Raw genomic sequence first — 72,089 nt, forward strand, 5'->3', positions numbered from 1 at the left:
CAGAGGAACTCTCAATGAAAGCACCAATGTCGGTGTCAAAACCGGTGGATCTCGGGTAGGGGGTCCCGAACTGTGCGTCTAGGCGGATGGTAACAGGAGACAAGGGACACGATGTTTTTACCCAGGTTCGGGCCCTCTCGATGGAGGTAAAACCCTACTCCTGCTTGATTAATATTGATGATATGGGTAGTACAAGAGTAGATCTACCACGAGAGCAGAGAGGCTAAACCCTAGAAGCTAGCCTATGGTATGATTGTTGTTCGTCCTATGGACTAAAACTCTCTGGTTTATATAGACACCGGAGAGGGCTAGGGTTACATAGAGTCGGTTACAATGGGAGGAGATCTTCATATCATATCGCCAAGCTTGCCTTCCACGCCAAGGAAAGTCCTATCCGGACATGGGACGAAGTCTTCAATCTTGTATCTTCATAGTCCGGGAGTCCGGCCAAAGGTCATAGTCCGGCCATCCGAACACCCCCTAATCTAGGACTCCCTCAGCAGTCACATCCAACTGTGACATTTATCCATTCGTGTCTTATCAGGAAGAGCGTTCACCGGACTATGTCCGGGAGTCCTTCCAGTCACACTCCCAACAGCCAGGTTTTGGACCCTGTCACAACGACGAGGGCTGATACGAGAGTGCCACCGGATTGTCCTTTGGCAGAGGATTCAGATGATGTGTCCGTCACAAACTCGAAAGTGGAGAGCGCCATGAACCATCAACGCCGGAGGGCCGCTCTTCACGACCTTGGTTTTACAACAGAGGCATTCAATGCCTTCAACTTGGGTGACGCGTACATCCGAGCTGCTCGAGATCGGCTTGCCAGAGCCACAGACCAATATTTGAAAGATATGCGGGTGAGCGCACATTATATACCAGTAGCCCCCAAGACTTGAAGTAGTTGATTCAGCTGATTTAAGGATCATTGTGAAACTAGGTGCTTATGGAGAAGAACAACCTCTTGTCTCAAGAGCTGGAAAAGTGTCGGACTCAGCTGGCTTCTGCGACAGCCAAACTAGAGAAATCCAAGAAGGCATCGCCTGGTAATGTGTCCCTCCATCGAGAAAAACAAAATTATGTACCGGCAATTCCAACACAGTTGCATATCTTATGGCAGGATCGTCAGATCATCCGGGGGAGGCACCGGAAGTCGCACAAGCGGGTGAACAAGGAGCCAAAAGGCAACTGGCCGCGGGCGAACGTATACTAACATGGGTCAGGGAGGAGAAAACAAACTCCAGGATTCCAACACCCAGCTGGGCGAAGAACTGAAAGATGTGCGGGCCCAGCTGGCTGACTCCGTGAAGGAAAATAAGAGGCTGCGAGGCGGCATATTTAGTATGTGTTCAAACTTACCTCCACGTAATTCGGCGAGGAAAGGAACTGACAATGTTATGTCTGTAGGTATACTGACTGGCCGTCCTGAAGAGGAGATGTCCGGATCTTGGGGCGATCTGCTACAAGTGCTGTCGCAAATGCACGAGCGAGCTCGGCAGGTGATGCAAAGCGTCGCCAAGGCCTTATGGCCATCCGCCTCCCCTCCAACAAGTATGGAGGAGCTTGTACAGCTATTCAAGGGAGCATGGCGGTGCTTCCGATTATGGAAGATATCGGTCTTCCGGGAAGGTACGCGAGAGGCCTGGACCATGGTGAAAACACAGTATACCAAGCTCGATCCGAATCATATGGCCCGGGTCGGACCTTTAGGGTCAGATGGAAAATAAATTCCGATTAGTTTGGTATATGACCAGGTAAAAGTAGCCGCAAAATATTCTCAACAGGATTGTAAGCTAGACAACCTGTTGGACGACATAGAAGAGGAAATTTTTGAGTCCAAGTGACTATGTACTTTCCTTGACATATTCATCCCTAGCCGGATTGTAAAATAATTATCATGGCAGACCTTTTCGCTATGACCTCTGGACCCGAGAGTGCGGAGTGTTTCCGAATACCTGAGCGGCAAAATAAACCTGGGTATGCGTGGAAACCAGGCGTAGGGGTCATCGTTGCTTGAACAGACAAGTATCCAACTAGTTATGTTATATTACATTGTGATTGTAAGAAACATCTTCCAGAGAGAATAGTTCCGTTAAGGGTTCCTTTCCCTGGGTGAGCATGCGTTAACGTGCATGTCCGAACTGTGATTGAAAAATCGCAGCATACGTAACATCTAGGGGCTCATAGTTTACCGAGTAAAAAACATCTTTACTCCGCCGACCGAATATTCCCTTAAGAAAGCTAGCTTTCGGCTTCAACCAGTCTGAGGTACACATCCGGATGACCCGGCAGTAACAATCACAGAGGTGCTCCCTTTATGCCCTAGCCGAACTAGCGTGAACGTATGGCATCAGCACAGGAGCCAGGTAATCCAGCTTGGCCAAAACATAAGTCATATCGATACATACAATGGCGAAGAAAAGGTACATACGAGGAAAAGACACATATGTGGTGAGCTTAATGCTTGAATAATAATAATAATAATAATAATAATAAGCTTCTGTACAAGAAGCCCCCATGTATAATGGATGTACATATTCGAGGATGTGTACGCCGTAGTTGCACGGTTTGGCCGCACGAAAGCTTTAAGGCTAAGAAAAAAGAAAAGGCGAAAAGAGAGGGAAAAACAATGGAAACAAAACAGAGAAGGAGACAAACAAAGAGTTTGGCGCTAGGCATAGAATCTTCGGAGTCTGGCCGCGTTCCATGGGTTCGACTCTAGGCGATTGTCTGATGCATCACACTGGCGGTACACTCCTACAGTGAGAACTTCGTCGATGATGAAGGGACCCCCCCACTTGGGCTTGAGTTTGTCCTTTTTCTTCTACGGCAAGCGTAGAACGAGTTCACCAACATTATAATTCTTAGCCCGTACCTCTCTGCTTTGATATCTGCGGGCCTGTTGTTGATAAAATACAAAACAGGCTTTTGCTACATCGTGCTCCTTCTCCAGGGCATCTAAGCTGTCCTGCCGATCAAGCTCAGCCTCTCTCTCTTCATACATGCGCACTCGAGGTGAGTCATGAATAATGTCGCAGGGTAACACAACCTCTACGCCGTACACCATGAAGAAAGGTGTATATCCGATAGTGCGATCGGGCGTGGTCCGCAGACCCCAGAGTACGGAGTCGAGCTCCTCGACCCAGTGCTTGTCTGATTCTTTCAAAGAGGGCACTAGTGTGGGCTTAATGCCACTCATAATAAGACCATTGGCTCGTTCGACTTGACCGTTTGTTTGCAGGTCATAGACGGAGGCGTAATCGAGCTTAATGCCCAGACTAACACACCAGGTTTTCACCTCATCGGCTGTGAAATTCGAGCCGTTATCGGTGATGATGTTGTGTGGGACACCATAACGGTGCACAACACTGGATATAAAGTCTATCACTAGTCCGGCTTCAGCCGTTTTAACTGGTTTGGCCTCTATCCACTTAGTGAATTTATCCACCATGACCAACATATATTTTTTTCTTATGGCTTCCTCCGTTAAGGGGTCCGGCCATATCAAGCCCCCAGACCGCAAAAGGCCAAGTGATGGGGATTGTTTGTAGAGCGGTGGGTGGCATATGGCTTTGGTTGGCGAAAAGCTGGCATCCGATGCAACGTTGGACAAGGTCCTGTGCATCTGCTCGGGCCGTCGGCCAATAGAAACATGTACGGAAGGACTTGCTTACAAGGGCCCAAGTCGCAACGTGGTGACCACCGAGACCGGCATGAATTTGAGCCAAGAGCTGCCGCCCCTCTTCCTCGGAGATACATCTTTGAAGTACTCCGGTAGCACTTCTATTGTAGAGTTCTCTATCGTGAACCTTGTAGGCTTTCGAGCACCGGACAATGCGGCACGCCTCATTCTGATCCTCAGGGAGTTCTCACCAATTAAGGTAGGCCAAGAAGGGTTCGGTCCATGGGGCAATGACTGCCATGATAAGATGGGCCGACAGTGTTATTTCGGTGGCTGCGCCCCCGATGATGTCGGTGTGTTCGGAATATGGGGTTATAGTCGGGTCCAGACTGGTATTGCTGCTCTCCCCTTACCACACCACGGATAGCTTGAAGAGCCTTTCCAGAAAGATGTTAGGTGGGACGGGGTCGCGCTTGGCGCCGATGCAAGCAAGGACATTCGCTGCTTGATTACTTTCTCGAGCCACATGATGAAACTCAAGCCCCTTGAACCGAGCCGGCATTTTGAGAACGGCGTTACGGTAAGCCGCCGTCTATGGATCTTTGGCATCGAAATCTCCATTTATTTGAAATATTGCGAGGTTTGAATCTCCGCGCACTTCCAGGTGTTGTATGCCCATGGAGACAGCCATCCTAAGACCATGTAATAAGGCCTATTCGGCTGCATATATAATATTCGGAGTACATACTGAACTGTATCTCCAGTGGGGGATGTTAGGACAATACCCGCTCCAAAGCCCGCCGGCTTTTTGGAGCCGTCGAAGTGCATGACCCAGTTGGAATATGTGTCGTACTCTTTAGGGAGTTCGGCCTCTGTCCATTCGGTGACGAAGTCGGCCAGTACTTGGGATTTAATGGCCCGGCGCAGTCTATATGTTATGTCGAATGGGAGGAGCTCAATGGCCCATTTAGCAATCCGGCCCATGGCATCGTGGTTGTTTATTATATCATTGAGTGGTACTTCAGAGGCCACCATGATTGAGCACTCTTGAAAGTAGTGTCGTAGCTTCCGGGATGCCATGAAGATCGCATATGCTATTTTTTGGCAATGCGGGTACCGGGATTTGCATGGTGTGAGGATAGTGGATACGTAGTATACCGGCTTCTGAAGCGGGAATTTGTGTCCGTCCTCGTCTCGTTCCACGATGAGCACCGCACTCATGACTTGGTGTGTTGCCGATATGTATAATAACATGGGTTCACCGACATTCGGTGCGGCCAGGATTGGGTTGCTCACTAAAAGAGCCTTTATTTCTTCCAGTCTGGCCGTTGCCGCATCCGTCCACTCAAAGTGATCGGTGCGTTGGAGAAGGCGATAAAGTGGCAATGCTTTTTCTCCTAGTTTGGAGATAAAGCGGCTTAAAGATGCCACACATCCGGCTAGTTTTTGGACTTGTTTAAGGTCTGTTGGCGTAGCCAACTGCAATAAAGCTCGGATTTTGGCTGGGTTCGCCTCAATTCCTCAATTGGAAATGACGAATCCCATCAATTTTCGAGCGGGAACGCCGAAAACACACTTTTTCGGATTGAGCTTGATGTCATATGTACGGAGGTTATCAAATGTGAGATGCAGATCGTCTATTAATGTCTCGACGTGCCTAGTTTTGATGACTACATCATCCACATATTCTTCAACTATGTTGCCAATTTGTTTCTCCAGGCATGTTTGAATCATCCGTTGGTAGGTGGCGCCAGTGTTTTTGAGCCCAAAGGGAATAGTGTTGAAGCAGAAAGGCCCGTAAGGGGTAATAAATGTTGTTGCGGCTTGATCGGACTCCTTCATCTTGATTTGATGGTATCCGGAGTATGCGTTGAGGAAACACAGTGAGTCGTGTCATGCAGTAGCATCGATAATCTGATCGATGTGGGGGAGTGGAAATGGATCCTTAGGGCAGGCCTTATTGAGGTCTTTAAAATCGACGCATAGGCGCCAGGATTTATCCTTCTTTGGCACCATCACCAGGTTTGCCAGCCAGTCCGGGTGTTTTATTTCTCTGATGAATCCAATCTCGATTAACTTGGCTAGCTCCTCCCCCATAGCTTGTCGTTTGGGTTTGGAAAAGCGCCGCAGTGTTTGCTTGGCCGGTTTATATCCCTTCAGTACGTTTAGGCTGTGTTCGGCCAGCCTGCGTGGGATCCCTGGCATATCAGAAGGGTGCTAGGCGAATATGTCCTAGTTTTCGCGTAGGAACGCTCACAGTGCAGCGTCGACCGTTGGGTCCAGTTGTGCCCCGATGGATGTTGTCTTCTTGGGGTCCGTCGGGTGGACTTGAAATTTGACTATTTCATCTGCTGGTTTAAAGGAGGTGGATTTGGGTAGCTTGTCTAGGATCACGTCGTCCCTATCCACCATGAAGCGTAGTGCAGTTAACTCTTTGGCCGCGAGGGCTTCAGACAATGCCTCGAGGGCTAGGTCTGCGGTTTTCTTATCGGCGCAGAGTGTAACGTCCGGATCACTAGCGAGAGTGATAATACCATTGGGCCCGGGCATCTTGAGCTTCATGTACCCGTAATGGTGTATAGCTTGGAAGCGTGCAAATGCATCTCGCCCTAATAGGGCTTCATATCCACTGTTGAAAGGGGCCACTTGGAAAGTTATCTCTTCGGACTGACAATTCTCCGGCGTGACAAATACCACATCGAGTGTGGTTTTTCCCGCGCATCGTGCTCCCGACTGGGAATGATTCCTCGGAAGGTCGTGCTACTTTGCTCAATGCGGCTCCTATCTATTTCCATTTTGTTGAGAGTTTCCTCGTAAATGAGGTTTAGTCCGATGCCGCTGTCCATGAGCACTTTGGTAAGCCGAAAGCCGTCCACGATTGGACTAAGGACCAAGGGGGCTGGTGCTCAGACTGTCCTGAATTTTGGTTTGTCACTGGCATTGAAGGTTATGGTCGTGTTTTCCCAGGGGTTTACTGTTGCGACTTGGCAGATTTCAGCAAGGTTGCGGAGTGCCCTTTTGCGCCTATTGTTTGAGGCAAAAGTCTCAAATACCGTCAATACTCTTAGGTCATCATCTTCCGTGGGGTGTTGCTCTGCGGTATTTTTGGTGAGGAGATCCTCGCCAATCTTGGCCACTTGCCGGAGTAGCCAACATGCTCTAAGGCTGTGGGTTGGTATGCTATCCGGTGTTGTGTGTATTTTGCATGGCCTATCGACCCATTCCTCCAGAACGGTTCCGCGCCCCGTAATGGGCTTCCTTTTTACCCGGATGAGGGGTTGAGTGGAAACTGGTGGCTCCTAGGGAGCCACCTGAGTTTTCCAGGTGCTTTACATTGTGAAGTACTTCTGTAATATGGTTGCCAAGTCAGCGAAGTGTAATACGCGACGGCGGTTAATGGCATTGAGAATTCCCTCGTCCTTGCAATTATTGCAGAATACCGAGATAGCGTCTTTGTCGTGGCAATCTTTAAGGAGGAATTTGGCCCAAAAGTGATGGACTATTTCCTCAGACTGCTGTCGTATGTGCCTGAGATCGCGTATATCTGGGTGGGTGGCTAGATTTGAATCTGAACCCTGACACAATTCGGGACCCGGAGTTTGAGAAACTTCCGAGCTTAACAGTTTGGGCTCTGGGATATCAACCGATTTTTCAAGTCCACCGTCTGATTCTAGGTTCGGAGGATGGGGAACGTCTTTCCGCGGACGAGTGTCCAGCTCTTTGAGCTCGGAAATCCGAACACAGTTCGTCCTCAATATAGAGGAAGAGTTGTTGTATTGCTCCTCTACTACCGCTATCTGATGGGTGATTGGCGGAGATTTGATTTCTCTCTGATCTGGTTTAAACCCAATCCGATCATAGTCTGGCGACCCCCAAGGCAGCGATGCAACCTGGGAGTTTGTTTAAAGACGACAACTCCATCGGATCCATCTGTTTGGAGTATTCAGAGTCGACACGGAGGCGATTTTGGATGACCCGAGAAGTCATCGTCGGCTTAACGGCCGTACGGGCAGTCATGCTGAAGCTGCCCAGCCAGAGGGTTTGGCATGAGGCCAGGGCTCCTTCGGAGGTGATATTGTCCTTGATAACAAGGCGGGCCATCAATCCTATCTTCGACATCACAGCGGAACTCTCAATGAAAGCACCAATGTCGGTGTCAAAACCGGCAGATCTCGGGTAGGGGGTCCCGAACTGTGCATCTAAGGTCGATGGTAACAAGAGGCGGGGGACACGATGTTTACCGAGGTTCGGGCCCTCTCTATGGAGGTAATACCCTACTTCCTGCTTGATTGATCTTGATGAATATGAGTATTACAAGAGTTGATCTACCACGAGATCGTAATGGTAAAACCCTAGAAGTCCAGCCTATATGATTATGATTGGCTCTACGGACTAAGCCCTGCGGTTTATATAGACACCCGAGGGGACTAGGGTTATACAAAGTCGGTTACAGAGAAAGGAATCTTCATATCCGGGCGCCAAACTTTCCTTCCATACTAAGAAGAGTCCTATTCGGACACGGGTGAGAGTCTTCGGTCTTGTATCTTCATAGCACATCAGTCCGGCCCATGCCAACAGGCCGGACGCCCAAGGACCCCTTAATCCCGGACTCCCTCAGCAAGCACCTATGATGCTAGTGTAGGGGAAGTGCGGTAATCAACTATAGAGCTACGTCCACTATCTTCATCTAGCCATGCTCTTGAGAATCATGTGGGGAGGCTGATGTTGCATTCTTTAAATGAGGATATTTTCTCGCAGTAGTCCACTGGCTTGACTGCCTCATCATAAGTGATTGAAGAGGGATACACAAGAACATTAGTTTGATGTAAGAACATGGTTAATAGAGAAATGTACTAGTATGTACCAAAAACAGGAAGGCATGTCATATTGAAAGGTATAATGTGTAAGCTAAGCATATGCAATTTAACCAAATTGGAAGCAATACAAGCTAGACACAATATGCAACATGCAACCACACATGACACAGCGAAGTTAAAGCAAGCACCTGGGATGGTGGTTCATGGTGAGCGAGATCATCAACTCCAAAGCTACGTTTACCGTCTCCATCTGTTGAACATCTAACCTTTAAAGTGTTGACACGTGTCTTGACTGCACGTGAAGAAAGCAGGAGAGACTTCTCTCTTTTATTTCGTGCTTTTGTCTAGGCAGAGTATGAAATACCCATGCATAAAAACACAATAGTGAGAGTATAGGTGAATTGTGTGCAGAACTAGTGCACTGTAAAAGTAGCAGATAGAAGGTGGCTAAAAAATAAATGATAGGAGACATATGATAGCTCTACAACATTGCATGGCATACAAAATTAGATTCTACTCCGTATGATTTTGTAATATATGAGCACAGGGATGGCTGGGAAATGCAGGTACTCCTCCACAACACCACCACATGTGGTCCTATCAAAATAACAGTCGACTGAAAATAAATGGGTCAGTCGACTTTTTATGAACCGTTCGATATATAAGGAACGGGCAGATGGCCTTCGTCTACTAATGTCTACTACACAACCTTCTTCTTGTAGACGTTGTTGGGCCTCCAAGTCCAGAGGTTTGTAGGACAGTAGCAAATTTCCCTCAAGTGGATGACCTAAGGTTTATCAATCCGTGGGAGGCGTAGGATAAAGATGGGCTCTCTCAAACAACCCTGCAACCAAATAACAAAGAGTCTCTTGTGTCCCCAACACACCTAATACAATGGCAAATTGTATAGGTGCACTAGTTCAGCGAAGAGACGGTGATATAAGTGAAACATGGATAGTAGATATAGGTTTTTGTAATATGAAAATATAAAAACAGCAAGGTAACTAATGATAAAAGTGAGCACAAACTATATTGCAATGCGTTGAAACAAGGCCTAGGGTTCATACTTTCGCTAGTGCAAGTTCTCTCAACATTAATAACATAATTGCATCATATAACTATGCCTCAACATGCAACAAAGAGTCACTCCAAAGTCACTAATAGCAAGAAGAAATAAAGAGATTACGGTAGGGTATGAAACCACCTCAAAGTTATCCTTTCCGATCAATCTATTCAAGAGTCCGTAGTAAAATAAAACGAAGCTATTCTTTCCATTCGATATATCATATCGTTCGTACTAGAATAACACCTTAAGACACAAATCAACCAAAACCCTAATGTCACCTAGATACTCCAATGTCACCTCAAGTATCCGTGGGCATTATTATATGATATGCATCACACAATCTCAGATTCGTCTATTCAACCAACACAAAGTACTTCAAAGAGTGCCCCAAAGTTTCTACGGAGAGTCAAGACGAAAATGTGTGCCAACCCCTATGCATAAGTTCATTGAACTCACAAGTTGATCACCAAAACATACATCAAGTAGATCACGCGAATATCCCATTGTCACCATAGATAAGCACGGAAAGACATACATCAAGTGTTCTCAAATCCTTAAAGACTCAATCCGACAAGACAACTTCAAGGGGAAAACTCAATTCATCACAAGAGAGTAGAGGGGGAGAAACATCATAAGATCCAACTATAATAGCAAAGCTCGCGATACATCAAGTCCATATCACCTCAAGAACACGAGAGAGAGAGAGACCAAACACATCGCTACTGGTACATACCCTCAGCCTCGAGGGTGAACTACTCCCTCCTCGTCATGGAGAGCATCGGGATGATGAAGATGGCCACCGATGAGGGATCCCCCCTCCGGCAGGGTGCCAGAACGGGCTCCCGGGAGGTTTTTGGTGGCTACAGAGGCTTGCGGCAGCGGAACTCCCTGTCTATTGTGCTCCCCGATGTTTTTAGGGTATATGGATATATATAGGCGAAAGAAGTCAGTCAGGGGGGCCACGAGGGTACCACGAGGGTGGGGGCGCTCCCAGGGGGTAGGGCGCGCCTCCCTGCCTCGTGGCCACCTCGAAGCTTCCCTGACGTCTACTCCAAGTCTCTTGGATTGCTTCTGTTCCAAAATTAACTCTCCCGAAGGTTTCATTCCGTTTGGACTCCGTTTGATATTCCTTTTCTTCGAAACTCTGAAATAGGCAAAAAAACAGCAATTTGGGTTGGGCCTCCGGTTAATAGGTTGGTCCCAAAAATAATATAAAAGTGTATAATAAAGCCCATAAACATCCAAAACAGATAATATAATAGCATGAAGACTTCATAAATTATAGATACGTTGGAGACGTATTAGCATCCCCAAGCTTAATTCCTGCTCGTCCTCGAGTAGGTAAATGATAAAAGAAATAATTTATGAAGTGTGAATGCTAGCAGGTGCACAAGTTTGATCAATGATAATTTCAATCACCTTTTGTAGCATCATTATATGTCATAACAGTAGCTCATCTCATAAAACTTCTCATGATCAAGTAACAAGCTATTCAAATGTTAAAGCATAGACCATAAACTATCTTGAAAACTAGCAAACTATGTTCTCAGTCATCAAACAATTGCAATTCATCTTATTTTCAGGAAGGGTCTATGTAAGAGCTTTGATTTAGCAAATCCCACATACTCAACTATCATATAGTCTTCCATGATTGCTACCACTCAAAGCATATTTTTAAAACAAATAGCATCCATCGAACACAGAGAAAGATAGGGGCTTAATGTTTCGCCTCCCAACTTACTTATCATATAGATAATTGTCAACAATAATAATTCATGATCAAATATATTTGAATGGCCATATATGCTTAGATATTTCCCCATCACATGATGCTTGCCAACTAAAGAGTAGGTTGGAATGAGAAGGAATACTGCTACCTCTTTCATAAAAGTAAAAGATAAGCCCTTCGCAGAGGGAAGCAGGGATTTGCAGAGGTGCCAGAGCTCAAAGCTTTTAAAACAGAGATGAAAATAATTTTGAGAGGTATGCTTTCATTGTCAACATAACAACCAAGAGTTCCCAATATCTTCCATACTAGATACATTATAGGCGGTTCCCAAACAGAAAGGTAAAGATTTTACTCCCCCTCCACCAACAATCATCAATCCATGGCTTGCCCGAAACAACAGGTGCCTCCAACTAACAACAATCCTGGGGGAGTTTTGTTTGCAATTATTTGCGATTTGTTTTTGATCTTTTGATCATAGGACTGGGCATCCCAGTTACCAGCCATTTTCTCGTGAATGATGAGTGGAGTCCACTCATCGTGAGAATAACCCAGCTAGCATGGAAGATACTGACAGCCCCAAGTCACTACATGAGCGACTCAGGCATACAAAGCAGATTATTATTTGAAGGTTTAGAGTTTGGCACATGCAAATTTACTTGGAACAGCAGGTAGATACTGCATATAGGTAGATATGGTGGACACTCATGGAAGAAACTTGGTTCAAGGAATTTGGATGCACAAGCAGTATTCCCGCTTAGTACAGATATTTTTGCTAGCAAAGGATTCTAAATAGCAAGCACCACATGTTGGAGGATCTATAACAATATAACTTCTATACAAATATACCCAAGCATAACTCATTATGTTGTCTTCCTTGTCCAACTTCAACTAATTTGCTCAGGTTTTAAAAAAATTAATGGGGCTCACAATCATAGAAGATGTCCAAGATAGTATATTTATATGTGAAATCTCTCTTCCTTTAATATTCTTTCATCAATTGTTCAAGTGACCAATACAATGTTTGCTAACTTTCAATAAATTTACCACCTCTAATTATTATATGTGAAGTCATTACTCCCCATGGGGTAAGCATATGAAACATATATAATTTCAGATTTATGATATTCAAATCATTCAACCATTTACTCATAGGATATAAGTGAAGCACACGAGTAAATGACAAAATACTCCAAAAAGATATAAGTGAAGATCAATGAGTAGTTAAATAATTGTGAAACTATGTGAAGACTCTCTAACATTTAATAATTTCAGATCTTGGTATTTTATTAAAACAGAAAGCAAAACAAAATAAAACAAAATGACGCTCGAAGCAAAACACATATCATGTGGTGAATAAAAATATAGCTCCAAGTAAAGTTACCGATGAATGATGACGAAAGAGGGGATGCCATCTGGGGCATCCCCAAGCTTAGGCTCTTGGTTGTCCTTGAATACTACCTTGGGGTTCCTTGGGCATCCCCAAGCTTAGGCTCTTGCCACTCCTTATTCCATAGTCCATTGAATCTTTACCCAAAACTTGAAAACATCACAACACAAAACTCAACAGAAAACTCGTAAGCTCCGTTAGTATAAGAAAATAAATCACCACTTAGGTATTGTTCTGTACTCATTATAAATTCATATTGGTGTAATATCTACTGTATTCCAACTTCTGTATGGTTCATACCCTCCGATACTACACATAGATTTATCAAAATAAGCAAACAACACATAGAAAACAGAATCTGTCAAAAACAGAACAGTCTGTAGTAATCTGTATCATTCGAATACTTCTGTAACTCCAAAAATTCTACCAAATTAGGAAAACTTGAGAAATTTGTGTACCAATCCATAGAAAAAAATAATCAGATCAAAATCACGTTTATGTGAATTATCAAAACTAATTTACTGGGTGCAAAAGTTTCTGATTTTCAGCAGGATCAACACAACTATCACCGTAAGCTATCCTAAAGGTCTTACTTGGAAATTTATTGAAACAAAAGCTATAAAACATGATTACTACAGTAGCATAATCATGTGGACACAAAAAAACAGTAAGGGTAAATATTGGGTTGTCTCCCAACAAGCTATTTTCTTTAATGCCTTTCTAGCTAGGCATGATGATTTCAATGATGCTCACATAAAAGATAAGAATTGAGACATAAAGAGAGCATCATGAAGAATATGACTAGCACATATAAGTATAACCCACTTTCTATGCATAGGGGTTTTGTGAGCAAACAACTTATGGGAACAATAATCAATTAGCATAGGAAGGCTAAACAAGCATAACTTCAAGATTTTAAGCACATAGACAGGAAACTTGATATTATTGCAATTCCTACAAGCATATATTCCTCCCTCATAATAATTTTCAGTAGAATCATGAATGAATTCAACAATATAACCATCACAAAAAACATTCTTTTCATGATCTACAAGCATAGAAATTTTATTACTCTCCACATAAGCAAAATTCTTCTCATGAATAGTAGTGGGAGCAAACTCAACAAAATAACTATCATGTGAGGCATAATCCAATTTTAGATTAAAATCAAGATGACAAGTTTCATGGTTATCATTGTTGTTTATAGCATACATGTCATCACAATAATCATCATAGATAGGAACTTTATTCTCATAATCAATTGGAACCTCTTCCGAAATAGTGGATTCATCATTAAATAAAGTCATGACCTCTCCAAATCCACTTTCATCAATATAATCATCATAAATAGGAGGCATGCTTTCATCATAATAAATATTCTCATCAACACTTGGGGGACTAAAAATATCATCTCATGAAACATAGCATCCCCAAGCTTGTGGCTTTGCATATCATTAGCATCATGGATATTCAAGGAATTCATACTAACAACATTGCAATCATGCTCATCATTCAAAGATTTAGTGCAAAACATTCTAATGCATTCTTCCTCTAGCAATTGAGCACAATTATCGGAATCCTTATTTTCACGAAAGATATTAAAAAGATGAAGCATATGAGGCACCCTCAATTCCATTTTCTTTTGTAGTTTTCTTTTATAGACTAAACTAGTGATAAAACAAGAAACTAAAAGATTCGATTGCAAGATCTAAAGATATACCTTCAAGCACTCACCTCCCCTGCAACGGCGCCAGAAAAGAGCTTGATGTCTACTACACAACCTTCTTCTTGTAGACGTTGTTGGGCCTCCAAGTGCAGAGGTTTGTAGGACAGTAGCAAATTTCCCTCAAGTGGTTGACCTAAGGTTTATCAATCCGTGGGAGGCATAGGATGAAGATGGTCTCTCTCAAACAACCCTGCAACCAAATAACAAAGAGTCTCTTGTGTACCCAACACACACCCAATACAATGACAAATTGTATAGGTGCACTAGTTCGGCGAAAAGATGGTGATAAAAGTGCAATATGGATGGTAGATATAGGTTTTTGTAATATGAACATATAAAAACAGCAAGGTAACTAATGATAAAAGTGAGCACAAACGATATTGCGATGGGTTGAAACAAGGCCTAGGGTTCATACTTTCGCTAGTGCAAGTTCTCTCAACAATAATAACATAATTGGATCATATTACTAGCCCTCAACATGCAACAAAGAGTCACTCCAAAGTCACTAATAGCGGAGAACAAACGAAGAGATTATGGTAGGGTACGAAACCACCTCAAAGTTATCCTTTCCGATCGATCTATTCAAGAGTCCGTAGTAAAATAACACGAAGCTATTCTTTCCGTTCGATCTATCACAAAGTTCGTACAAGAATAACACCTTAAGGCACAAATCAACCAAAACCCTAATGTCACCTAGATACTCCAATGTCACCACAAGTATCCGTGGGCATGATTATACGATATGCATCACACAATCTCAGATTCATCTATTCAACCAACACAAAGTACTTCAAAGAGTGCCCCAAGGTTTCTACCGGAGAGTCAAGACGAAAATGTCTGCCAACCCCTATGCATAAGTTCATTGAACCCGCAAGTTGATCACAAAAATATACATCAAGTAGATCACGTGAATATCCCATTGTCACCACAGATAAGCACGGCAAGACATACATCAAGTGTTCTCAAATCCTTAAAGACTCAATCCGACAAGACAACTTCAAGGGGAAAACTCAATTCATCACAAGAGAGTAGAGGGGGAGAAACATCATAAGATCCAACTATAATAGCAAAGCTTGCGATACATCAAGATCGTATTACCTCAAGAACACGACAGAGAGATCAAACACATAGCTACTGGTACATATCCTCAGCCCCGAGGATGAACTACTCCCTTCTCGTCATGGAGAGTGTCGGGGTGATGAAGATGGCCATTGGTGAGGGATCCCCCCTCCGGCAGGGTGCCAGAATGGGCTCCCGAGAGGTTTTTGGTGGCTACAGAGGCTTGCGGCGATGGAACTCCCATTCTATTGTGCTCCCCGATGTTTTTACGGTATATGGATATATATGGGCGAAAGAAGTCAGTCAGGGGGCCCATGAGGGTGGGGGCGCGCCCAGGGGGTAGGGCGCGCCTCCCTGCCTCGTGGCCACCTTGAAGCTTCCCTAACGTCTACTCCAAGTCTCCTGGATTGCTTCCGTTCCAAAAATAACTCTCCCGAAGGTTACATTCCGTTTGGACTCTGTTTGATATTCCTTTTCTTCGAAACTCTGAAATAGGCAAAAAACAGCAATTTGGGTTGGGCCTCCGGTTAATAGGTTAGTCCAAAAAATAATATAAAAGTGTATAATAAGTCCCATAAACATCCAAAACAGATAATATAATAGCATGAAGACTTCATAAATTATAGATATGTTGGAGACGTATCATCTACCTTCTGCCAATCACTATTGACGATCTTTCTGGAACTGCCAGCGACCACCGGCCCAAACCCCTGCCTCCGCCGCCCTGCCCTCCCCTCGACCTCACACCACCGCTGTGCTTGGCAGCGCCCCCCGGCCATCCCTTTAATCCCGGCCGACCTCCAGATCGGGCACCAGCAGCTCCTAGGCCCCACACACCCCTAAGATAAACACTGAGGCACTGCTTCCCCGGCGTAATAGGCGGACTAGCGCCTGTTACGCTGGGGAATGTTTCCTTTAATTGGGAATCAACTGACCAGGAATTGAAATCCAGGGGGCGACGAACCTCTCGCTAAGGTGAAATAGTATATAAGGAGAAACCTTGTGCATCACGAGTTACTAGGAACGTATAGTATCAGGAAGAAGCGGTCAACTAGTGTCTTCTGTGGGATGAATACCATGCAAGCAGACACGTAAGATTTACATGAATAAGGGAAGAGGAGTACCATTTCCGGTTGCCAGTGATGTGTCCTCTAGATGTTGCGGCAATTTTCTTGTTTTTACCGGGGGAACCGATGTTTTTGAGGAGGGTGGAGCCTTGGACGAACCCATGGAGAACTTGTTGATTGTGTTGCGGTGGCCGTCTGTCGGTGGAGGGGAAGCAGATCCGAGGCGACGAAGGATGGCGCAGCGGGAACAACTTCGGTGCGGTGGAAGGTGGCAAAGTTGGAGCGATAGCGGTGAGGCGCAGGACAGTGTGGTTGAACTGGCTCAGGTACAGCGAATGTCGGCGTCTTGGAGGTAGCTCGGCCTCGGCTTCAACTACTAGCCATGGAGGGCGTTGCGGTTGTGGTTGTGGTGGACGACGACATTGGGGTATCGGCTCCAGTGTGATGTAGGAGGGCGGCGGTTGATGGGTGGGATGGGATGCTGGATGAAGGACGCCGGGGTTTCGCAGCTGGTGGAGAGGTAGTTTTGGCGGCCACAGAGTATGAATGGGGAATCGAACGAGGGGGGAGAACCATGTTTCGGTCTGGGACGCGCTTGTTTTTGGTTTTTTTTGAACAAATGGGACGCGCTTGTTTGAAATTTGTGGAAAGTACAAACTTTTCCCTCCTCTTAATTTTTGGACCTACTGCGGGTTGGAGGTAGGATGGTAATACCAGGTGTCCCAAATAGTGGGCGGGAGCGATTTCGGCCGCACGCATGTGTGCTTAGGCTGCCATTGTGTATGAATATTTTTCGGAGGCGGTTGCGTGGCGTATAGCTGAAGCTACAAACCTACCCCGGTTAGACCTTTGGACGTCGGGTCGGTAGGTTTCACGGGTCGGAGTTAGAAAAGTTATTTCCTTCTACCAAACATTGGTCTCACGCGGTTTCGGGTGAGTAGAGGCTCTTTTGGCGCTTCGTTTGAAATTTTGAAATAGAAGCATTCACGTCTAGAGTACTCCCTCATTTTTTATTTACTCTGCATATTAGAGTTGACTGAAGTCAAATTTCATAAAGTTTGACCAAGTTTATATAAAATAGTATAAACATTTATCATAACAAATCTATATGATGTGAAAGTACATTAAGTAATAAATCTAATTTTTTGATTTATTATTGCTTATGTTAATATATTTTTTTATACACTTGGTCAAAATTTATAAAGCTTGACATTTACAAAAGCTAATACGTGGACTAAATAAAAACGGAGGGAGTACTCCTAAACTTTGAGGATTCACCTAAATACACAACGTTAAATTTGACCTTGTATGTTTGAAAATCTCATTAAATTATGCGCTTCTTTTTGAATTTTGCACTTGAAAATCCTATAACTACGATTTATTTTGGAATGGAGGAGGTAAATTTTAATCTATTTTGTACACGACTATATATGCTATTATGTACAAAAGCAGAGCAAAGATTGGTGCCCCCATAATTTAGGTATGATTTACAAATGCCATGATATCAATTCAAATAATTGAATGGACTTCGTGTTGAATTCAAAAAAGTTAAACTACCTTAAGTTGAATTCAAATGTATGCTAGTTCATAGCTAGCTATTTATAATGTTCATTGTGTAACTTTTGTATGTATAATGTGCTTTACACACACAACATGAACTATACTCACGTTTATATTCGATTGCTAAAGCTATGCATTGTCTGGAGTTCAAAATATTAACTCTACGGATCAATTATTTCGAATAATAACATAGACATGCTCAAATTTGATAGAATATAGATGTCTGATGGATCAATGACCGTTCCGTACGCGAATTGCAAATATCATGATCCCATCCTAATATTTGGATACAATTTATATTTTTAATGAATGTGTACACCAGTCTTTTACATGTAGTTTCACTCTCCATAGGCCCCTCCTCACACACACGCTAACTTTATCTCTCACACATACGCGCACATGGTGTATATCCATCGGTGGTCTCTCACACACACTCTCCCGAGGTGTCTTTCTCGCAGACATGCTCTCGATATAACCCCCCCTCACTCTCGTAACAATTTATGACTGTTTTTACTATCCTTTATCACAAGCACTCTTCCTCTCACAAGTATACACATGCACAATCCTGATCGACCCTTTCTATATACAGATACCTGCCTACGTGTCTCCTGCACACATATTATCTTTAGGCTTGTCTCTCACGCATTGTCTCCACCTCTCTTCCTAATTGACGAGTATGATTTTAGCAGAGCATTCTTTAGGATACCCCTTCAAGTTAGGTTGGATGAATAGTATTATCAGAGATAAGGGGTTACCTTAGTCCGAGGACCTAGGGTTACAAATCCTAGCCGGCTTTGTCAGTGGACACAGAGTCCTTCACGACTCTGTTATCTTTGTCTTGTATGACTAGTCCTCCATGGGTCTCCCTAAATGCGTCACCAGCCGACCAATGTGGCCCAGGACGGAACCGAGCCAAGGGCCTCACCTCGGCCCATCAGACCCCACACAGTGACACACCCTAAGCTCCCAGGTCTTGTTATCTTCTCACACCCACACATACCAACACACACACCACACAAACAAATTTCTCCCCATGCCTCTATCCCCTCCCCCCTTGCATATACATACTCGAGGGCATCTTTCGCCGTGACATCCTATTCATCTCTCTCCCTATCTAGAACACTAATTTCTCATGCTATCTCTCCCACGCCCCCCCCCACACCGTCGGCCCCTCTATCCATTCCTCTCTCGAATATGTAATACATACACATACCTCTCTAGGCCCTGCCAAATACATAAACTACAAATTCACACATGTTACATCATGTACCCCATTGATCTAAAAGGCCCTCTCTTCACGTTTATTTCGCATACAACATTCCTTTTGAATAAATCCACACAAAGTGTGGTCAAAGAATTATTTTAGAATTTCTACATATATACAACATTCAAAGTTATATGGAGTGTGAACATTAATTTGCATTGCATGGTGCCCCCAATGATAATTATTCCGCACTGTGAATTTTTATATTTTTATACTATCTATAAAGTTTTTCATAATAAAGAGAAACAAAGAGCATCTCTCTCTCCATCGCATACACCCCCTCTACGCCCCTTTCACGTACTGATGTCTACTATGCAACCTTCTTCTTAGACGTTGTTCGGCCTCCAAGTGTAGAGGTTTGTAGGACAACAGCAAATTTTCCTCAAGTGGATGACCTAAGGTTTATCAATCTGTGGGAGACGTAGGATGAAGATGGTCTCTCTCAAAGAACCCTGCAACCAAATAACAAAGAGTCTCTTGTGTCCCCAACACACCCAATACAATAGTAAATTGTATAGGTGCACTAGTTCAGTGAATAGATGGTGATACAAGTGCAATACGGATGGTAGATATAGGTTTCTATATTCTGAAAATATAAAAACAGCAAGGTAACTAATGATAAAAGTGAGCACAAACGGTGTTGCAATGCTTCGAAACAAGGCCTAGTGCTAATACTTTCACTAGTGCAAGTTCTATCAACAATAATAACATAATTGGATCATATAACTGTCCCTCAATATGCAACAGAGAGTCACTCCAAAGTCACTAATAGCAGAGAATAAATGAAGAGATTATTGTAGGGTACAAAACCACCTCAAAGTTATTCTTTCCGATCAATCCATTGGGCTATTCTTGTAAGTGTCACAAACAGCCCTAGAGTTCGCAGTAAAATAACACCTTAAGACACAAATCAACCAAAAACCTAATGTCACCTAGATACTCCAATGTCACCACAAGTTTCCGCGGGTTTGCTTATACGATATGCATCACACAATCTCAGACTCATCTATTCAAACCAACACAAAGAACTTCAAAGAGTGCCCCAAAGTTTCTACCGGAGAATCATGAAAACATGCGCCAACCCCTATGCATAGATTCCCAAGGTCACGGAACCCACAAGTTGATCACCAAAACATACATCAAGTGAATCAATATAATACCCCATTGTCACCACGGGTATCCCACGCAAGACATACATCAAGTGTTCTCAAATCCTTAAAGACTCAATCCGATAAGATAACTTGATAGGGAAAACTCAATCCATTACAAGAAGGTAGAGGGGGAGAAACATCATATGATCCAAATATAGTAGCAAAGGTCTCGGTACATCAAGATCGTGCCATATCAAGAACACGAGAGAGAGAGAGAGAGAGAGATCAAACACATAGCTACTGGTACATACACTACTAGGGAAAACCTTATACACAGAATCTTAGCAGCAGCGCGGTTTAAAAACAAACGCTACTACAAATTAGTAGCAGCGAGCTTGAGGAAACCGTGCTACTAATAACCCAATAGTAGTAGCACAGGTTTTTACCCCTCGCTACTACTAAGTGATTTCCACCGTGCCTCCCGGGACCAGCCGTAGTAGTAGCGTGGGTTATAAACCCACGCTACTACTAAGTCGATAGTTGAAGCGTGGGTTATAAACCACACGTTACCACCTGCATCTGCTCCCACCCCACCAACCATCCCACGCCATGTCTCAAAAAAAACACTCAACGCCAAATCCAGATCCCCAATCCCGTCTCCGCTCCCAACTCCTCTCCTCCTCTCCCAAGCCCCAACCCGCCATGGAGGGGGAGCCGCCCGTGCAGGGCCCGCCCCCAGTGTCGCTGCCGCCTACGGCTCCGGCGGCGGCGGGGAGAAGGGTGCCCCGTGCCAGGAGTGCGGGAAGCAGCCACGGAAGTACCGGTGCCCGGGCTGCTCCCGCCTCACCTGCAGCCTCCCCTGCATGCAGGCCCACAAGCGCCGCACCGCCTCCCCCTCCACAACTCGCCCAAGCCAAACCCGTCTCCGCCACCAGCCACCAGAGAGTGAGCGATTCGCCGCCGCCGTAGCTGCCGCCGGTGTCAGGCCCCAAGGGACCGACCTCCCCAGACCCCACCGGCCTCCGTCCCGCTGCCCCCTCACGGGCGCAGCGCCTGCCTCGGGACGAATTGCGCCCGCCCGCCTAGGGTTTCCGCTACCACCGGGGAGGGGGAGGAACAGAACCGAGGCGAGATGGTACGTGCGCCGGCCTCTCGACCTCTCTCTCTCTCTCTTTCTTTCTTTCTTTCTCTCTCTCTCCCTCGATTTGATCCCTCCTCGAGCTTTGGATTGATTTGATTGGGTGATTCGGCAGGCCGGACGGCTCCTCGGGAAGCTCCTCGTCATGGGTGGCGCCGTCGTCGGCAGGGCCGTCGTGCAGGCCTACCGCCAGGCCATGGTCAGTGAGTGCCCCCCTCTCCCTCTTCCCCTCTGCAAAAAATATTGGTTCCCTGCTTCCCTTCCATTGCCTGCCCCTGACAATGTGAATGGATCCACGGTAGTACTGCATTTATTTGCCGTGAAGGATAGCTGTAGCGGCAGAAATTTTGCAGCTCTTCCTAGATGGCTGCATATCTGGCTCACAGTGTCCATGGCAAAAGATGCATCTTTTACACCTTTTATAAACATGTTGTGGTGTTCCTTGCTGTTCGAAACCGATTGGTGGTGAAATGGTGGTGATATGATAGGATTCGTTTTAGACTTGATGGGCATAATCTGCAATCTGGAATGCTGCACTACCAAAAATGTTTGCTATTTTGTAATCATGTGTTACCTTCCACTTTACTTGTGTTCGTTCTTGTCATGTATACTTACCATTTACTCCCTCCTCAGCCGCCCTCTAGGAATTGATGGGCATAATCTTCCCACCCTCTCCCCACCGGGAATTTAATCTTGCTATACTGAAGTCCAGCTATTTGATTATGCCTTTTCAGTGTAGATTCTTTCATGTTAACTAATTAGAACAAGTTCTAATTAGGTCACAGATTTTGTACTGAATAAAAAGTGTTGTTTAGAGACAGTAATGGTTAAGGGCAAAACCATTGATTTTACAATTTGTACCACAAGTGTCAAGTGTGCATTTTCTACTTTGAGGTTATTTAGGAAAGCTATAGTCATATGGTGGAAGGTGTTTTTCTATCCAACAGGTTGTAGCTAGTAAGCATAGAGTAAAATAATAGATGAAGATTTCCTTATGCAATTTAGGAGCGGAAAGAAACATATAGCTGATTACTCTGTTTCAGCCAAACATTTTTTTTGTTTGTTCATGTTTGAGGAAGAAAACCAAACATATAGCGATTTAAGGTAGTTCCATTTTTTGTCTTGTGATAGGCGCATGACGACTATGGCAATTGGCGCCAAATCCCGGCTTTCACTGGAACATGTCTGAAGAAATGCCTGTCACCCAGTACTTCAAGCCGGTGGCCACCTTCTTCTTCACCCAGATGAAGGTGAGAGTTATACCGTGGGTGCTGTCCTTATTGATTCTTTACCCAATCCATAGTGAAGTAATCCTGTGAAATGTTCCACACAACAAAGAAGTGGCTACTTTCTGTTATGTCCAGTGTTTTCTAGCCATATCTTATAGAACTGTTGATTTCCTTGGATTCACAACGGGATATAATGGTGATCAAAATGTTGATACGTTAGGATTAGTTTCCTAGTGAAAATGCACTAAGGAAAATCTATATTCAGTTGGTAGGGGCTAGTACTTAAACTGCATTTAAAATTTAAGCTTAGTGTTATCTATCTAGTCTGATTTATACACTGCATTCCTAAGCTGAAATATTTTTTGTAACTGAAATATATAGTTTGAGTTTCATTCAGTTATTTGTCACTTATAGTGCATATTCGCATTGTATTAGAATCTTAGTCCATATGTCTCCTGTATCATATGAGATTATGCTTCCTCTCCATTTATTGATAAAATCTATATGCCTTGCTGATGCTCATTTCCATCGATGCAGGATAATGAGATGTTGAAGCGGCATAGTGAATCCATGAGACTGCAGTGCAATTGCACCATTCCATTGAATATTACTCAGGAATAAGGACATTCCAATGGCAGATTAGCTCTTTTTTTCCTTTTCATTTTTCTTACTATTGGAGTGAGGACATGTAGAATGAGGAACTGTGTGGTAGTAGATATGGCAACTGTGTGATAGTAGAATCAGGAATAAGGAATATGGCAACTGTGTGATAGTGACATTTTTCCATCACTATTGTTTCTTGGAACTGTATGCATAAAATGGAATTGGTTGATTTTATTTTTTTTAATCCTAAATAGTTAGTAGTAGCGTGGGAACAAACTGAGCGCTACTAGTATTTAGGATACTAGTAGCGCTGGTATTATAAGCACGCTGCTACTAGTACGCTAGTAGTAGCGCGGTTCTGTAATAGCAATAGTGCGGGTGTAACACACGCTACTACTAACAAAGTTAGTAGTAGCACGGGTCTACCCGCGCTACTACTAACTATTAGCTGTAGCGCGATACTAGTAGTGCGGGTACCCGCGCTGCTAGTAGCCATTTTACCCGCGCTGCTAGTAGGCTTTTTCCTAGTAGTGATACCCTCAGCCCCGAGGGTGAACTACCCCCTCCTCGTCATGGAGAACGCCGGGATGATGAAGATGGCCACCGGTGATGGACCCCCCTCAGGCAGGGTGCCGGAATAGGGTCCCGATTGGCTTTTGGTGGCTATAGAGGCTTGCGGCGGCGGAACTTGCGATCTAGGTTTCTTTTCGGGGATTTCTTTATTTATAGGAGAGGTTGGCGTCGACAACAAGTCAGGGGGCCCCATAGGGAGTCCACGAGACAGGGGGCACGCCTTCCACCCTTGTGGGGCCCACGGGACTCCCCTCTGGTAACTCTCTGTTCCAGTATTTTTTATATTTTCCAGAAAAAATCTCCGTTGATTTTCAGCGCATTCCGAGAACTTCTATTTCTGCACAAAAACAACACCACGGTAGTTCTGCTGAAAACAGCGTCAGTCCGTGTTAGTTGTAACCAAATCATACCAAAATCATGTAACAATATTATAAAGATGACATGAATACATCAAAAATTATAGATACGTTGGAGACCAATCAAGCATCCCCAAGCTTAATTCTTGCTCGTCCTCGAGTAGGTAAATGATAAAAACAGAATTTTTGATGTGGAATGCTACCTAACATATTTATCAATGTAATCTTCTCTATTGTGGCAAGAATATTCAGATCAATAAGATTCAAAACAAAAGTTTAATATTGACATAAAAACAATAATACTTCAAGCATACTAACAAAGCAATTATGTCTTCTCGAAATAACATGGCCAAAGAAAGCTTATCCCTACAAAATCATATAGTTTGGCTATGCTCCATCTTCGTCACACAAAATATTCAAATCATGCACAACCCCAGTTTCAGCAAAGCAATTGTTTCATACTATAGTATTCTCAAACTTTTTTAACTTTCATACAATACATGAGCGTGAGCCATGGACATAGCACTATAGGTGGAATAGAATGGTGGTTGTGGAGAAGACAAAAAGAGGGAGATATTCTCACATCAACTAGACGTATCAACGAGCTATGGAGGTGCCCATCAATAGATATCAATGTGAGTGAGTAGGGATTGCCATTCAACGGATGCACTAGAGCTATAAGTGTATGAAAGCTCAAAAAGAAACTAAGTGGGTGTGCATCCAACTTGCTTGCTCATGAAAACCTAGGGAATTTGAGGAAGCTCATCATTGGAATATACAAGCCAAGTTCTATAATGCAAAATTCCGACTAGTATATGAAAGTGACAAAACAAGAGACTCTCTATCATGAAGATCATGGTGCTACATTGAAGAACAAGTGTGGTAAAAGGATAGTAGCATTGTCCCTTCTCTCTTTTTATCTCTCTTTTTTGATTGGCCTCTTTTTTTATTGGCTTATTTGGCCTCTCTTTTTTATTTCCTCACACCGGACAATGCTCTAATAATGATGATCATCACACTTATATTTATTTACAACTCAAGAATTACAACTCGATACTTAGAACAAAATATGACTCTATATGAATGCCTTCGGCAGTGTACTGGGATGTGCAATGAATCAAGAGTGACACATATGAAAGCATTATGAACGGTGGCTTTTGCCACAAATACAATGTTAACTACATGATCATGCAAAGCAATATGACAATAATGAAGCATGTCATAATAAATGGAACAGTGGAAAGTTGCATGGCAAATATCTCAGAATGGCTATGGAAATGCCATAATAGTTAGGTATGGTGGCTATTTTGAGGAAGGTAAATGGTGGGTGTATGGTACGGGCGGAAGTTGCATGGTACAAGAGAGGCTGGCAATGGTGGAAGGGTGAGAGTGCGTATAATCCATGGACTCAACATTAGTCATAACGAACTCACATACTTATTGCAAAAATCTACAAGTCATCAAAACCAAGCACTACGCGCATGCTCCTAGGGAGGGTTGGTAGGAGTTAACCATCGCGCGATCCCGACCTCCACACATAAGGAGGACAATCAAAGAGATACCTCATGCTTCAAATTTGTTACACAACGGTTACCATACGTGCATGCTACGGGACTAACTAACCTCAACACAAGTATTTCTCAAATTCACAATTACACCACTATCATGACTCTAATATCACCATCTTCATATATCAAAACAATCATAAGGAATCAAACTTATCATAGTATTCAATGCACTTGATATGAAAGTTTTTATTATATCCCTCTTGGATTCCCATCATATTAGGACTAAATTTATAACCCAAGCAAATTACCATGCTGTTATAAAAGAATCTACAAATAATATAAGTGAAGCATGAGAGTTCATCCATTTCTTCAAAATAAAACCACCGTCGTGCTCTAAAAAGATATGAGTGAAGCACTAGAGCTAATGACAAACTACTCCAAAAGATATAAGTGAAGATCAATGAGTAGTCGAATAATTATGTAACTATGTGAAGACTCTCTAACATTTAAGAATTTCAGATCTTGGTATTTTATTCAAACAACAAGCAAAACCTAATAAAACAAAATGACGCTCCAAGCAAAACAAATATCATGTGGTGAATAAAAATAGAGCTCCAAGTAAAGTTACCGATGAACGAAGACGAAAGAGGGGATGCCATCCGGGGCATCCCTAAGCTTAGGCTCTTGGTTGTCCTTGAATATTACCATGTGGTGCCTTGGGCATCCCCATGCTTAGGCTCTTGCCACTCCTTATTCCATAGTCCATCGAATCTTTACCCAAAACTTGAAAACTTCACAACAAGAAACTCGTAAGCTCCGTTAGTATAAGAAAATAAATCACCACTTAGATATTGTTGTGAACTCAATATAAATTCATATTGATGTAATATCTACTGTATTCCAACTTCTATATGGTTCATACCCTCCGATACTACTCATAGATTCATCAAAATAAGCAAGCAACACATAGAAAACAGAATCTGTCAAAAACAGAACAGCCTGTAGTAATTTGTAACTCTCGAATACTTCTGTAACTCTACAAATCCAGCCAAATTTAGGATATCTTAAGAAATTTGTGTACCAATCCAGTGCAAAAATAATCAGATCAAAACACGTTTCTATGAATTATCACAACTAATTTACTAGGCGCAAAAGTTTCTGATTTTCACCAGGATCAACACAACTATCACCGTAAGCTATCCTAAAGGTCTTACTTGGCACTTTATTGAAACAAAAGCTATAAAACATGATTAATACAGTAGCTTAATCATGTGAACACACAAAAACAGTAGGGTTAAATATTGGGTTGTCTCCCAACAAGTGCTTTTATTTAATGCCTTTTTAGCTAGGCATGATGATTTCAATATGCTCACATAAAAGATAAGGATTGAGACATAATGGGAGCATCATGAAGAATATGAATAGCACATTTAAGTCTAACCCACTTCCTATGCATAGGGATTTTGTGACCAAACAACTTATGGGAACAAGAATCAACTAGCATAGGAAAGCAAAACAAGCATAGCTTCAAGATTTTAAGCACATTGAGAGGAAACTTGATATTACTGCAATTCCTACAAGCATATATTCCTCCCTCATAATAATTTTTAGTAGAATCATGAATGAATTCAACAATATAACCATCACATAGAGCATTATTTTCATGATCCCCAAGAATATAAATTTTATTACTCTCCACAGAAGCAAAATTCTTCTCATTCGGAATAGTGGGAGTATCATAAGAAACTCGAATATTATAAATTGTTTCCACATTAAAAGTGTTATGTTCAGAAAAAGGGTAATCATAATCATGACAAGTTTTATAAATATAATCATCACTACTTTTTATAACATAAGTGTCATCACAATAATCATCATAAGTAGCAACTTTGTTCTCATCATAATCTATTGGAACCTCTTTCGAAATAGTGAAATCATTACTAAATAAAGTCATGACCTCTCCAAATCCACTTTCATAATTATCACAATAAGATTCAACACCCTCCAAAATAGTGCGATCATCACTTCCTAAAGTTGACAGTCTTCCAAACCAACTTTCATCAATGTAGTCATCATAAATAGGAGGCATGCTATCATCATAATAAATTTGCATATCAAAACTTGGAAGGCTAAAAATATCATCTTCATTAAACATAGCATCCCCAAGCTTGGGACAAACATTAACTGGAGCAAATAAATTCTCAAACATGTCATTCTCATCAAACATAGCATCCCCAAGCTTGGGCCTTTGCATATCATAAGCATAATCACTCTCATCATTAATAGTATGGATAGCACAAATAGTATAGCAATTATCATCATCACAATGAGAAATTGGAGCAAAATCATTTTGGAGGGATACATTTTTACCTTTGCTTCTCTGTCTTTTCTTTTTCTTGTTCTCATTATGTGTGGGTTTAATCCTCTTTTTGGAGCTCCTTATTAATGAGATTGGTTGAATAGAAAGCTCCTCCTCGTTACCTGATTCATCATAAGAAAGAATAGGAGGATATTGGGAAACCTCTTCCATTTCATTAGTATTCTCTTGATCTTCTATTTGTTTTCTTATCTTTATGTAATTGGCAATATAAGGATTTTCAATGCAATTCACCGCACAATACATAGGAATTTCCTCTAGATCAAAATCAAGAACTTTATCAAGGACAAATTATGGAATATCCATAGTTATACGTTTCATTTCTTCATAACCCAGAAGCAAACTAAGTTCATTGTGACGCGCAAGGGAAATCAAGTCATCACAATTTTTGGACACGATTCGATCATGAAACAATTTGGATTGGAGATTTAAATGACCATGTTCATTGCAAAGTTCACAAGTACGGCTAAGAAAATTTAAATTATTAGAACAAATATCTAGCCTCTCTTGCAACTATTTAGTTTCTAAATACTTATGCCTCTTGCAAATCTATCTTCCCTATTTGGTATGTACTTGCAAACTCTATCCACTCCACAAAAATTGACATGCTTATAAGAAACATTTTCATCATGACTAGTGCAATCATCATTAGTACTATGGATATTCAAAGATTTCATACTGATAACATTGCAATCATGCTCATCATTCAAAGATCTAGTGCCAAACATTTTAATGCATTCTTCTTCTAGCACATGGGCACAATTTTCCTTTCCATCATTTTCATGGAAGACATTAAAAAGATGAAGCATATGTGGCAACCTCAATTCCATTTTTTGTAGTTTTATTTTATAGACTAAAATACTGATAAAATAAGAAACTAAAAGATTCGATTGCAAGATGTAAAGATATACCCTCAAGCACTAACCTCTCCGGCAACGGCACCAGAAAAGAGCTTGATGTCTACTACGCAACCTTCTTCTTGTAGACGTTGTTGAGCCTCCAAGTGCAGAGGCTTGTAGGACAGTAGCAAATTTCCCTCAAGTGGATGACCTAAGGTTTATCAATCCGTGGGAGACGTAGGATGAAGATGGTCTCTCTTAAACAACCCTGCAACCAAATAACAAAGAGTCTCTTGTGTCCCCAACACACCCAATACAATGCTAAATTGTATAGGTGCACTAGTTCAGTGAAGAGATGGTGATACAAGTGCAATATGGATGGTAGATATAGATTTTTATAATCTAAAAATATAAAAACAGCAAGGTAACTAATGATAAAAGTGAGCAAAAATGGTATTGCAATGCTTCGAAACAAGGCCTAGGGTTCATACTTTCACTAGTGCAAGTTCTCTCAACAACAATAATATAATTGGATCATATGACTATCCCTCAACATGCAACAAAGAGTCACTCCAAAGACACTAATAGCAGAGAACAAACAAAGAGATTATTGTAGGGTACGAAACCGCCTCAAAGTTATTCTTTCCGATCAATCCATTGGGCTATTCCTATAAGTGTCACAAATAGCCCTAGAGTTCGAAGTAAAATAACAACTTAAGACACAAATCAACCAAAACCCTAATGTCACCTAGATACTCCTATGTCACCACAAGTATCCGCGGGTTCTGTTATACGATATGCATCACCTCAGATTCATCTATTCAAACCAACACAAAGAACTTCAAAGAGTGCCCCAAAGTTTCTACCGGAGAATCAAGACGAAAACGTGTGCCAACCCCTATGCATAGATTCCCAAGGTCACGGAACCCGCAAGTTGATCACCAAAACATACATCAAGTGAATCAATAGAATACCCCATTGTCACCACGGGTATCGCACGCAAGACATACATCAAGTGTTCTCAAATCCTTAAAGACTCGATCTGATAAGATAACTTCAAAGGAAAATATCAATCCATTATAAGAAGGTAGAGGGGGAGAAACATAATAAGATCCAATTATAGTAGCAAAGCTCGCGGTACATCAAGATCATGCCATATCAAGAACACGAGATAGATAGAGAGAGAGAGAGAGATCAAACACATAGCTACTGGTACATACCCTCAGCCTCGAGGGTGAACTACTCCCTCCTCGTCATGGAGAGCGTCGACATGATGCAGATGGCCATCGGTGATGGGTCCCCCCTCCGGCAGGGTGCCGGAACAGGGTCCCGATTGTTTTTTGTGGCTATAGAGGCTTGCGGCCGTGGAACTCCCGATCTAGGTTTCTTTTCGGGGTTTTTTCTATTTATAGGAGAGGTTGGCGACTAGAACAAGTCAGGGGGCTCCACAGGGGTCCACAGGCAGGGGCGTGCCCTAGGGTGGCGCCCTCCACCCTCATGGGGCCCACGGGACTCCCCTCCGGTAACTCTTCATTCCAGTATTTTTTATATTTTCCAAAAAAAATCTCCGTTGATTTTCAGCACATTCCGAGAACTTTTATTTCTGCACAAAAACAACACCATGGTAGTTCTGCTGAAAACAATGTCAATCCGGGTTAGTTCTAACCAAATAAAAATATTATAAACATGGCATGAATACATCAAAAATTATAGATACATTGGAGACGTATCACGTACGCACATAAACTATTTCCAGGTCCTCTAAAAGTACGCCCCGAGCACATTCACACATGTTTCATCTTTCTCTCGCGATATATACAATGAAGATCATTTTATTTGAAGCGAAAGCATGATACGTACATTGGACTTCAGAATCCACTCATTACGGTCACCATTTACGTTTTCTGGTAATTATACAGTCAAGGGCTCACCGTATAGCTCTGTATTTGCTGAAGACACGACTAGTTGACCATTTAAACGCTCGACGTGGCACCTCTAGTGTTGCATCACATTAGCTCACTACCATTGGGCCCACCTTTCGGCGTGTATAAGAATGAAAACAAACGACAAAAAAATATTGGAGGTCGTTCGAAGTCATGACCGCGGGCAAAGTGGACAAGGTGGCCTTGTATTGGTATGCTGAGCCGTCTGTTTAACACACAGGAGATGGTGTGGTTATTAGACACACATGCACACATGCACACGAACAGCATGCACGCAACACTCACACGAATACACGCAGCCACACACAGATGCAACACTCACATAAATACGCGCAACCACACACGCACGCAACACTCACATGCACACACACGCATGCATGCACACACCACACGACCAACACACACTCTCATGCTCAAGTGCTCAACCTACACGTGCATGCGCACACATCAAGCCCTAACAGACACATACACAACCAGGTGGTTCCCGCGCACGGTTTGGAGTCTTGTCGCGCCTACGTAAATTTATGTTTATTTGACCTTTTTCCTATGCGAACTGACGGGTGGGACTCACAAAGAACATGGTCAATGTAACTAGTCAACATAGTGCCACGTAGACTATTTGGCCGGTCAACGGAGTGCAATCCGATGTTGAACGGTGAGCAAGTGACCGTATAATCACCGCAAAACGTATATAGTGACCGTAATGAGCGTATTCTGAAGTCCAGTGACCGTATTATGCTTTTCGTTTGAAATACACTGACCGCATGTGTATTTATCTCTTCTCTCGCTCTCTCTGTGGAGCGGATTAGGCCAACGTGCCAGTGGCTAAATTGATGCATGCCACCCCATTATTGTTGTACTGGTTTCGTAAGAGCAAACAAGCATTCACGTCTACTGTACAAACTGTAGATATGAGTTACAAATGCTATGAAGACGAATACAAATATTTGAATCCACTTTATGCCCAATTTCTCTTTGTAGGCCCTCCAAAAGTACATCTCTACACGTTCTCGCATGTTACATCTAACAACCATGCAATACAGCACTACTACCACACCCTAACACAATAAATCATATGTGTTTTTAGTTTTACTAGATCTCATATTGTTACTTAATTATTCAGTTTGCATACATTAAAGTTGCCTTTGAAATGTATGCCTAGTATCATCTACCGCGCGGGAAAAATCCTACCCTTGCCTGTTTAATCGGGTTTCATCGATGGATCACGCGAAACGGCAAAACTATAGTAGTACTACATTACAAGTAATAGTTCACTAGGCCGCCGTGTCATGTACTCCTCTGTTGTAAGAGTGGAGTGCTCACTTTCATAAATGTTCTAGTCCCTTTCGCTGACATGTGGGACATCAAGCAACCGGGTCCACATGCCATACCGATATAACAGTGCAGAGCAGCAGGGGTGAAGCACCCCAATCATGGCGCCGACGTAGTAATGAGCAATGATGCGTCAGATCACAAAGTCGCACCTTTCCGAGAGTAAAGTTGGCGGGACGAAGTAATCTCTACTCCTATAAAAGAATCAATTGGTGATGACGGTGTGTTTGCCATCCGCCATTTTGGACCATTAGATCTGCATCTAACGGTTGTGATGTAAGTTGTGGCCTTTTTGCAACAATTCCCACTTCTCTACTCCAGTTTACACAAAATCCCTTAGTATCTTGAAACCAATCACATTCCTCCCTTACCTCATCAAAACAACCCAAAGAATATATTTGGAGTGAAACATAAGATATTTTTAGTGATATGTATATCAAAACTAAACTGTTTTCTTTAAAATTTGTGAATATGTATTATTCTACTTTGGATCCATTGCAATGAACAGGCTCATTGCTATAGTGATATTTCTCTTGCATCGTCACAACAAACATCTATTGTACTTGTCCGGGCCGGATGGTGGCAACGCGATGACCTGAGTTCGAATTCTGTCCTAAAGTTTAGTTTTTTATATTTTTTAATACATGCTTCTTTCGCTACTGTACTGACAGTGGAACCCACAGAGTACTTAGAATACAAGATTAAGGATGGATTTGTTTCTTTTTAATTTTTTGTATGAATATGTAGCCAGCCTTCAAGTCATGTACACACTGTATTGAAAGTGGAACCCACAGAGTAGTTAAACTACAAGATTTCTCGGTTTGCATGCGGGTTTAACAGGGGCGTTTGATGGAGGCGAGGACGCGTTCAGCCGAGCATGCAGCAGGCAATGCAGTACTATTTGATTTGACAGCGGGTGGCGCAGTTCCCGATATGGCTTTAATGCAGACGAGGGAGAGGGTAGCGGTTCCCGAAATATGGAATGGTCAATGGTGCATCCTCCTTCAATTAGCATCATGAATGCATGAGGGAAGTAATGGGAGGAGCACCGGGAAAAGAGGCAGCACGATGTGAATGCAACGCAATTTGCACTCATATAAAGGCGCCCCTCTGTTCCAAGGCATCTACCAAATCGTATGCACCTAAGCACCTACACTAAGCACAAAAGTGCTCACTCCAGACCCATGGCGTTGATACGTGCGAGCGGCCAGCAGCTGTGGCAGATGGTCCACGACGCCAGCCTGCGCCATGGAGCCGAGGATCATCTCCTGACAGTGTTGGCGACCGGCTGGTGGATGGCAAGCATTGATGCCAGCTATGACACTAAGTTGGACCAGATGATCATTGCCACCATCAACAAGTTCACCATCGTCAAGAAGCTCGCGGACAACATCGTCGTACTCCTCTAGCCCATGCTCTCGGGCTCCTCATTGCCTGCCACCCTAATTGGCCTCCATGGCCGGAACCTCTTTCAAGCACTGATGGCCCTGCAACTGCATGCCGACGCAACAAAGAATGTCCACCTGGAGGCCGCGCTCACTGTGAGGGGCCTTGCCCTGCAGGAATTCGTCGACCTACATATCCACATGTACGAGTTAGTTGTGTACATAGGTATCTACAAGGCCGGTGAGAATGCTACGACGTTGGACTTCCTCAACCGGCTGGAAGCATTGGACGCCTTTGCTGAGAAGCACCTTGACCTCGCCACAAAAGCCGCGGCTGCTAAGCCGCCGGTCGGTGCCCCGGCGCATTGAGTCGAGGAGGAGGAGGTCGTACGTTGATGGATGCATCTTCTTCTTGCCTCCTGTAACCACCACTGTGATTGCATCATCAGGGCCTTAATTCATATTGTGCTATTGCATTCTCATTCCAGTCAATACAGACATGTGTGATCCATTTGCTCACATCTGGAGGCAATTATATGCATCACCGTAACTAGTACTCCATCTGTCAATTTATAAGTTTTAGTTACCTTTTCCATCAACTTCGTTGAATGCACGGGCATCTTGCTAGTAATAATGCTAAAAAAATAAGTTGGAGGGACGAAGCAACCATCATTTCACTCGTTGCTGAATCCACTTCTCCCTCATCTTCTTCAAGTTAACCATGTGTTGCTTCTATCGTTGTTCTACCTCATGTGGGACGCGGATCGGCTTGGTAAAGCACTGACATGTGGGACAACATGTTAGCAAACTGCCAGGCCAACATCCTCTAAAAATAAGAAACCTCCCCCGCCATCCGCGTGGTAAAATCACCTCCTTTTTACTAATCTTGATACAATAATTTTTTAGATCAATATAGTCGAGATTTGTATAGATAGCAAACAGAAGAAAAACCAAGTAGTACGGTTAAGGGCATCCACAATGTGTAGCCAAAGGTGAAAATAGCTTTTGGCATCGATGGGAACCATTGTGGATGGTACTGCCAAAGCCAAAAAGATGGAACCGAAGCTCCCTAATTGATTGATTGAAGGAATAGAAAAAATGCAACCGCTCTCCTCTTTCTCTCGTGCTTGGACGCATGTACAGTATAGAGCACAGATTCTACTTCCCTGTCCCTTGTATCACATATCACAAAGAAGTGAGGCGTCAAATCAGAAACCATGGATGAAGCAACCATCATTTCGCTCTTCGATGACTCTGCTTCTTGATAACCCACAAGTATAGGGGATCACAACAGTTTTCGAGGCTAGAGTATTCAACCCAAATTTATTGATTAGACACAAGGGGAGCCAAAGAATATTCTCAAGTATTAGCAGTTGAGTTGTCAATTCAACCACACCTGGATAACTTAGTATCTGCAGCAAAGTATTTAGTAGCAAAGTAGTATGGAAGTAACAGTAACAGTAGCAAAAGTAACAATAGCAGTTTTGTAGTGATTGTAATAGTAGCAACGGTAAAGTAGATAAGCAAAGCACAATCTGTGAAAAGCTCGTAGGCATTGGATCAGTGATGGATAATTATGTAGGATGCGATTTATCATGTAATAGTTATAACATAGGGTGACACATCACTAGCTCCAGTTCATCAATGTAATGTAGGCACGTATTCTGAATATAGTCATATGTGCTTATGGAAAAGAACTTTCATGACATCTTTTGTCCTACCCTCCCGTGGCAGCGGGGTCCTAATGGAAACTAAGGGATATTAAGGCCTCCTTTTAATAGAGTACCGGACCAAAGCATTAGCACTTAGTGAATACATGAACATCTCAAACTACGGTCATCACCGAGAAGTATCCCGATTATTGTCACTTCGGGGTTGTCGAATCATAACACATAATAGGTGACTATCGACTTGCAAGATAGGATCAAGAACTCACATATATTCATGAAAACATAATAGGTTCAGATCTGAAATCATGGCACTCGGAACCTAGTGACAAGCATCAAGCATAGCAAAGTCATAGCAACATCAATCTCAGAACATAGTGGATACTAGGGATCAAACCCTAACAAAACTAACTCAATTACATGGTAAATCTCATCCAACCCATCACCGTCCAGCAAGCCTACGATGGAATTACTCACGCGGGGCAGTGAGCATCATGAAATTGGTGATGGAGGATGGTTGATGATGACGACAGCGTCGAATCCCCCTCTCCGGAGCCCCGAACAGACTCCAGATCAGCCCTCCCGAGAGAGATTAGGGCTTGGCGGCGGCTCCGAATTGTAAAACGGGATGAAACTTTTTCTCTAATTTTTTTTCTCCGCGAAAGGAAATGTATGGAGTTGGAGTTGAGGTCGGTGGACGTCCAGGGGGGCCACGATGCAGGGGGCGCGCCCAGGGGGAGGGAGCACGCCCCCACCCTCGTGGACAGGGTGTGGGCCCCTGACGCTATTTATTTTGCCAATATTTTTTTATTAATTCTGAAAAGTTACTCCGTGGATTTTTAGGTCATTCCAAGAACTTTTATTTCTGCACAAAAATAACACCATGGCAGTTCTGCTGAAAACAGCATCAGTCCGGGTTAGTTTCATTCAAATCATGCAAGTTAGAGTCCAAAACAAGGGCAAAAGTGTTTGGAAAAGTAGATACGACGGAGACGTATCAACTCCCCCAAGCTTAAACCTTTGCTTGTCCTCAAGCAATTTAGTTGACAAACTAAAAGTGATAAAGAAAAACATTTACAAACTCAGTTTGCTCTCGTTGTTGCAAATATGTAAAGTCAGCATTCAAGTTTTCAGCAAAGATTATGAACTAACCGTATTCACAATAACACTTAGGTGTCATGCTTACTCATATCAATGGTATAATCAACTAGCGAGCAATAATAATAAATCTCGGATGACAACACTTTCTCAAAACAATCATAATATGATATAACAAGATGGTATCCCGCTAGCCCTTTCTGAGACCGCAAAACATAAATGCAGAGCACCTTTAAAGATCAAGGACTGAATAAACATTGTAATTCATGGTAAAAGAGATCCAGTCATAGTCATACCCAATATAAACGAATAGTAATGCATGCAAATGACAGCAGTGCTCTCCAGTGGGTGCTTTTTAATAAGAGGGTGATGACTCAACATAAAAGTAAATAGATAGGCCCTTCGCAGAGGGAAGCGGAGATTTGTAAAGGTGCCAGAGCTCGATTTTGAAATAGAGATAAATAACATTTTGAGCGGTATACTTTCACTGTCAACATAACAACTATGAGATCTCAATATCTTCCATGCTACACACATTATAGGCGGTTCCCAAACAGAATGGTATGGTTTATACTCCCCCAGCACCAACAAGCATCAATCCATGGCTTGCCCGAAACAACGGGTGCCTCCAACTAGCAACAATCCTGGGGGAGTTTTGTTTAATTATTTTGATTTGATTTGAGCATGGGACTGGGCATCTCGGTGACCAGCCATTTTTGTCGTGAATGAGGAGCGGAGTCCACTCCTCTTGAGAATAACCCACCTAACATGGAAGATACAGACAACCCTAGTTGATATATAAGCTGCTCGAGCATACAAAATAGAATTTCATTTGAAGGTTTAGAGTTTGGCACATACAAATTTACTTGGAACGGCAGGTAAATACCGCATATAGGAAGGTATGGTGGACTCATGTGGAATAACTTTGGGGTTTATGGAATTTGGATGCACAAGCAGTATTCCCGCTTAGTATAGGTGAAGGCTAGCACAAGACTGGGAAGCGACCAACTGAGAGAGCGACAACAGTAATGAACATGCATTAAAATTAATCAACACCGAGTGCAAGCATGAGTAGGATATAATCCACCATGAACATAAATATCTTGAAGGCTATGTTGATTTTGTTTCAACTACATGCGTGAACATGTGCCAAGTCAAGTCACTCGAATCACTCAAAGGAGGATACCACCCTATCATACCACATCACAACCATTTTAATAGCATGTTGGCACACAAGGTAAACCATTATAACCTCCTAGATAATTAAGCATGGCATAAGCAACTATAATCTCTAATTGTCATTGCAAACATGTTTATTCGTAATAGGCTGAATCAGGAATGATGAACTAATCATATTTACAAAAACAAGAGAGGTCAAGTTCATACCAGCTTCTTTCATCTCAATCAGTCCATCATATATCATCATTATTGCCTTTCACTTGCATGACCGAACGGTGTGTATAATAATAATAGTGCACGTGCATTGGACTAAGCTGGAATCTGCAAGCATTCAAATTCAAGGGAGAAGACAAGGTAATATGGGCTCTTGGTTAAATAAACAATCATGCATATGAGAGCCACTAAACATTTTCATGATGGTCTTCTCCTCTCGACCCCCAAAGGAAAGAAAAGAAATAAAAATATTTACACGGGAAAGCTCCTAACAAGCAAAAGAAGAACGAGAAATATTTTTGGGTTTTCTTTTAATTATTACTACACGCATGGAAATTAAACTAACTAATTTTTTTTGGTTTTTCTTAAGGTTTATCAAACACACAAGAAGAAAGCTAGAAAAAGAAATTAAACTAGCATGGATAATACAATGAAAAAGTATGAGCATCGACAACTAGAATGAGTGTGTGAACATGAATGTAATGTCGGTGAGAAATGCGTACTCCCCCAAGCTTAGGCTTTTGGCCTAAGTTGGTCTATGGCCATGGATAGCCTGGCTGATATCCGAAATTGTAACTGGGGTCGTACTGAGATGCATCATACAATGCCTCCTAAGCTGCAGCATGGCGGCGAGCTGCCTCCGTCCTCCTCTCGTACTCATTTGCTTCCTCCTTAGTTATAACATATCTTCCTTTTGCCTGGTAATCAAAAAGGGCAGGAGCAGGAAGAGTAATATGGACAGCGCGACATCTGTCAAAGATTAGTCGATACTGGAGGAGTTGTTCATTCCTCTCGAGAAAATGATGACTAACCATGGCATTATAATCTAAATAAGAGGGAGGCAACTCCCTATCATCTTCATGTGGAGGTATACCAAGATATTAGCCACACGGGTCGCATAAATCCCTCCAAACAAATCTCCAACTAAACCATTATTATGCAACCTATGTGCAACAATTGCCCCCAAGTTGTATTCTTTATCACCTAATACAGCACTCTTGAGAAGACAAAGATCAGGAACACACATGTGACATGCTTCATTGTTACTGTTAATGCATCTACCAATGAAGAGAGCAAAATAATGTATAGCAGGAAAATGAATGCTCCATATGGTAGCTTGCGCTATATCTCTAGATTCTCCCAGAGTGGTACTAGCAAGAAAATCTTTATATTCAGATTTACGAGGTTCATTAACATTGCCCCACTGCGGGAATTTACAAGCAGTAGTGAAATCCTCTAGGTCCATGGTATATGATTTATCATAAATATCAAACACGATAGTTGGAGAATTACGCGAAGATGCAAATTTAAACCTTCTCACAAATGAATTAGTCAAATAGTAGTACCGAGGACACTTATCTTGCATGAAGTCCTCAAGATCGGCATTACGCAAGTATGCATCAAATTCATCCTTGATGTCTGCTTTGACCATGAATTCCTATGATGGCCATTCACAAGGCCTCACGTCAGCTTCCCTTGGTGGTTCATCGTCCTGCTCACGCATTGCGAGCCTGGGCCCTTTCTTTCTTGAAGAACCACCTTGATACATTTTCCTAGACATATTGCTTCCTCTAAAAAAAATCTGAAATTTTTAGTAACTCAAAATAAAAGTGAATCAAACTCAACAAAATTGATAGCAACTACTCCCACAAGTGCCTAGAGCCTATATCATGCATTAAAATTACTTGGGACCTCATAAATTTGACATGCAAGCTCAAGAACATGGTCACCTAAGCAACAAAAATTTGCAATGAATAAAGCACTTGAACAAAAACTAATTGGACCATTGGAGGAGTCACATACCAAGGAACAATCCCCCAAAGCAGTTTTGTGAATGGAGCTTTGAGCAAGGAGACCGAAAATGGCAGCAAAGTGAGCTAGAACTCGTGCTTGACCTGGATGGTGATTTTTTGGGGAGGAAGAAGAAGTGTGTGGGTGCAGGAATAAGTGGAGGGGGGCCACCGTGGGCCCATGAGGCAGGGGGCGCGCCCTGTAGGGGTGGGCGCGCCCTAGACCCTTGTGGCCAGGTGCCAGCTCCCCCTGCTATGTTCTCAGTGCCAGATATTCTCAAATATTCCAGAAAAAATCATACTAAATTTGCAGGGCATTTGGAGAACTTTCTTTCGTGATATTTTTTATTGCATAGATAATTCAGAAAATAGATAGAAAATACTATTTTTGCTTTATTTATTCTAAATAACAGAAAGTAAAAAGAGGGTACAGAAGGTTGTGCCTTCTAATTTCATCCATCTCATGATCATCAAAAGAAATCCACTAACAAGGTTGATCAAGTCTTGTTAACAAACTCATTCCGAATAACATGGAACCAGTGAAATTTTGAATAACACTAGGTTACCTCAACGGGGATATGCACATCCCCAATAATAAGAATGTCATATTTCTTCTTGACAGTAGGAAGAGGAAATTCAAAACCTCCAATAAAGATAGTTGGAATTTTTCCAATAGAATTGGTACTGTGAACTTGAGGTTGTTTCCTCGGAAAGTGTACCGTATGCTCATTACCATTAACATGAAAAGTGACATTGCCTTTGTTGCAATCAATAACATCCCCTGCATTATTCAAAAAGGGTCTACCAAGGATAATCGACATACTATCGTCCTCGGAATATCAAGAATAAAAAAGTCTATTAAGATAGTGACATTTGAAACCACAACAGGCACATCCTCACAAATACCGACAGGTATAGCAGTTGATTTATCGGCCATTTGCAAAGATATTTCAGTAGGTGTCAACTTATTCAATTCGAGTCTACGATAAAAAGAGAGAGGCATAACACTAACACCGGCTCCAAGATCACATAAAGCAGTTTTAACATAGTTTCTTTTAATGGAGCATGGTATAGTTGGTACTCCTGGATCTCCAAGTTTCTTAGGTATTCCACCTTTAAAAGTATAATTAGCAAGCATGGTGGAAGTTTCAGCTTCCGGTATCTTTCTTTTATTTGTAATAATATCCTTCATGTATTTTGCGTAAGAATTCACTTTAAGCATATCAATTAAGCGCATACGTAAGAAGATAGGTCTAATCATTTCAGCAAAGTGCTCAAAATCCTCATCATCCTTTTTCTTGGATGGCTTAGAAGGAAAAGGCATGGGTTTCTGAACCCATGGTTCTCTTTCTTTACCGTGCTTCCTAGCAACAAAGTCTCTCTTATCATAACGTTGATTCTTTGATTGTGGGTTATCAAGATCGACAACAGGTTCAATCTCTACATCATTATTATTGCTAGGTTGAGCATCAACATGAACATTATCATTAACATTATCACTAGGTTCATGTTCATCACCAGATTGTGTTTCAGCATCAGAAATAGAAATATCATTTGGATTCTCAGGTGTGTCTATAACAGGTTCACTAGAAGCATGCAAAGTCCTATCATTTTTCTTTTTCTTCTTTCTAGAAGGACTAGGTGCATCTAGATTATTTCTCTGAGAATCTTGCTCAATTCTCTTAGGGTGGCCTTCAGGATACAAACGGTTCCTGAGTCATTTTACCAGTTCTAGTAGCCACTCTAACAGCAAAATCATGTTTATTATTTAGTTCATCGCGCAAATCACTTTGAGCTTTAAGTACTAGTTCTGCTTGAGTGGTAACCATAGAAGCATATTTACTAATGAGTTTAAATTCACCTTTAACTCTAGCCATATAATCACTCAAGCATCCAATCATGTAAGCATTACTCTTTAATTCTCTACCAACATAAGCATTGAAATATTCTTGTGTAGCCATAAAGTCATCAAATTCATCTAAACATTGGCTAGGAAACTTAGTAGAGGGGATTTCAACTTTATCATATCTATAGAGAGAATTTACCTTTACTACCTGTGTCGGGCTATCAAGACCATGTGTTTCTTCAATACGTGGTATATTAATACCATGTATTTCTTCAACAGGAGGTAAATTCTTAACATCTTCAGCTTTAATACCTTTCTCTTTCATAGATTTCTTTGCCTCTTGCATATCTTCTGGACTGAGAAATAGGACACCCCTTTTCTTTGGAGTTGGTTTAAGAGTTGGCTCAGGAAGTGTCCAATTATTTTCATTAGTCAACATATTATTCAATAGCAATTCAGCTTGATTAACTGTTCTTTCCCTGAAAACACAACTAGCACATCTATCCAAGTGGTCCTTGGAAGCATCAGTTAGTCTATTATAAAAGATATCAAGTATTTCATCTTTCTTGAGAAGATGATTAGGCAAAGCATTAAGTAAACGAAGAAGCCTCCCCCAAGCTTGTGGGAGACTCTCTTCTTCAATTTCCACAAAACTATATATTTCCCTTAAAGTAGCTTGTTTCTTATGAGCAGGGAAATATTTAGCAGAGAAGTAATAAATCATATCCTAGGGACTACGCACACAACTAGGATCAAGAGAAATAAACCAAGTTTTAGCATCATCCTTTAATGAGAATGGAAATATCTTAAGGATATAATAGTAGCGAGATTTCTCATCATTAGTGAATAGGGTGGCTATATCATTTAACTTAGTAAGATGTACCACAACAGTTTCAGATTCGTAGCCATAAAAAGGATCAGATTCAACCAAAGTAATTATCTCGGGATCGACAGAGAATTCATAATCCTTATCAGTAACAAAGATAGGTGAAGTAGAAAAAGCAGGGTCATATTTCATTCTAGCATTTAGAGATTTCTGTTTAAGTTTAGCTAATAACTTCTTAAGATCAGATCTATCATTGCAAGCAAGAATATCTCTAGTAGTTTCTTCATCCATAACGTAACCCTCAGGAACAACAAGCAATTCATATTTAGGGGGAGAACCTTCATCATCACTATCTTTAATAATATCAGTTTCAAATTTTATTCTCCCTAACCCTAGCAAGTTGTTCATCAAGAAATTCACCTAATAGCACAGTAGTTTCAAGCACAGATGTAGTTTCATCATAAGTATCATGAATAGTAGAAGTGGCATCATCAATAACATGCGACATATCAGAAGTAATAGCAGAAGCAGGTTTAGGTGTCGCAAGCTTACTCAAAACGGAAGGAGAATCTAGTGCAGAGCTAGGTGGCAGTTCCTTACCTCCCCTCGTAGTTGAGGGAAAAATCTTAGTTCTTTCATCTTTCAAGTTCCTCATAGTGATCAGCAGATATAAATTCCAAGTGACTCAAAGAATAGAGCTATGCTCCCCGGCAACAGTGCCAGAAAATAGTCTTGATAACCCACAAGTATAGGGGATCGCAACAGTTTACGAGGGTAGAGTATTCAACCCAAATTTATTGATTCGACACAAGGGGATCCAAAGAATATTCTCAAGTATTAGCAGTTGAGTTGTCAATTCAACCACACCTGGATAACTTAGTATCTGTAGCAAAGTATTTAGTAGCAAAGTAGTATGGAAGTAACGGTAACAATAGCAGTTTTGTAGTGATTGTAACAGTAGCAACGGTAAAGTAAATAAGCAAAGCACAATATGTGAAAAGCTCGTAGGCATTGGATCAATGATGGATAATTATGTCGGATGTGATTCCTCATGCAATAGTTATAACATAGGGTGACACATCACTAGCTCCAGTTCATCAATGTAATGTAGGCATGTATTCCGAATATAGCCATACGTGCTTATGGAAAAGAACTTGCATGACATCTTTTGTCCTACCCTCCCGTGGCATCGGGGTCCTAATGGAAACTAAGGGATATTAAGGCCTCCTTTTAATAGAGTACCAGACCAAAGCATTAGCACTTAGTGAATACATGAACTCCTCAAACTATGGTCATCACCGAGAAGTATCCCAATTATTGTCACTTCGGGGTTGTCGGATCGTAACACATAATAGGTGACTATAGACTTGCAACATAGGATCAAGAACTCACATATATTCATGAAAACATAATAGGTTCAGATCTGAAATCATGGCACTCGGGCCCTAGTGACAAGCATTAAGCGTAGCAAAGTCATAGCAACATCAATCTCAGAACATAGTGGATACTAGGGATCAAACCCTAACAAAACTAACTTGATTACATGGTAAATCTCATCCAACCCATCACCGTCCAGCAAGCCTACGATGGAATTACTCATGCACGGCGGTGAGCATCATGAAATTGGTGATGGAGGATGGTTGATGATGACGACGGCGTCGAATCCCCCTCTCCGGAGCCCTGAATGGACTCCGGATCAGCCCTCCCGAGAGATATTAGGGCTTGGCGGTGGCTCCGTATCGTAAAACATGATGAAACTTTCTCTCTGATTTTTTTTCTCCGTGAAAGCAAATATATGGAGTTGGAGTTGAGGTTGGTGGACGTCTAGGTGGCCAATGAGGTAGGGGGTGCGCCTAGGGGGAGGGGGCGCACCCCCACCCTCGTGGACAGGGTGTGGGCCCCCTGACGCTATTTCTTTCGCCTGTATTTTTTATTAATTCTGAAAAGTTGCTCCGTAGATTTGCAGATCATTCGGAGAACTTTTATTTCTGCACAAAAATAACACCATGGCAGTTCTACTGAAAACAGCGTCAGTCTGGGTTAGCTCCATTCAAATCATGCAAGTTAGATTCCAAAACAAGGGCAAAAGTGTTTGCAAAAGTAGATACGACAGAGACGTATCACTTCTCCATTGTCTTCTTCGAGAAACCACCTTACCGCACTAAGCTGGACGAACGACGCTATTGTGTAGTAATAGTACATTTACGCATCCTTTGGTTGAACGGACTTCCTGGATGCAAATAAGGCGGTCGTATCGGCTTGCATGCGGCACTTGCGAACGACTTAACATGGTCTCCCTCAATGGTGTTCTCCGTCGAATGCACTTTGCTAAACCACAACGTTTGAGATATCGTCAACGTTACCGCAATGGGAAAGGTAGTCATTTCACAAAAAAGGGGGAAGGAAGTCAAATAGTTACTACCTCCATTTTTTGTACACAAGGCCAATATACCAAATTAGAATTTGCAGAAGGCCACTAACACTAATCAAGGCAAAATTGATGGGGTTTGCCTCGTACTAGCAACCAAGGACATTAATATACCCTTGCATGCATGCGGAAGTGAGAAGGTTGGTTTGCATGGCACTCCATTAATCAAGCGATGAGAAGTGAGGTGGTTAGCTCTTTGGGCGTAGGAGAAGAAAATACGCACTAATTGACATGTCGAACGAGCATTTGTATTGATCAATCCCGCAAAGGAAAACCCCACCTTTCTTTTTTAACACAAGTAGTACTCCTACGTACTCCCTCCGTCCGAAATTACTTGTCGCAGAAATGCATAAACATGAATGTATCTAGAACTATACTATGTCTAGATACATCCATCTCTCTGACAAGTATTTTCAGACGGAGGGAGTACGTACTTGTATCCTGTTTGGGTCTAGGGCTTGCAATGCCATACTTCGATACACATTTTTGCCAAGCTTGCCTAAAGTTTTCAAAATGAAAAGGAGGTACACTTGCGCATGGCTGTCATGGTCGCACTGCACCCTCACATAGTCGCTCATGCACGCCGCAAACCCAACCAAGGGAATGCACCCTCACTGACATGTGTTACCGCATGTGATCAAACCAATCTCAGCCATCCTACCGCTGACACATAATTTTCGTTCATACAATATGTTTATCTAGTCGCATGTTGGGGAAGATCCGTACAGCCCGTGCGGTGGTCTGTTGGGGAAGAAGAAGAGGTGAGGAAGAAGGGTTAGGAGACGTAGGATATTCATCCAACCGCCTGAAATGGTCGACTGACCCAAATGATGAAAGTCAGACGACTCACATAAATATATGTTTTTACATAGCAAAAGATCCCTAAAAACAACAACATAAAGAAAAACTATCACTGCTCGCGAAACGAGATGGCCTCGTCGTCTTTGGCTGCCGGTGCGAACCACCGGTAGCTGCCGGTGTTTGTCTCTGCATCGTGGATTTCCTCGGCCTCCAGCTACTCGTTCACGTAGAGCATGCAAGCGCTCTACACGGATGCGAGCACCGCCCGGTTCAAGTCCAGGCATCCGGTTCCGCCTACAGGAGGGCCTCAATGGCAGCGGCATCTGCGTGCTCCATGTCGAGTTGAGCCTCTGCCGCCTAGTTCAAGTCCAGGACATCCAGTTCCGCCTGCAGGAGGGCCTTGATGGAAGCGGCATCTGCGCGCTCCGCGTCAAGTTGAGCCTCCACCGCCCGGTTCACATCCACGACATCCAGTTTCGCCTGCAGGAGGGCCTCGATGGCAGCGGCATCTGCGCGATCCGCATCCAGTTGAGCCTCCGCCTCCCGGTCCTCCTTTACTATAGCCAGGTTGAACCGCTGGTCTGCCTGCACCATGGGGGACCCAGATGCCGGCACGAAGTCGATGTCCATCGTCTCATACGCATCGGGGGCCTTCAGCGCCGCGACCTCTGCCATGAACATTGGATCGGCTTCCTCCTCCTCGGAGCTTGGCTCCAGAGAACTCGAGGATTGGCCCGCTGCAAAGCGATCTTGGGAACGGAGGTTTGTGGCACCGACCACCACCGTGATTTCTGTGCGGTTCTCCGGTGTCAGCATCTTGCGGTACATGATCTTGCGGCGCACCATGGCTTTCCGGTGAACTAGGGGACGCTTGATGCGGGCTAGGGGGTCTAAAGGTGGGGGAATGGGCTGGAGAGGAGGTGTGGTTTTGGGGCAGTGGCTGGCGTAGGCCGAGCAGCGAAGGTTTTGGTGTGAATAGTGGTTCCAGTGATGACCGGTGAATCGGTTTTGACTGTACATCGCTCTTATCGTGTTCGCGTTGCACCCCGACACGCTGGACCCGCCACGTCGCTCACCAAATGGAACGGGCTTCATCTTGTGTTTTCGCTCGCTTGTGGGACCGCAGTTGAGAGCAAATCAACGTCCCTCCCCCTCCCCCGCCCGCGTCATTTATACTACTACTACTACCTCTATCCTGGTTATATTGGTCTCCATTGTAATATGTGCCAAAGTTTGACCATAAATTTAACTAATAAAATATTCATGCATGTCATAAAAAAATTATATCATTAAAAATTATGTTCAAATACGAATCCAATGATATAATTTTATTAACATGCACTAACATTCCATCAGTTAAATCGTTGGTAAAAAATTAGCACAAATTACAAAGAGGACTAATAAACCAGGAAGGAGGTAGTAGAAGAGAGAGAGGTCGGCCGAGTGTTACTACTACTCCCTCCGTTTTATGCGGAGTAAATAAAAACAGAGGGAGTATACTACTAGTACTATGAGCACTGCATACTCTACTTCAGATGTTGGATTGTCAGTACTCCACTAGTACTATTGGACAGGGAGCTTAAAAAAGATACTATTGGACTGGCTATACATGGCGAAATCCTAGTAGGAAGAGCATGCGCGAGAATAAGCATGTTCACGTGTTTGAAAACAAATTGGAAACCATGTCTGTTTGAATACAAATCTACGAGTACGTACGAATCTAACAATATTGATTGGGCGTTGTGGAATGTTGATACTTTTTTCTCTAAGTTTGATCAAAGTAGAGATACTTTGACTACACATAAAACTTATATGTAAACTAGAAAGAATAGGAGGGAGTATATTGTATGTTCAAAAGTGAAATGAACATTCAATACCCTTTATATATGATTTGCTGATGCTATGATCACCGGTTCAAAATTTTGAATCAGCATTAGGTATCACACATGCACCCACTCGTTCTCTCTTCGTTTCATCTCAGGGTCCGGAGATCGATTGAAAGATGACTAGGGTGGGTGCAATATGTTCGTTTCACTTTTGAACGTACAATACTCTCCCTTTATGAGTCAAGCGATAATCCCTAAAGTATTCACGTTGATCCAACGTTACTCCCATTATCAAGTTAAAAGGGGTTTTCTCAGGATTATCAAAGTACTGCATAATATATTTCACATAACGAGCATCGAGGGTTTTAGGAGGTTCCCCATCTCCGTGAGTAGCAAGTACAACTAATTTTTTTGGTGTTTCGTGTTCCATATCCATAACTAAAGATAGAGAACAACTTAGAATAGAAAAATAAAAACTACTTAGTGATAAAGCAAACAAGCACAAACGAGAATATTCACCCCACGCTATTGCTCCCCGGCAACGGCGCCAGAAAAAGTTCTTGATAACCCACAAGTCTAGGGGATCGTTTGTAGCCTTCTTCGATAAATAAGAGTGTCGAACCCAACGAGGAGCTAAAGGCAAAACAAATATTCCCTCAAGTTCTATCGACCATCGATACAACTCTACGCACACTTGACATTTGCTTTACCTAGAACAAGTATGAAACTATTTTGCAAGAATAAAACTACGAGTACTTTGCGAGAATAAAACTACGGATAAAATTCAAGGTAGTAAAAGTGGATAGCTTTTGTCAACAAGAAAGTCATTTGTTCCTAGGCAAACAAGTATCGATAATCATTCTTGCAATTTTATATGAGGGAGAGGCATGAGCTAGCATACTTTCTCTACTTGGATATATGCACTTATGATTGGAACTCTAGCAAGCATTCGCAACTAATAAAAATCATTAAGGTCATGAAACCCAACCATAGCATTAAGTATCAAGTCCTCTTTACTCCCATACGCCATAACCCACTTATCCGCGTTTAGGCTGTTGTCACCCCTGCAACACTGACAAATAAACAAACCATGAACATATTGCAACACCCTACAGCGGGGGCCCCTCATGTTTGCGTGAGATGGAGGACACCGTAGGACATCACCAAAAATAAAATATAAAATCATACCAACCAAGATTACGATTAACCCATAGGACAAAACGGACTCAGACATCATAGGATAACCATAGATCATTGGGAAATAATATATGGAGTTGAGCACTATGTTTAACTAGAGATTACAGCAGGGAGAAGGGGTGTTACACCGCTGCATAGAGGGGGAGAAAGTTGGTATTGACGGTAGCAAGATTGTTGATGAAGATCGCCGTCATGATTCGTGCCCCGACGGAGTTCCGACGCCACCGGGAGAGAGGGGGAGAGAGCCCCCCTCATTCTTATTCTTCCTTGGCCTCCACCTAGATGGGAGGAGAGTTCCCCCTCTGGTCCATGGTCTCCATGGCGGCGGAGGGGAAGGAGCTCCTCCGAGATTGGATCTCCCTCTCTATTCTCTTCTGTTTTGCGTTCCCCGGATCTGGCCCTTCACGGTTTCTTAAATTCCCGGAGATCCGTAACTACGATTGCGCTGAAATTTTTACACGATATCTTCTCCATAAATTATCTTTCTTGCTCCAGAAGAAGGGCTCCAACCGACGTTCGAGGAGGGCACAATACACCAAGGCGCGCCTGGGGCCTGTGGCGCGCCCTGGTGGGTTATGGGCTCTATGAGCCCTTGTTTGCATTGATTCCACCTCCTAAAAATCACATACATTCCAAAATAATTCGCGGTAAATTTTTATCGCATTTGGACTTTGTTTGATATGGATTTTCTGTGATACAAAAAACGTGCAACAAACAGGAACTGGCACTCGGCACTAGATCAATAGGTTAGTCCAATAAATCATATAAAATGTTGCCAAAAGTGTATAAAAGTTGTATAATATTGGCATGAAACAATAAAAAATTATAGATACGACGGATACATATCACGCCCCAGTCGTGCCCCCAAGATGCCGAAATCAGCTGGCTCGGCCCGTTTTTGGGTCCAGCAATCGCAGGCCGAACCCGGCGCACTGGGGGGTGCTCGGGGGCTCCGGCACAAGGGGAAAACACACCTGGGCCACACTGTCAGGCAAAAAGTCAAGCCAAACGTCCAGATTCTCCTCCCACCCCCCGCGCGCTCGGATGCCACCCTGCTGATCCCGGCGCCGGCCACCGCCCACCACAACTAAATAGGACATTCCCCGCCGGAAAAAGAGAAGAGGTTTCACCGTGGCAGCCTCTCCACCACCGTCCGGGCAATTTTTTCGGCGTTGCGGCCACGCAGGGTAGTGTACCGGCGGATGTGCACCCACCACGCATGCAAGGTCTTCGGCGCTTTGTTTGCCCAGCCCGCCGATGGACTCAGACGACGAGGAGGCGCTCGCAGCATTGCTGGAGGAGGAAGCCAAAGCCGCCGTCCAGGAGGAGGCGCATCTCATGTACCTCGCCGCCCTCACCGGCCAGCTCGCGAGCAATGAAAAGCCACAGCGAGGTGGCTTGGCACCGGGGCGGGTGAAAGCAAAGAACCGGCATCGTCTCGAAGGTACTGCATGCTCTACTCCGACTACTTCGCCGATGCTCCATTGCACGGCGAGAAAACATTTCGGCGCCGTTATCGGATGAGCCGAAGGCTTTTCCTCGGGATTGTGAGTTCCATCCAGGAGTTCGACAGCTACTTAAAGTGCAAGAAGGATTGCACAACACAATTGGATTCACATCAATCCAGAAGTGCACGACAGCTATGAGGATGCTTGCATACGGAGATCCCGGTGATTCACTCGATGACTATGGGCACATGGCCGAGTCCATGACCATTGAGTGTTTCTACAAGTTCTGCAGGGCAGTGGTGGCAGTATTTGGACCGCAATACTTGTGATCACCCAATGCTGAAGACACTGCTTGGATCCTAGCACAAAATGTAGCAAGAGGATTTCCTGGGATGCTTGGAAGCATCGACACATGCATTGGAAATGGAAGAACTGTCCATTTGCTTGGCAAGGGATGTACAAAGGCGCCAAAGGCGGTTGCAGTGTGGTACTTGAGGCAGTGGTCACACAGGACCTCTGGATTTCGCACTCTTTCTTTGGGATGCCAGGAACTCACAATGACATCAATATCCTGCAGTGCTCCCCTGTCTTTGCCAAGCTTGTTGAAGGTCATTCTCCTCCGGTGAACTTTGAGTTCAATGGGAGGCACTACAACAAGGGGTACTACCTAGCTGATGGCATCTATCCGAGATGGTCGACATTTGTGAAGACTATCTCAAATGTTGTGCCAGTAGGCAAGAAGTTCCAGTTTGCCAAGGTTCAGGAGGCTTGCAGGAAGGATGTTGAGTGGGCATTTGGTGTGCTCCAATCTCGAATTGCTATTGTCCGGTACCCTGCTCAGACCTGGTCAAAAGGTCAAATGTGGGAGATCATGACTTGTTGTGTCATCTTGCACAATATGATCATTGAGAGCGAGCAGGGAGAGCCAGTGTGAAAGATCGTGGATGTCGCCTAGAGGGGGGTGAATAGACGCTTTAAAATAATTATGGTTTAGGCTTGAACAAATGCGGAATAAACCTGGCAGTTAATTTTTCAACCACAAAACCTACAACAACTAGGCGCACCTATGTGCACCAACAACTTATGCTAAGCAAGATAACTACTAGGTGATAGCAAGATATATGACAAAAAACAATATGGCTATCACAAAGTAAAGTGCATAAGTAAAGGGCTCAGGTAAGATATAACTGAGGCATGCGGAGACGATGATGTATCCTGAAGTTCACACCCTTGCGGATGCTAATCTCCGTTTGGAGCGGTGTGGAGGCACAATGCTCCCCAAGAAGCCACTAGGGCCACCGTAATCTCCTCACGCCCTCGCACAATGCAAGATGCCATGATTCCACTAAAGGACCCTTGAGGGTGGTCACCGAACCCATACAAATAGCAACCCTTGGGGGCGGTCACCGAACCCATACACTTTGGCAACCCTTGGGGCCGATTACCGAAACCCGGCAAATTGCTCGGGGCAATCTCCACAACCTAATTGGAGACCTCGATGCATGCATAGAGCTTTACACCACAATGATTGAGCTCCGAACACCATCAACCTTCTAGGGTGCCCAAGCACCCAAGAGGTACAAGCTCAAGGGTACCAAGCACCCAAGAGTAATAAGCTTCTCAACTTGTAACTTCCACATATCACCGTGGAGAACTCAAACCTATGCACCAAATGCAATGGCAAGGGCACATGGAGTGCCGAAGTCCTTCTATCCCAAATGCCATCAAAGCAACTAATGCTAGGGAGGAAAATGAGAGGAAGAACAATAAGGAGAACACCAAGAACTCCAAGATCTAGATCTAAGGGGTTCCCCTCACATAGAGGAGAAAGTGATTGGTGGAAATGTGGATCTAGATCTCCTCTCTCTTTTCCCCCAAAACTAGCAAGAACCCATGGAGGGATTGAGAGATAGCAAGCTCGAAGAAGGTCAACAATGGGGGAAGAGCACGAGCTCAAAGGATAAGGTTCAATGGGGAAGAAGACCCCCTTTTATAGGTCCCCAAGAATCTGCCCATTATGTGCAGAAAACTGTAAGACCGGTAAAACCAATGCACGAACCGGTACAACCGGTCAAAGTAGAGGAAAATCAACCTGTAGGAAAAAGGCCTAAGAAGTACAATATCCTGAGGAACCGGTAGTACCGGTTAAACTAAACTAACTGATACAACCGGTCAACAACCGCCCAAGAACCGCTACAAAACAGAAACTAGTCCAGTGGTAGAGCGGTACATGGCCGGTACAAACTTCAGACCAATTCTGGAGCGGTACAACCGCTCCAAACACCGGTTGTACTAGTCAACCGGTACAACCTCTCTAAGGGGCGGTACAACCTCTCTATGTAAAACATGTAAGATCAAAACATCCACAACTTTCTCATACGAGCTCCGAATTCGACAAAATCAAGTTTGTTGGAAAGCTAAAGACAAGAGCAAACACAATATTGATATAAATATCAATAAATATCAATAGAGAAAATACCCAAAATAAAATGGTGAGAACCATTTCTCAATTAAGACCGGTAAAAACTCCAACACCGAAAACACAAAAGAAGATGCATAAGAAATCGGTTTTCGAAGAACTCAAGCTTGTCATCAAGAGGACCATAAGCTCTATGATACGTCTCCAACGTATCTATAATTTTTGATTGTTCCATGCTATTATATTACCCGTTTCGTATGTTTATGGGCTTTCCTTTACACTTTTATATCATTTTTGGGACTAACCTACTAACTGGAGGCCCAGCCCGAATTGTTGTTTTTTTGCCTATTTCAGTGTTTCGGAGGAAAGGAATATCAAACGGATACCAAACGGAATGAAACCTTCGGGAGCGATCTTTTTGGAACAAACGCAATCCAGGAGACTTGGAGTGGATGTCAAGAAGCATCCGAAGCGACCACGAGGCAGGAGGGCGCGCCCTAGGGGGTAGGTGTGTCCCCCACCCTCGTGGGACCCTCGTGGCTCCCCTGACCGACCTCCTTCGCTTATATGTATCCACCTACCCCGAAAACATCCAGGAGCACCACGAAAAACTATTTCCACCGTCGCAACCTTCTGTATCCGCGAGATCCCATCTTGGAGCCTTCGCCAGCGCTCCGCCAAAGGGAGAATCGACCGCGGAGGGCCTCTACATCATCTCCAAGGCCTCTCCGATGAGTTGTGAGTAGTTTACCATAGATCTCGGGTCCATAGTTATTAGCTAGATGGCTTCTTCTCTCTCTTTGAATCTCAATACAAAGTTCTCCTCGATCTTCTTGGAGATCTATTTGATGTAACTCTTTTTGTGGTGTGTTTGTCGAGATCCGATGAATTGTGAGTTTATGACCAAGTTTATATTTGAGAAATAATCGAATCACCTTTGAATTCTTTTACGTGTGATTGGTTATCTTTGCAAGTCTCTTCGAATTATCAGTTTGGTTTGGCCTACTAGATTGATCGTTCTTGCAATGGGAGAAGTGCTTAGCTTTGGGTTCAACCTTGCGGTGTCCTTTCCTAGTGACAGCAGGGGCAGCAAGGCATGTATTGTATTGTTGCCATCGAGGATAAAAAGATGGGGTTTATATCATATTGCATGAGTTTATCCCTCTACATCAAGGTATCTTTCTTAAAGCGTTACTCTGCTCTTCATGAACTTAATACTCTAGATGCAGGCAGGAGTCGGTCGATGTGTGGAGTAATAGTAGTAGATGCAGAATCATTTCGATCTACTTGTTGCGGATGTGATGCCTATATACATGATCATGCCTAGATATTCTCATAACCATGCACTTTTCTATCAATTGCTCGACAGTAATTTGTTCACCCACCGTAATACTTATGCTATCTTGAGAGAAGCCACTAATGAAACCTATGGCCCCCGGGTCTATCTTTTATCATATAAGTTTTCCATCTACTTTTATCTGTATCTTTCACTTTCCAATCTATATCATAAAAATACCAAAAATATTTATCTTATCTTATTATCTCTATCAAATCTCAATTTCGCAAGTTTTCGTGAAGGGATTGACAACCCCTTTATCGCGTTGGTTGCGAGGTTCTTGTTTGTTTGTGTAGGTGTGTGGGACTTTTGAGGAGCCACCTACTTGATTGATACCTTGGTTCTCAAAAACTAAGGGAAATACTGACGCTACTTTGCTGCATCACCTTTTCCTCTTCAAGGAAAACCAACGCAGTGCTCAAGAGGTAGCAAGAAGGATTTCTGGCACCGTTGCCGTGGAGGTCTTCGCTCAAGTCAAGACATACCAAGTACCTATCACAAACTCATCTCCCTCGCATTAGATTATTTGCCATTTGCCTCTTGTTTTCCTCTCCCCCACTTCACATTTGCCGTTTTATTCGCCCTCTCTTTACCGTTTGCCTACCTGTTACCATGGCCGAATCGAAAAGAACTAAGGGTTCTTTCTAGGGTTTTAGTAACTTGGATAGTCCCTCTATCCTCTCTAAGCTCATAAATAATGATGTTATGGAAAGACCTACCGGGTTACCAATGAAAGTTTGAACAATTTTGATGAAGATGACTCCGGAATTTTTCATTATTTACTTGATGAGTCTTTAAAAGATGCTTGGGATAGGTTATTAAGGATTCGGGCTAGCTATGTGCCACAATATCAAATTGAGATATACTTAAAAAGCTTTTATGTTGGCCTGCCTAATTCTTTCAAGCAAGTTCTAGATTCTATCTTTGAAGGTGGTTTTCTTGAAGGGGATGCTATAGATACTTATGGAAAAATGAAAACTATATTTGGGCACCCCATGAATGATAAGGTTGAATCCACCACCCTCTTATGCTTTTATCAAAACGAAATTATCAAAGACATGAAGGCTAGCTTAGATGCAAATTTCTGTAACGTGCTTAATCTTTCTTCTTCCATTAATGGCAATGTGCTTTCCCAAAATAGAAGGATGAATGCTATAGAAAGGAATTTTTCTATTTTCTTTCCCAATACCAAAGATGGCAATACTTAGATCTATTCTCGCTTTTATGCCTAGCTAGGGGCGTTAAATGATAGCGCTTGTTGGGAGGCAACCCAATTTTATTTTTGTTTCTTGCTTTTTGCTTCTGTTTAGTAATAAATATTTCATCTAGCCTCTTTTTAGATGTGGTTTTATGTTTTAATTAGTGTTTGTGCCAAGTAGAACCTATAGCATAACTTACGATGATAGTTAATTTGATTCTGCTGAAAAACAGAAACTTTTGCACGCACAAGAATAATTTTAATAAATCACAGAAACGTTGCCCAGGACTTCCTATTTTGGTAGGATTTTTAGAGTTCTAGAAGCATTCTAAAGTTACAGATTGCTACAGACTGTTCTGTTTTTGACAGATTCTGTTTTTCTTGTGTTGTTTGCTTATTTTGATGCATCTATGGCTAGTATCGGGGGGTATGAACCATATAGAAGTTGGAATATAGTAGGTTTAATACCAATATAAATAAATAATGAGTTCATTACAGTACCTTATGTGGTGGTTTTTCTTTCGTGCACTAACAGAGCTTATGAGATTTCCTGCTGAGTTTCGTGTTGTGAAGTTTTCAAGTTTAGGGTAAAGATTTGATGGACTATGGAATAAGGAGTGGCAAGAGCCTAACCTTGGGGATGCCCATGGCACCCCAAGATATTCAAGGACAACCAAAAGCTTAAGTTTGGGGATGCCTCGGAAGGCATCCCCTCTTTCGTCTTCGTCTATCGGTAACTTTACTTGGAGCTATATTTTTATTCGCCACATGATATGTGTTTTGCTTCGAGCGTCTTGTATGATATGAGACTTTGCTTTTTAGTTTACCACAATCATCCTTTCTATACACACCTTTTGGGAGAGACACACATGATTTGGAATTTATTAGAATACTCTATGTTCTTCACTTATATGTTTTGAGCTAGATAATTTTGCTCTAGTGCTTCACTTATATCTTTTTAGAGCACGGCGGTGGCTTTATTTTATAGAAATTATTGATCTCTCATGCTTCACTTATATTATTTTGATAGTCTTTTAGAACAGCATGTTTTTGCTATGGTTATAAATTTGGTCCTAGCATGATGAGCATCCAAGTTGGGTATAATAAAAACTATCGTAGAAAGTGCATTAAACACTATGATCAATTTGATGCTTGATAATTGTTTTGAGATATAAAGGTGGTAATGTTAGAGTCATGCTAGTTGGGTAATTATGATATGGAGAAATACTTGTGTTGAAGTTGGCAAGTCCCGTAGCATGCACGTATGGTAAAAGTTGTGTGACAAATTTTTTGCATGGGGTGCTCTTTTAATTGTCTTCCTTATGTGTGGAGGTCAGGATCGCGCGATGGTTAACTCCTACCAACCCTTCCCCTAGGAGCATGCGTAGTAGTACTTTGCTTCGAGGGCAAGTAGACTTCTGCAATAAGTATGTGAGTTCTTTATGACTAATGTGAGTCAATGGATTATACGCACTCTCACCCTTCCACCATTGCTAGCCTCTATTATACCGCGCAACTTTCGCCGGTATCATGCACCCACCATTTACCTTCCCCAAAATAGCCACCATACCTACCTATTATGGCATTTCCATAGCTATTCCATGATATATTTCCATGCAACTTTCCACTGTTCCGTTTATTATGACACGTCCCATCATTGTCATATTGCTCTTTGCATGATCATGTAGTTGACATCGTATTTGTGGCAAGGCCACATTCATAATTTTTCATACATGTCACTCTTGATTCATTGCATATCCCGGTACACCGCCGGAGGCATTCATGTAGAGTCATATTTTGTTCTAAGTATTGAGTTGTAATTCTTGAGTTGTAAATCAATAAAAGTGTGATGATCTTCATTATTAGAGCATTATCCCAAGTGAGGAAAGGATGATGAAGACTACGATTCCCCCACAAGTCAGGATGAGACTTTAGACTTTATAAAAAATTAAAGAGGCCAAAGAAGCCCAAATAAAAAAAGAGAAAAAAGAGAGGCCAAAGAAGCCCACCAAATAAAAAAATAAAAAAAAAGAAATGAGAGAAAAGAGAGAAGGGACAATGCTACTATCTCTTTTCCACACTTGTGCTTCAAAGTAGCACCATGATCTTCATGATAGAGAGTCTCCTATGTTGTCACTTTCATATACTAGTGGGAATTTTTCATTATAGAACTTGGCTTGTATATTCCAATGATGGGCTTCCTCAAAATGCCCTAGGTCTTCGTGAGCAAGCATGTTGGATGCACACCCACTTAGTTTCTTTTATTGAGCTTTCATATATTTATAGCTCTAGTGCATCCATTGCATGGCAATCCCTACTCACTCACATTGATATCTATTAATGGGCATCTCCATAGCCCGTTGATACGCCTAGTTGATGTGAGACTATCTTCTCCCTTTTTGTCTTCACAACCACCACCACATTCCGCATATAGTGCTATGTCCATGGCTTGTGCTCATGTATTGTGTAAGAGTCGAAAAGGCTGAAACGAGTTAAAAAGTATGAACCAATTGCTTGGCTGAAACCGAGGTTGTGCATGATGGGAGTATTTTGTGGAATGAAAATGAAGCACGCCTTAACTATATGATTTTGCAGGGATAAGCTTTCTTTGGCTATGCTATTTTGATAAGACATGATTACTTGTTATTATGCTTGAAGTATTACAATTTTTATGTTTTATGGACTTTTATCTTGAATCATTTGGATCTGAACAATCATGCCACAATAAAAAAATTTACATTGAGAATTATGCTAGGTAGCATTCCACATCAAAAATTCTGTTTTTATCATTTACCTACTCAAGGACGAGCAGGAATTAAGCTTGGGGATGCTTCATACGTCTCCAACGTATCTATAATTTTTGACTGTTCCATGCCATTATATTACCTGTTTTGGATGTTTATGGGCTTTACTTTACAATTTTATATCATTTTTGGGACTAACCTACTAACTGGAGGCCCAGCCCGAATTGCTGTTTTTTTGCCTATTTCAGTGTTTCGAAGGAAAGGAATATCAAACGGAGTACAAACGGAATGAAACCTCCGGGAGCAATCTTTTTGGAACAAACGCAATCCAGGAGACTTGGAGTGGACGTCAAGAAGTAGCCGAGGCGGCCACGAGGCAGGAGGACGCGCCCTAGGGGGGTAGGCGCGCCCCCACCCTCGTGGTCCCCTCGTGGCTCCCCTGACCTACCTCCTTCGCCTATATATATCAACGTACCCTGAAAACATCCAGGAGCACCACGAAAAACTATTTCCACCTCTGCAACCTTCTGTATCCGCGAGATCCCATCTTGGAGCCTTCGTCGGTGCTCCACCGGAGGTGGAATCGACCATGGAGGGCCTCTACATCATCTCCAAGGCCTCTTCGATGAGTTGTGAGTAGTTTACCACAGACCTTCGGGTCCATAGTTATTAGCTAGATGGCTTCTTCTCTCTCTTTGAATCTCAATACAAAGTTCTCCTCGATCTTCTTGGATATCTATTCAATGTAACTCTTTTTGCGGTCTGTTTGTCGAGATCTGATGAATTGTGGGTTTATGACCTAAGTTTATCTATGAGAAATAATTGAATCTCCTCTGAATTCTTTTATGTGTGATTGGTTATCTTTGCAAGTCTCTTCGAATTATCAGTTTGGTTTGGCCTACTAGATTGATCTTTCTTCCAACGGAAGAAGTGCTTAGCTTTGGGTTCAATCTTGCGATGTCCTTTCCAAGTGACAGCAGGGGCAGCAAGGCACGTATTGTATTGTAGCCACCGAGGATAAAAAGATGGGGTTTATATCATAGTGCATGAGTTTATCCCTATACATCATGTCATCTTTCTTAATGCGTTACTCTGTTCTTCATGAACTTAATACTCTAGATGCAGACAGGGGTCGGTCGATGTGTGGAGTAATAGTAGTAGATGCAGAATCGTTTCGATCTACTTGTTGCGGACGTGATGCCTATATACATGATCATGCCTAGATAATCTCATAACTATGCACTTTTCTATCAATTGCTCGACAATAATTTGTTCACCCACCATAATACTTATGCTATCTTGAGAGAAGCCACTAGTGAAACCTATGGCCCTTGGGTCTATCTTTTATCATATAAGTTTTCCATCTACTTTTATTTTCATCTTTTACTTTCCAATCTATATCACAAAATACCAAAAATATTTATCTTATCTTATTATCTCTATCAGATCTCACTTTCGCAAGTTTCTGTGAAGGGATTAACAACCCCTTTATCGCGTTGGTTGCGAGGTTCTTGTTTATTTGTGTAGGTGTGTGGGACTTTTGAGGAGCCTCCTACTGATTGATACCTTGGTTCTCAAAAACTGAGGGAAATAATTACGCTACTTTGCTGCATCACCCTTTACTCTTCAAGGGAAAACCAACGCAGTGCTCAAGAGGTAGCACTTTAAGACTCAAAAAGATAACCAACAAAGAACCAAGAAAGATGATGCAAGGATGCAATGGTTTGAGCTCTCTGCGAATGATACTACAAAGCTACTCATCCAGAGCCCCCCTTGATACTATGGCAATCGATCCTATAACCTGGTCTCCCAACTACCACCATGAGTCCCGTAAAATAGAAAACCTATCAAGGGCAAACCTTTGCCTTGCACATGGTCCACTTGAGATAGATGATGATGATATTGACTCCCTCAAGTTGGACCACCTTTCTTGATTGCATTGGCTCGATGAAGACTAGATGATTGCTCCCCCATACTCCACTATGGGTGAGCCACTCTTTGGCACATCTTCACAAGTCCATTGACACCACAATAGATGGCAAGAAGCTTCAAGCACTTGATCTCTTTGTGATGCTCCACTTGAACTTGCACACAACAATCTTGATGACGATTACCACTTGATGTCATCCTCTCCATGGGTTGACGATATCTTCCTCTTGACGCAAGCCCATGAACACGTACCTAACCCCACATAGAAATCTCACATAGACCATGGGTTAGTACACAAAGCGCAATGGACAATGCTTAGCATACCATGGGATCACTTGATCCCTCTCGGTACATCTTCTACGCTTTGTGAGTTGATCAACTTGATTCACTCTTGACTTAGTCTTGATCAACCTTGAATCTTTCCAAATCTCTTCATTTGGATGATGTCTTGAAGGTAAACATGAATGATCACACAATCTTCTTCTTCAAGACATGCTTGCAATAACCTCAACAATCACATGACCAATCTTAGAATAATTCCTTAATAGCACCTTGGTCAACTCATAAACTCCTTGAAACCAACACATGGACTTCAAGAAATGCCTATGGACAAATACTTCAAATATAACTCAAGGCAACCATTAGTCCATAGAGATTGTAATTAATTACCAAAATCAAACATGGGGGCACCGCGTGTTCTTTCAATCTCCCCCATTTTGGTAATTGATGACAAGCACTTTCAAGAGAGTTTATATAAGGAATTATGCATCACCATGCAATGCAACAACTAATAATGCATGCGTAAGAGATGCAAACGCTTGGCAACGCAACCAAAGCAAGACGAGATGACTCTCTAAACTTCCCCGCAAAACTCTCTGAAACTTCTCCCCCATTGGCATCTATTGCCAAAATGGGAGAAAATCTTAGAAGGCCAATATAAATTGTGTTTCTCCATAAATTGTGTATTTCTCCACAAGAGAGTGGAATGCAATACACATATCCAACAGTAAATACTTGGAGGAAGACAAACTATATTGAGGCTCAAAGATTGCAAAAGAAAGATATGCCACAAAGACATAACAAAGAGAGAAACAAGCAATCAAGCAATCAAAAGATACCAATTGAAGCAAGCTATCAAAAGATACCAATTGAACCAACTAGACCAAAGATCCTATGAGCCACATGAATAAAGGATATTATGATATGAGCAAAGGAGTTATCTAAAGAAACTAGAGAATCTCCCCATGATTTGTGCACACATAAGAATTTTTGAATTAGGATACAAAGTGCACAAAATAGGATCATAGATCCCCCAAAATCAATAGAAACTCACAACAAATGTAAGTGAGCATATAGGAAACAAAGACTAGCACTTGCAACAAACACATGGTTGAGCAACATGTAAAAGAGGCAACTTAAGAATAGGCTCAACCAAAATGATGTGTGTGAGTCATGACAAAGCACTTGAGAAGACAAAAATAAGGATGGGCATTAAGCATCAACATAGTCTTGGATAAATGAGATACACGGTGCATAACATTCCTCCCCCCACACACCCAACTAACAAATGGGTTCACAAGCTCACTAAAAAGAAAATGACAAAGCTTGTGACAACCCATGGTGAAGATAGAAGAAGAAAGCCTCATCAAGACGAGGGATACCAATTAAGATGGCAAAAGCCTCATAAGTACAAGCATGAGGAAAATAATCTTCACCACACAAGAGGCATCAAGATGCAACGAGAGAAGACACACACTCAATGCAAAAGCTTTCATGGAGCCACCAAATAAATAACATAAGAAAGACAAGGTGGACGTGAAAGAAAGGATATCATCTAGATATGTAATTTCTCTCAAGTGTATAAGGTTCTAGGTAGACAAAATCATGATGATATATATCTACAAAGAAGGATGTACACCCGAAATAGTTACAACACAAAGGAACTAGATATTCAAAAGGAAGTCATACATATACCAATAAGATATTTGCTTGGGAGCATAGCACATGGCTAGATATGGTCTTATTGTATATAAATGAATTCCTACCACACAACCATTAAATACATCACAACTAGCAACGTGATATCATCGTTGAGATGCTTTGAGAAAGGAAACGAGTATCGCAAGATGGAATGAATATCATGCCAAGATGCAACCTACACAAGGTTGAAGCAAGAAATGTGTGCATGAAGTATATGAGGATATTTGTTACCGAGTTAACATTGGAAGTATGTAGTAGAAACCAATTAAAGGTAGTAGATAGTAGTTCATTAAGCATCCTAGCTTGACTCCAATAAGCACATGGTGACACCACCTCCCTTGTGAGCGAGCTGAGCATCCAATGCATCTCCAATTGTTCCTAGACCAATATCACAAACAAAATGGTACCCAAACTCATTGGGACCAAAGAGATAGAAACACCAATATACATAGGACAAACTCCACATAAATATGTGCATATAGATATGGACATGAATTCCATGCACATATCATACAATTTGAGATTTGGTGGAGTTTCCCCTATATATTGGATCAGAGAAAGAAAGCATGCCAAAGAAAATACATGAAGTAAATATGCATGCTAAAGACTTTCAAGAACAAACACCAAATGAAAAAGGAATACCAAGTGAAAAGGATACCAAAAGGAGAAACCATCACTTGGAAGATACCATTAACTGATACATCAAGGAATGAGATATCCATTGGCACACTCAAAAAGAATCATGTTAAACTCCCAAAAGAGAGAATGGTTCCAAACAAACCAAGTGCTCTACAAAGTTTCATGATGGCACAAAGTACCAAAAATAAACGGTTTGCATTCCACCAACACACACTTGATAAGGATCACAAGGTGAGCATTCTAAGAAAAATAGGATAGCTCCCCCAAGCATTGTGCATCATAGAGAATTTGCATTTGAATACAAAAAGCACAAGATGGGATCACCACTTTCACTATATCTATACAAACACTAGACAATCTCAAGGAAATAACAAGATCCACAAGTGGTATGGAATACATTGGGAGTTGACACAATCCTAGGCAAGAGATAAGGCAAATAAAAGCAAAGGCCAATGTAAGGATTATCAATAATTTCTACTACACATAAGTGAGTACAAATTGTCAAAAGATAAAAAGTATTTGGAAAGAATTTCGTTGGTAGATAGCAAGGATATCCAACATCATCTTCACACCAAACACAAGCAAATTGCAACTTGTAGAGATAACATGCCACCTAGGAACAAGATAATTTACAATACCAATTATAGGTGACAATATCTCAAATGTACACATTTTCTAGGCTTGTAATATGCACATAGCATATTACTCCCCCATAATGTGATACCAATAAAAACTTAACAAGAGGCAATAAGAGGATCCAACAAGACATAATTAATGGACTATTTAGAATTTGAATTTCTCATGAGAAGACATACCACATAGTGACTAGATAAGCTTGCAATATCAATACTAGGTGGTATTCCTCATGTACACACATTTGTGGGACTGTGAGGTGCACAAAGCACATCACTCCCCCAAAATGGGATGTTCCATTAATCTCTCACACGAGCCAATTAAGATATAAACAAGATGCAAAAGGCTCAACGCATGACACACACGGACATCATGTGCAAACCAACACACACATACTTGATTGCTCAAGATAATCAAGTTGTAAGCACAAGATATACAAACACATGCAAGGAATGAAACCAAACATGCAAAGGGGTAAGTAACTATCAATGTAAACACTTTAATCATGATTTACCGCAAGGAGGAACATTGGATATAAGATAGAAACTTGATAATTCGAATGACTTCGCTTGAGAAAATATGAATGATGAAAATCCCCTTAATTCTTAATAATGTAGCCAAGTCTCCAATGCCCTCCGTAGACACCTATTGATCAAGTTTGAGCTAGCTGGTCCCCAACCAAGTTGGGTCCTAAGAGGTTAGTCACAATAGGCTTGGTTACCCAAATGGTTCTTTGCTTTACACCACTTTGAGTACCAACAAACTCTGCAAACACATCGCCAACCTTATCCTTCCCAGGAGAATAGATATCATAAATAATAATTGGGTTGGATGAGTTACCACTAGTGCATGAAGAAGGGAGGTGACGTTTCTCACGCATAAGTAGCAACGTCTACTCTTCACTTTCGAGTTCTCAACTTGAGAAGCATTAGCTTGAGTATTCTTGGGAAGAGGCCTTTCTTCAACTTGTGGTTGAGCATGAGATTGAACTTGTGGCCGCTTCCCTTGTTGCTTGTCACTAATGGCCTTCTTCTTTAATGGGCAAGATCTAACATGATGCCCTTCAATTTTGCACTTGAAGCAAACAATCTTGGACAAATTCTTGACTTGTTCTTGGCCCTTCTCCTTGTTCATCTTGGACTTCTTCTTCTTATTGGAGTTGAATCCAAGTACACATTTGTCATTGGGGGATTTTTTCACACTCAAGATATTGTTGAGTGTGGATTTCCCTTCATGACACTTTTCCAAGTCTTTCTTCAAAGAAGTGACTTGGGCCTTGAGCTCTTTGATTTCCTCTACATGGTTAGTCTCAACACAAGCAGTAGAGGAAGTATAAGCTTCATCGTTAGAGCAACAAGGCAAGGAAAGATATTCATCACAACATGTGCCAATGTTATGCATAGATGAATTACGAGGACTAGCACAAGGCAATATAGCATTTTGACTAAAAGTAGTGCTAGTATCCACATGAGGCTCACTAGATGTTAACTTAGCAATCATGGCCTCATGAGCTACCTTTACCACATTATGGGATACTAGAATATCATCATGAGAGCTTGAGAACTTTTCATGGCTTTCTTCCAATTTCCAATAATTGGTAGATAGCAACTCAAGTTGAGCCCCAAGCTCAACATTCTCCTTCAAAATGGATGCTTCACAAGTAATAGAGTTAGTAGCACAAGCATCATCAATAATAGCAATAGGAGAAGGCAACTTGCCAAGCTCTTTTGAATATGAAGCTTTAAGTTGTGCATGATACTCGGTGAGTTTGATGAGCTCACTCTTAATGACCCTTGAGCCATTTTTGAGGTGCCCAAAGTCCTCAAGAAGTTTAGCATGCACAACTGCAAGCTTCTCATTTTTAGTTTCAAAATAATTGGCCACCTCAAGAGCTCTATCATGAGATTCCTTCACTCTAGATAATTCTAGAGCAAAAGTCTCCTCAAGAGATTCCTTGGTGGTTTGCTCAAGTTCAAGAGCTTGAGAGAGGTCTGCAATCTCACTAGCGTAATCACGCACAAGACCTTCCATTTTTTCAATGCTGACCTCAAGATCCTCTAGATGAGGTTCCAACTCCTCTATATATTTCTTGCCCTCAATATCAATAGACATGATTTCCATGAAGTCGGAAAGAGCAATTTTATTCTTATGAAGAGCTTTAAAAACCATTTCCCCCTTAATTTTGAAGGAGGTAACATTATCATTCTCTTCATCATTATCATCATCATTATTAGCATCAACATCATCAACAAGAGACATATTGGGGTTCAAGGTAGGAGATACCTTTGAAGCCTTGGTCATAAGGCAAACCGCAATAGATGATGATGTAGGATCCCTTGAAGCACCATTTAAAACCACATCTTGTTCCATGGAGTGTTCGATTTCCTCTACATTATTAGCACAACAACTCGAGGAAATACAAGCATTTTTATCATGGCAACAAGATATAGCAAACATGTCATCATGAGATTTAGTCAAGCAATTTCTACAAGATATGCACAGACTATCAACACAAGCGTGAGAAACATGTAGGGTGCTAGAAGTGTTAAAGTGCAAAGACGATGCATTGCAATAAGATAGTGATGAAGTATCATCTAGAATAAGCATACTATCATCATTGCAATGACTAACACTACCCACCATTTCATTACCTTGTGGAAAACCACATGTAGGTGAATTAGAAGAAGTTGAGAACACAATACGGCCGGAGGTGGAGGGAGAACAATCATCCCCACAAATCTTGGACACGCCATATTTATCTTGAAGATTTGTCCACAACTCATGAGCATCCCGGAACGGCATGAGTTGAAATATAACTACATTGCTCAAAGCATCGAAAAGCACATTAGAAGCTTGAGCATTGAGATAAGAGTTTTTCTCATCCTCTAAAGATAATCTTTGGGGATCCTTTGGAGGAGAAAAACCCATATCTACAATTCGCTCTAAATTTGGGTCCATGACCCTAAAGAGATTAAGCATGTGAATTACCCAAACATCAAAATTTGTGCCATCAAAACTAAGAGTGTCAGAGAATCCTAATCCCCTAGTTGAGATCTTTACTCTCTAGGCGGTTAAGCCTAACAAAGAGAGACGAGGCTCTGATATCAATTGAAAGATCGTGGATGTCACCTAGAGGGGGGTGAATAGGTGCTTTAAAATGATTATAGTTTAGGCTTGAACAAATGCGGAATAAACAAAGCGGTTAATTTCTCGAGCACAAAACCTACAACAACTAGGCTCACCTATGTGCACCAACAACTTATGCTAAGCAAGATAAACTACTAGGTGATAGCAAGATATATGACAAGAAACAATATGGCTATCACAAAGTAAAGTGCATAAGTAAAGGGATCGAGTAAGAGATAACCGAGGCACGCGGAGATGATGATGTATCCTGAAGTTCACACCCTTGCGGATGCTAATCTCTGTTTGGAGCGGTGTGGAGGCACAATGCTCCCCAAGAAGCCACTAGGGCCACCGTAATCTCCTCACGCCCTCGCATAATGCAAGATGTCGTGATTCCACTAAGGGACCCTTGAGGGCGGTCACCGAACCCGTACAAATAGCAACCCCTGGGGGCGGTCACCGAACCTGTACACTTTGGCAACCCTTGGGTCCGGTCACTGAAACCCGTCAAATTGCTCGGGGTTATCTCCACAACCTAATTGGAGACCCCGACGCTTGCCCGGAGCTTTAGACCACAATGATTGAGCTCCAAACACCACCAACCATCTAGGGCGCCCAAGCACCCAAGAGGAACAAGCTCAAGGGTACCAAGCACCCACGAGTAATAAGCTTCTCAACTTGTAACTTCCACGTATCACCGTGGAGAACTCAAACCTATGCACCCAATGCAATTGAAAGGGCACACGGAGTGCCGAAGTCCTTCTCTCCCAAATCCCACCAAAGCAACTAATGCTAGGGAGGAAAATGAGAGTAAGAACAAGAAGGAGAACACCAAGAACTCCAAGATCTAGATCCAAGGGGTTCCCCTCACATAGAGGAGAAAGTGATTGGTGGAAATGTGGATCTAGATCTCCTTTCTCTTTTCCCCCAAACCTAGCAAGAATCCATGGAGGGATTGAGAGATAGCAAGCTCGAAGAAGTTCAACAATGGGGGAAGAACACGAGCTCAAAGGATAAGGTTCAATGGGGAAGAAGATCCCCTTTTATAGGTCCCCAAGAATCTGCCCGTTATGTGCAGAAAACTATAAGACCGGTACAACTTGTGCATGAACCGGTACAACCAGTCAAAGTAGAGGAAAAACCAACTTGTAGGAAAAAGGCCTAAGCGGTACAACAGCCCGGGGAACCGGTAGTACCGGTTAAAGCAAACTAACCGGTACAACCAGTCAACAACCGCCCAAAAACCGCTCCAAAACGTAAACTAGTCCGGTGGTAGAGCGGTACATGGCCGGTACAACCTTCGGACCAATTCTAGAGCGGTACAACCGCTCCAAACACCGGTTGTACCAGTCCGCTCTAAGGAGCGATACAACCTCTCTATGTAAAACAAGTAAGACCAAATCAGCCACAACTTTCGCAAACGAGTTCCGAATTCGACGAAATCAAGTTTGTTGGAAATCTAAAGACAAGAGAAAACACAATCTTGATATAAATATCAAGAAATAGCAATAGAGAAAATACCCAAAATAAAATGGTGAGAACCCTTTCTCAATTAAGACCGGTAAAAACTCCAACACCGAAAACACAAAAGAAGATGCATAAGAAATCGGGTTTCGAAGAACTCGAGCTTGTCATCAAGATGACCATAAGCTCTAAGACTCACAAAGATAACCAACAAAGAACCAATAAAGATGATGTAAGGATGCAGTGGTTTGAGCTCTCTACGAATGATACGACCAACCTACTCATCGAGAGCCCCCCTTGATAGTACGGCAATCGATCCTATAACCTGATCTCCCAACTACCACCATGAGACCGATAAAATAGAAAACCTATCAAGGGAAAACCTTTTGCCTTGCACATGGTCCACTTGAGCTAGATGATGACGATCTTGACTCCCTCAAGTAGGACCACCTTTCTTGATTGCATTGGCTCGATGAAGACTAGATGATTGCTCCCCCATACTCCACTATGGGTGAGCCACTCTTCGGCACATCTTAACAAGTCCATTGACACCACAATGGATGGCAAGCTTCAAGCACTTGATCTCTTCATGATGCTCCACTTAAACTTGCACACGACAATCTTGATGACGATCACCACTTGATGTCATCCTCTCCATGGGTTGAGTGATATCTTCCTCTTGACGCAGGCCCATGAACACGTACCTAACCCCACATAGAACTCTCACATAGACCATGGGTTAGTACACAAAGCGCAATGGACAATGCTTACCATACCATGGGATCACTTGATCCCTCTCAGTACATCTTCTACGCTTTGTGAGTTGATCAACTTGATTCACTCTTGACTTAGTTTTGATCAACCTTGAATATTTCCAACTCTCTTCATTTGGATGATGTCTTGAAGGTAAACATGAATGATCACACAATCTTCTTCTTCAAGACATGCTTGCAATAATCTCAACACTCAGATGACCAATCTTAGAATAATTCCTTAATAGCACCTTGGTCAACTCATAAACTCCTTGAAACCAACACATGGACTTCAAGAAATGCCTATGGACAAATCCTTCAAGTATAACTCAAGGAAACAGTTAGTCCATAGAGATTGTCATTAATTATCAAAACCAAACATGGGGTGTGGCACCCCGGCTCAGAGCAACCGGTTTACCTTGCATTGCCATCCCAGAGATCAAGTCTTCTGGCAATACACAACAACATGGTACAGAAACAACCGCTCTATTGATGCTAGCGGATTACATAGGTCTGATATTACATCGAGATTCGAGGCCAAGTGGCACACACGGTGCTGCTGGACAGTATGTACATTATTTAATGAACATGATGGGGCCTCGATCGCACGAGCTACGTGACATCGGAATAACGACATAGAGGAACTCCATAGCACACGGACACCGACGTGAACACGGCCTAGACACGAGGTGCGCTCCGATGCGAACTGACTTGCCTGAAAGCTGGCATGACACGCCAAGTCAGTACATTGAATGTACTTGCAAGCTCACAACAAACATAAGCACGATGACAAACAATATCATGATATTTAATCAGATTAATTCAATGCAAAGCTACTACTACCAAAACAAAGATTTCATGCAATGAGTCCCACAGAATCGCTTACCAGACGGTTACCACATAACCAAAAGGTGACCATACCTGGGTCATAACGGAAACCAATCACTCATGAGCACCTCAAGTATTCATGCTTTCGTCACAAACCAATGCATCACAACACTCACTTAGTTTGCAAGATTATTAGAAAAGTTGATCCAAGGTGTGACTTACTTCCGAGTTTTGCCCATAACCGAGGACGTGGCTATCGATAGATTAAATACACTCTGCAGAGGTAGCACACTTTACCCACACTACAGAATACCTGGCGCCGCATTCCCGTTCGGGTGGACCAAAGCATTCTGACGAAACCCTCCCTTTGTCATACACTCTCCCGAGCCACTCTGACCAACTCCCCCTCGGTGTTAGGTCTTGGGTGGCCCCGTGTCTACCAAAGACACCAACGACCTCCGTCGTGGCAAAACGGTCCCAAATGGGGACAAGGTACCATAAAAACAAAACGAGCACACAAGGTTATGTCTGCCTATCGGGCCAGGGTATGCACGCCCATAACCTTCCCTCGTGGGAGGCACCGGTGAGAGCCACAACAAAGGATCGAGTCAAGACCTTCCCATAAGGTAGATGTGGTCACACTGAATTAAAAACCCGATTCAGTGGCACCATGATGTGATCAACATCATATTCACGTTGAACTTAATCAAGTTTAGCTTTGATAAAAAATTATCATCAACATGATATAACCAAAAATAATCATGCAACTACTCGTCATGCAAAACAAACAACTCATATTCATGGATCAAACTTAACAACACATGCATCTTGCAATACTAAGAATCAATACTTCTCTGGTTATAACTCATTTTTATAACCAAGCAATATTTTTATTAGTTCATTATTTAAATAAACCATTACTAGCAAAATAACTATCATTAATTTCCATAGGAATTTTCACAGTGCAAAATATTACTCTACTTAGCCAAACAAGTCCATGATTCAACCAGAAGCTAAAACAAGCATATCAAGCACGGTAAAGCAACTAGAAATTAACCAAAGTTATTTATCAAATTTTAAATGCAAATAATAACTCATATTCAAGTAGAAAATCATAGATATTGAAATAACACCATCCAAATGCTGGTGTGGCTTGCCTAAGTGTAGAGGTGGATCACACCCCTCTTGGTTTGCTTGAAGACAAGCTTCTCCTTTTGAAAAATAATTTAAACCACAAAAAGAATTATCAAAACACATTCTGAAAATCACCAGAAATTCTAGACAGTAAGGAAAATCCACCTTCTAGTGTGCTGCTAGAGCTTTCTATAACAAAGACAATGAAAAAAGAATCAAATCATTTGGACTTGTGGTTTAGAAATGGTGGCTGGTCAAAGTTTGGTCAAATTTCTGAATAAATTTGAATTAAACAGAAATCCTGGGGGGTTGACGTCGAAGGCGTATAACAGAAATACGGCTCTACTCGTACCGCTTCGGGCGCGAGTGATGAGACCGACAGGTGGGTCCCGCACGTCAGGAGAGAGAGAGAGCGAGCGAGATCAGAGGGAGGGAGGGCTTCGCTGGAGCTCACGCTGGCGACGAGGGGGTTTGGGGCTAAACGAGAGGGACAGATTTGAAATGGGGCTCGAGGCACACCTGCCCGTACCCGTGGCTTGGCGAGAGGTGGACGGAGCTGGTCGCAGTCGAGCTCGCAAACTTCAGTGGTGGACGGGATTCGCCGGAGAGGAAGAAGACAATGGCTAGAGGCAGGTCCAAGGGCTTGGCGGGGTCCAGGCAGCACCAGCAGACCCCCAATGCCCCGCCCAAGCAACTGCTTGAGCTCGAGAGGCACCGGTGCGGCGGCTGGACTGCGGGGATCGCCGGAGTCCTCTGGTCGAGGCGACGGCCATAGGCCTGCCCGACCGGGCTTCTGCTCGTCTATGTGTTCGTGGAGGTGGTGTGGAGTGGTGCGTGGCTAGCAAGTGAGGAGGGGGCGCTATATATAGCCGGAGTGGAGGGGGGAACGTGTCGCCGCTGGAGCTCTCTAGACACACGACGAACGGTGATGAGAAGCTCCAATGAGAGGGGGCAAGCGCTCAGCGTCAACGCAGAAGCTTGCCCACGCTCGCGGACAAGCAAAGGAGGATGTTGGAGAAGCGGACAAGTGCACGCGCGCACTGTGGCCTTTTGGCCGCGACATGCCCGTGCTTGTTGTGGCGGCTCCAGCATCGGCGAGCGCCAGGGAGTGGTCAAGGGTCATGGGTCGAGGCTTGTGGCGTGGTGTGGCAGTCAGAGGCGAGCGCTGGATCGAGCACGCGCGCAAGGCGCCAGCCAGAGCGCGCCGACACACATGCCAGGCACCGTGTCCACGCGCGTTCACCAGGCTGGCATGGTCAAAACGACACCTAGGAGCGGCCAAACCTTGTGTACACGCTCGACCTTGCAGTGTTTAGTCTAGGGGGTTGATGGCTCATGCCCAGGCCGACCACATTAGACTTCACTAAGCTGACAAGTTTCTGTACAGAAACTTGGCCGCCAAGTTTGGCCACCTTCTAGAAGGCCATTAGGGCTAATCTCCTGGGGTTTAGGGTTTCTTAGGAGGGTGTTTAAGCTCAAGAAAGATCAAGGCTAAAAGCTCAAGGAAAAATGTACTTGTTGTACAAAGTGCATTTCTGGTCCAGAAGTGAAAAGATTTTCTACAGCAAAAATTTTGCAAAAAGTGATGCAATATTTTTACATGGGAAGTTGTGCCACGGTTTTGAGAATATTTGAGATTTATCTCAGATTTTTCTGAGCAAGAAAAATTGAGGTTGCTTTGGAGCACAAGATTCTGAAGTGAGTTTCAGAGAGGGAAATGAATATTTTTCTTTTATGAAAAATATTCATTTGATTATTTTGAGGTTTGACCAGAGCAATAAAGAAGATAGGTCACTTGGGTGAAAGCCAAGGATATGCCCAAGTGACAAGTCCAATTGAAATGATTCAAACTCCAATTCAAATCAGGGCAAAAACCACGATAAAACCAAGTCCGGAAAGAGAGAGAGGGCAAGTCCG

This window comes from Triticum aestivum, chromosome 5B (genome assembly GCF_018294505.1).
Source record: "Triticum aestivum cultivar Chinese Spring chromosome 5B, IWGSC CS RefSeq v2.1, whole genome shotgun sequence".
Lineage (NCBI taxonomy): Eukaryota > Viridiplantae > Streptophyta > Magnoliopsida > Poales > Poaceae > Triticum > Triticum aestivum.